This window comes from Telopea speciosissima, unplaced genomic scaffold (genome assembly GCF_018873765.1).
Source record: "Telopea speciosissima isolate NSW1024214 ecotype Mountain lineage unplaced genomic scaffold, Tspe_v1 Tspe_v1.0094, whole genome shotgun sequence".
NCBI lineage: Eukaryota > Viridiplantae > Streptophyta > Magnoliopsida > Proteales > Proteaceae > Telopea > Telopea speciosissima.
In genome coordinates this window covers 1-54,440 of record NW_025317430.1, presented here as the reverse complement: position 1 = coordinate 54,440, position 54,440 = coordinate 1, and the positions used below count along the sequence as shown (strand labels likewise).

At 39.1% G+C, this 54,440-nt stretch overlaps 1 protein-coding gene across 1 annotated transcript; it reads left to right on the top strand.

Moving 5' to 3' along the window:
* Nucleotides 1-21,972: 21,972 nt before the first annotated feature.
* On the top strand, nucleotides 21,973-54,440 carry LOC122647622 (F-box protein SKIP31). The gene is made up of 9 exons (XM_043840977.1): nucleotides 21,973-22,267; nucleotides 22,429-22,590; nucleotides 22,731-22,804; nucleotides 24,804-24,879; nucleotides 25,114-25,224; nucleotides 33,992-34,166; nucleotides 34,264-34,383; nucleotides 54,201-54,268; nucleotides 54,375-54,440. Exons 1-9 carry the CDS (start codon nucleotides 22,190-22,192, stop codon nucleotides 54,432-54,434), a joined length of 924 nt encoding a protein of 307 aa, XP_043696912.1. The 5' UTR covers nucleotides 21,973-22,189; the 3' UTR covers nucleotides 54,435-54,440.

The following is a 54,440-nucleotide window of genomic DNA, read 5'->3' as shown; positions in this document are numbered from 1 at the left end:
TTTTTTTCTTCCCAAGATGACTGGTGCCCTAGTTGGGCCTCCATGAAATTGGTGTGAGGGAAATAAGTTCTCTTGATAACCCTAGCCCACTGAGACTCTGACTGGATCCAAAGGCGCCAGGAAACCTTAGATAGAAGAGTTATATTTTGTAATGTTAGGTCTCTAAAGCCCAAGCCACCTTTGGTCTTCGGTAGACTAAGATTGGGCCAAGAAATCCAAAGGATTGTAGCGGTGTGGTCCTTCTTATCCCAAAAGAAATCGGCAGCCTTCTTCCTTAGCTCGATGTAAATGGACATTGGTATCTTGAAATGGGAGCTGGTGAAGTTAAGCATTGAGAACGCAACCGCTTTAAGCATTACCTCATGCCCTGCATGAGAAAGAAGTTGGTGTTTCCAGCTTTGAAAAATTTTCCCAACTTTATCATCAAGCTCCTTGAAGACTTGTGCTTTAGAGACCCCAAATTCAATTGGAAGCCCAAGGTACTTAGAAGGTCCATCATTATAGCTTATTGCGACCCTTCTTTTTCTTCTTCAAGTAATGAAAGAGCTGATGAGCTATGAAAATGTTGTCCGATATAAGCCTTGATGGGATGAGGGTCAATTGATTGGGCATGATTGATCAAGGGCATTGTGGAGGCGAGCAACCATGATTTTGATAATAACCTTGAAAGCCATGTCGCATAAGCCATGATTGTTTGTTTCAGTCTCATGCTTTTTTGTTTGCTAGTTTGAAATGTCATGGGACATATATATGGGAGTTTGGTGGAATACTACCGCATACATTTCTATAGCATGAGTGAAAGACGAACAAAATTTTCTCAATTGGAATTGTGTGGCTCAATACAAATTTAATTTGTGTGATTTTATACATATATATTGGATTTTTTTTTTGCATGTGACATAATTTGTGACTTGTATAATTGATTAAGACCATTGTTATTGGTCTGTGGATTAGTGGATTGGTTTTGTAAATGATCATCCGGATGAGCCACTTTACGGTCCTTGGTTTGGCTGCATCAAATATGTTGCAATAAGTGCTTACATGTGCATTGTTGGATTGTAATGAGTTTGAGGGGTGAAAATCAAAATTGCTCATACTATGGGAGACATGATAACTAGTCTCTCTATGATCATTGCATATAAGGTCTGTGAATTCATTCCATATCATGTACGTTAAGTGTTGAGTTTAGTGATTATTGTTCCATTGCCAGGTCGAAAGGATTTTGTAAGAATATAAACAACAATAAGGTGAGGTAAGGCTGTGTAAGGTTGCTCCATTGTGACCAAGTGGTCATGGGTTCAAGTCTAGAAACAACCTCTCTATGAAAGCAAGGGCAAGGTTGCATACATTATGACCCACCCCAAACCTTGCAATGGCAGGAGCCTCGTGCACTGGGTACGCCCCTTTTTTAGTATAGCAACAACAACTCAGCCTTATCCTAATTGAATTTGGGCTTGGGAACATGGATCCTTGCTTTCCAATCAGCTCTATTTGAGGTCATACTTGATACAAGGACTAAGTTATGCATGTCTTTCCTCACCACTTCTCCTATTGTGGTTTTAGGTCTGGCTTTAGTATTTTTAGTTCCTTCAATCTGAATCAAATCACTCCTTCGTACTACAGCATCCAAAGGCTTCCATTGAACATGGCCATGCCACCTCAAATGACTTTCTCGTAGTTTATCATGTATCAGAGCTACTCCCAAATTATATTTAATATGATTATTTATTACATTATCGTTCCTAGTTTTGCCACTCACCCATCTCAACATCCTCATCTCCGCTACACTGGGTTTATCTACATGATGTTTCTTAACTGCCCAACATTCTGCACCATACATCATAGTCGATCGTGTAAGTGTCCTATAAAATTTACCTTTGGGTAAGTCGGTCATACAACACATCGGACGCACCTCTCCACTTTATCCATACTATTTTAATTCTCTGTGAAACATCATCCTCTATATCACCTTATTTATTTATGATTAAGCCTAAATACCTAAAATAATCACTTTGCGGAATCTCGCTCTCATCAATTTTCCCCACCTCATTATGTAGGAGTAGTCATGTGATCATCTTGGGTTCACAAGTATTGGAAATTCTAGGTCAGCCCATGGTCTCCCATGGTGACCCTAGGACAATCCCATGGTTGCCCATGGGAACCCTAAATATAATTCGGGTCTCCCACGGTTGCCTATGGGAACCCTAGTGAATCCCTATTAGGGTTTGGTATAAAAATTTTACACCAAACCCTCTCTTTTCTTGTTCCATAAAATTATGGGATCCACAAGAACAGAGTAGGTCACATCTTTTCCATCCCATGGAAAGAGGGATCCATCCCATACCCGAATGCGCAGCGAAAAATAGATCGATTTGGGTTTCTTTCACATCCCATGATTATCAAATAATTAATAAAACTTAATGCATAAAATAAACATTAAGATCTGCTAACTTGTTGAGCCTCAAGCGTTTCTCCTCCTCCAGATAATGGTTCGTCTCCTAACGAGCCGATCAAGAGAGAGAGTGCCAGGGGACCGATTTTCCAGATGGGGAAGCAAAAAAATTCATCAAAGGCTGGAATAGCCCCTTAGTATGTTCGAATAGGTGATGCTCTAAAGAGCCTCCTCATTCCTAGTGAGAGTTTGACACTCTCTCTCCTGTTTGATTTAAAACCCTAATGGGCTTAAATAATGGGCTTCTAATTAGTGAAAAAATAAAATCTAAAAGGGGATAATTTTAATTAATGAATTTAAACATTAATGGACCTTCAATTAATTAGCATCAAGCCCATACTAGTTTAAATAAATTAATTACCAATTAGTAAATTCTAGAAATACCCCTGCATACCAATTTATGCACTAACCCTCCACTAAACAACATCATCGTCATGGAATCTAGGGCATGTACACTCGTATTGCCAAACCCCATTCCATGGTTCATGTCCATATTGGAGCATCTGTGTGCGTGATCGAAATCCGTAAAACACGATTAAACTCTTTAATTAAATACATAATTATAAATTATCATTTATGTGAAAATATGTTTTGCAAAAGCCATTTAACAAAACGGTATACAATACTGATTCAAATCCGACCATCCACAGACTAACTTCCCTTTATGTTCCTCAATCGAGTAGTTGAGACCATGTTGAGTGACTCTTTTAGTCACATAATATTTACGCATTCCCAGAACACCGGCTTTAGTTCTCTTGAACCGCAGTCATTAGTGAACCAAAGAATACGTTCGCATCATGCAGTGACAAGCCCGTCTCAGGTACTGGGTCTCGATGACACATGTCTATCCCAAACCTACATTTGGCAGTAATACATGAGGGAATCGACAAAATAAGATTCTTCTCCAATATACACATCAACATATGCGTACTCGCATTTGTACCCTAACATCAAACATGTCTAGGGATACCCAATACGACAACCATATGATAAGGGCTGCCCAACCCAAACCTTAGTTGTGATACCTATTTAAAGTAATACTTATGGATATACATTGCTCAAAATTTTTATATCACATGAGATCATATTAAACAAAAATGTATGAAATATTTAATACATAATAAAATGGGTCGAACCGGATTGAACCGGGTTTGATGGACACACATATCCAACAATCTCCCACTTGTCCATCAAAACCAATTCCCCATACATTTTAATCTCATGCCCTCCATGTGTTTCTCTAACACGCCAGGGGATAAACCCTTCGTCATGGCATCCGATACATTTTCAGTTGTATCCACTTTGGAGATACTCACGTCGCCTTACTGGATAATCTCCCTGATAAGGTGATACTTTCGTTGCACATGCTTGTTCCTCTAATGAGTCCTAGGCTCCTTTGTTTGTGCAATTGCCTCTTTGATGTCACATAATAGAGGAATAGGGCATTTGACAAGGTTAGGGACTACCTCCAGATCTGATAAAAATTTCTTCAGCCAAACACCTTCTTTTGCCGCATCACAGGCTGCAAGGTATTCTATTTCGGTAGTGGAATCGGCTGTAGACTTTTGTTTTGCTCTCCTTCATACAATGGCATCTCCACCCATTAAGTAAACCATCCCAGACATGGATTTTCTATCATCTTTATCGGTTTGGAAATTCCGAGTTAGTATACCCTAGAACCGATAACTGATCACATCCAAAAACTAAGAAATAATCCTTAGTCCTCCTCAAAAACTTGAGGACTACTTTCAGATCTGGGTTAGACAATCGCAAAAAATAGGAGATTCTCAGTATCAGTAAATCCACAAGTCAAACCCTCCAAAACCCTGACTGACTTTCCCTTTTAGAAGGGCCTTAATAGTCCTAAAATATCTCCCAAAGGTAGATAGATCAGGGTGTAGTTGTCTTACAAGATATGCTGAAACAAAACAAAAACAGAGGAGCCGCAAGGTCAATTAAATCAGGGATTAAATAATGAGTAATTATAACAGTACCTATATTGTGTTAAAACAAAATATAAGGACAGAGTGAAAAAGAACCAAGGATTCCCACCAGCACCCAGAATCCCTCTATCAAGCTTCACGCCGTTATCCACTGAATCACACAGCTTACTTGGAATAAACTAATCTCATAAATCTCCATTTCATAGATGATTTGTTTATGTTACATTCATTCCACAACAATATACAATATGGTCGGTCAAGCTTAAGTGGAGTTCATAAACAATTTTGAATTTCAGCAACACTAGTCTGTTAGGGCTTCTCCTTTCGGTTTGTTCTTGTTCCATAGTAGAAATAATGGAAGAAGAGGTTTAGTTTAGTATGAAGGGCAATTTGGTCAATATATGATATATTCGAACGTTTTTAGTCCCAGGTAAATGGAGTGGGGTTACTTACTAATTATTTTGCAAAGCATGAGTCGCATGCATAAATATCCAAAACTCATGTTGATTCTGTAATTCCGTGATACCTCAGGGGGCTACGTGTAAATTTCTTTTTTTTCTTTCTGCTTTTTGGGTAATCGACAGTTCAACACCCCTAGTGCAGACTAGCCCATCAATATGTTAAGGGCAAATTTCATACTTTTTGAGAAAAAAAAAAACACTTTCTCTTTCGTTTCTCTTGGTCAATCCCGACTCTTCTTTTACTATTCTCGTATCCTTAAATTACACCTACACTCTATCTTTTCAATTTCTCATCCTCTCTTATCTGTATTGGGTTTAGTGCTTCAAAGGGCTAATTGACAGGTTATTTGGGGTATCATCCTTTTTACCCTCTTCTTACTGTATTCTTCCTTTTCTATCTTTCTGTCATCTCTTCTCTACTTCTCACTCTGCCGGCTTAGTGTAAACTCAGTGTGACGATTCTACTTCCTTCCTGCGGATGAACGGTGCTCTCTTCTCTACTTCCTTAAATCTTTCTGTTTGAACCGTCCCTGAGGGTGACATATTGGATTCTGAGTTTCCTTTCCTTGTTTTGGTTGAGCTCTTTGAGTGAGCAGTGCTCTTTTTGTTTCATCTTGATTATCTTTTCCTTTTTTTCATTATTCCTTCTTGGAACATTGTTACGACTCTTTTACTGAGCATCTTTTTCTCTTTTAACTCTCCCCCCTGTGTTTATTGAGTTCTCTTTTCTCTGGGATTTCAGCTTTCCTTTCAAGATGGCATATAGGGCATCGGGTCCCCGTTGACACTACTCCTACAACAATTGTCGTCCTGCTCTACAAAATTTTCGATTTATGGATGATTGTCCTCCCCAGTTTTCTTATTGGAAGTTTCGCTCCAGGGATGCAATCATTAAGAACCAACCTCAACATATCTTTATGGATCAATCTTTCCACGGTTACGTGATTGGATTCCTAAACCTACTCAGGATTCTTTATGTAACTTCATTGGGAACCTCTGGGAGCCGTATGGTGCCATTTCTGTCAAATGCTTCGATAAAGGAAGCTTTACTGTTGAATATTGTCTCCCTTCCCAATGTGCCTCTATTATGTCCATCGCACCATGATGGTTTGAGAAATGGCTTCTACATCTTGTGTTACACTCAGTCGACGATCCCTACTATGTCTTTGAGAGGTATTCTATTCCCATCTGGTTACAACTCCATAACATTCCTCCCATTTGCTACAATGATACTCTAATCAGGAAGGCGGTTTTGGACATTGGGCGACCTGTGGATTTCCAGCTCAACCCGATGAAGCTAGGACTTCCTGCTAATTGTGCTTAAGGGTGTCAATTTGGAACCATAAACGTATATCGAAACCAAAACCGCCCGTGTAAAACCGTACCAAATCGTACCGTTGCAAAAACGGTACGGTACAGTATGGACAAACAGTATTGACCACGGTACGGTGCAGTATCGGTATTAGATACAATACCGTTGGTATATACCAAAACCGTACAGTTTAAAAGGTATATTTATAAAATTAAATAAATGTAAAAGCAGCCGAGCAATTTGACCACACAGTTTGAATTTGAAACCATAAAGAAATTATATCCAGCCTGACCCTTTATTGTCAGACTGTCACGTGTCTTGTACATCTATTAAATGGTTTTGTACATAAAACAATAAACCATCTTTTTGACTTTTTCTGTTAGACTGTTAATGTTAATATGTCATTAATAACTAAACCACGATAAGGTCACGGATCCCCTTGCATTTTTACTACTTGTATCATTTTAAATACATTCAAATCTTAAACTTCACACACCACATACCGTTTTTCATACCGAACCAATTCCGTTTTTCATACCATTTTTATACCGTACCAAAACCATACCGTAACGGTACGGTTACGGTATTGAAAATAGGGTTCTTAAATGGTACGGTACGGTATCGGTATTGGGTACCTATTTTTGGTACCGTACCAAAACCGAACCGTATTACCGAAACCATACCGATTGACAAGCCTTATTTGTGCTAAAGTAAAAGTTGTCATCGATAAGGGAAACCCTATTTCTGTGACCTCATCTATCTTGGATCCTGAGGGAAATAGTCACGAGATCAATCTCATGTACGAACTGCAAATGCGCTGCCTCTGCTATGGTCGTTTACAACACGACATGTCTCATTGCCTTTCTATTAGAGGGAATCATGACCCCCATCTGCCTCCTTTGGGCTTCTTCAACAATGCAATCTGCCCTCCTTTAATGGTTAATTCTACTGTGGGTATTATTGGCGCACGTGAGCTCTCCTTTACTTACCGATCGTCCTCCGATATGGACATATCTGCCACGCTTGCTATCCCGGGGCAGGAACAATTTGTTGGAGTTAATGTGGAACCTGAGAATCCAACTGCCAGTTCTACCATCAAATGGCCTGCTGGTTCTGATAGTCTTGCGTTGTTTGAAAATTTGTTTTTGCCTGCTCTTGGAGGAACATTTACTATGCCTACTCCATCTTTATTCTCTGTGGCTGAAGACCTCAACTGGGCCTTCCATGAACCTCCTGCGGCTCCCATTGCCTCTATGCCTTCACCTAACTTCAATTGTCATGGATCTGTATTAGCCTCTTCGTCCTACCACTATTGTTCGGTCGATTCAAGCTTCCAAAATTCTATCCTAGCGGGTGTGCACCTCTCTGGACCGGGACTTTTATCACATGTCTTTGCTTCAAGTTCTATAAATTCAAGCTTGTTTGTGGGGAACCCAACTTCTCTTCCTGCGTCGAAGAAAAGAAAGCTATCTATGGCCTCCTAGAACAACTCTATTCTGTCTGAATTTGATGGCATTAAGAATGCACTTTCTCAGTCTCTTCTTTCTTCATCTGATCCGAGAGCACTCATCTCTTTACTCAAAGACTGGCTTACTGATCTCTCCCCTTCTGTGTCGGAGGGTATTGCTCTTAATAGTAATGATGAGACCCCAAATTCTGAGATTCCTGTCATGAACCCTGAAGCATTGAATCCAATCTAGGTAAGTATCTTTCTTCTTACTTTTCTGAGTTCTTTAGTTTCTGGTGTGTTTATTTTATGCTCATGATTGCTATATGTCTGTGTTGGTTTTTATTGGATCGCAAAGCCTGTAAGAGGTGTTTTTTTTCCCACGAAGGTTATTTCTTCTTGTTTTGGTTCTCTCCTTAGTGCTAATTTCCCTTTTCCTTTCCCTCGTTGTTGATTACTTTGGTGTCTCTGTATTTACAAGTATGATTATATTATCCTGGAATAATAGGGGAATTAATAGCCCCTTCACAAAGAAATGCATTTCCTTTCATGTTAAAAAGACCAATCCCGACCTAATTTTCTTTTGTGAAACCAAATGTACTGATCATTAACATATTAAGTTTAATGCTCTTAATAGTTCCTTTAAGACACTTGCCTTTCAAAATAGCTCTGGTTCTAAAGGTTTGAAAGGATGCCTCTGGATTCTCTCTCCCCCCCCCAATTGCAAACCTTTGTCTTAGTCTCCACTCCATCCTTTGTGGCTATTACTGTTAATGATGATAATGACAATTACTATTGCATAATTTTTATTTATGCACCACCTCATGCTGCGAACAAACTTGCATGTTGAACTGATTTGAATTACTTTATCCATACCCTTTCGTGCAAATTCTTGCTTATTGGGGATTTTAATGAACTTCTCTCTTCTTCTAACAAAATTTGTGGAGCTCCCTTCTCCTTTCACCCATCTTCTTCTTCCCTTTTGTCCCCCATTTAGGAACATAGTTTGGAGAACATTAAACTTTGTGGCTCTTGTTTTACCTGGTCTAATAAATAAAAAACCCCTAAGTTGATCAAGGAATGCCTGGATCGTGGTTTGGCCTCACCCTCTTAGATCCTTGAGTCTCCTCATACCTTAATCAATAAACTCCCTTCTCTTGGATCGGATCATAACCCAATTAGTTTGCGTACATTTCTACTTAGTAAATCCTTTAAAAAGTTGTTTCACTATCAAGTAGCTTGGACCCATCACCTCGAATTCCTCCCTTTCTGTAATTCCAACTGGGCATTATTTGTCACACCCCGAACCCACCCCCTGGGAGGATTCGATGGTTGACCCGAATACCTGAAGTATTCGAAGACCTCCAGGATCCAGATGCAGTAAATACACGTCACAAGCACAACACAATAACGAGATAACAAGTGTTACATTGATCAGAGTGCAGGGAAAGTAAAGTATGATAAGTTTTATATACATATTATTTACATTAAGTTCCCAGACGGTCAGTATCCCAAGATTCACAACCATCGGCCCAAGATACATCTACTCCAAGATATTTATAGTGAAAACTCTTCCACCATAATAATAGTATTTTAATAAAAGAAAACCAAAAGATAACACCACATCATCAGTCCTTGTTCTCCAAGGGCACCCTAATCGTTCGTATGATTGGGGTCACAACCCTCTGGGTCTGCACCAGCACGTTCACAGTGGCCATCAGCCTCTGCCTCAAAATAATCATTCCAGCTACCATTACATCCACCTGCAAGTTAATCTAAAAAGAGGAAATTCTACAGGGGTGAGCTCTACTGAGCCCAACAAGTAAAGGATAGACCACACACAAGCATATTTACACAAAAAGCAAAAACCCTATATGCATGGGTTCAATTTTAATCTTAATTCCACCTAACAAACAAATGCCTAAGTCACTAAGTCTATGCTACCCAACAAATCAGGAAACATTATCGGTTCCTTCTTAATCTCCCCGAGATGTAACCTCAACTGTTGTATGGAGCCCACACCGATCGTTAATATTATATACCTTCCCGTGGGTAGACCCCGATAATCATAGCCAGGACCCCTTCCCGGGGTACTTCATACTCCTCAGTGATAGGGAGCTATGATCACCCAACACCTGAACCCCTGCTGGTAAGGGTTGTAGCATCAAGGAATGACATCCCTAGCCATATCCAATCCAAATGGCATAGTACGAGGTGTACAGTGCTCCCGCATCTCATACTACGACACACCATACCACTCACTTTCAAGCAGACTACGTCATCTATTCTAACACAAAGATTCATATTGCATATCATTCCACATCACATCGTTCATGTCCATAAGTCATAAATAATGAAATCAATAAGTATCATAAGCAAAACAAGAATTTCAATATGCATATGAATCATTAACAAATAGTACTAAGAATGAATTAAATACTCCCAAAAGAAATCAAAGCCTACCCCTACTTACCTTGTTATGTTTGCGTTTGCGAGATTGAAATAGTCATCGAGACGGTTGCCGATAGGTTTTGATGACCAAATGATTATTTCTTATAATTATTAAGTCATACACAAGTATTAGAATATACTTGAGTGTTGGTAGAATTCTAGGGTAACCTTAGGGCTAAGTTAGAATAGGTTCAGAATCAAATTTAGGTTTAACAGTAGTTACAAGAATTTAAAGGAAAAATAGGATTTTGTATGGAAAATTCGGATTACTTAGAGGCAAAACTAGGTAATGTTTTCTTCTAACAAAACGAAGCCCTATGAGTCTAGTTTAAAATTGGAATCAATGGAATTACAACCCGCAGTGCATGCAACATCAGACTCAACCTGGGCGTGCCTCCAACCTTAAATCCGACCCAACCAGAGGTGCAGACAACATCGGATGCAACATTGGACTCAACCTGGGCATGCCTCCGACCCAACTAGAGGTGCAAACAACATCGGATGCAACATTGGACTCAACCTGTTCATGCCTCCGACCTTAAATCCTACCCAACCAGAGGTGCAGACAACATTGGATGCAACATCCATATATTTTAAAATCAGAATTGAAGTTAATTCATAGCTTAGGAAGGATTCTTTAGAAGAATTTCATTAATTCTAAAGTTTACTTAGAGCTTGAAAGTAATAGGATGAGTTCTATAAGTCTTGAATTTACTGGGCAATTGAAACTAAGGGAGACATAGAATGGATTCAGCAAGGAATTGCCATGGAACTTGTGATTAAAGAAGAGAGTAGAGTAAAGATGAGATTATTACCTCAAAGCAACAATTTGGAATTCCAAGAATTCCACCTCTTCCCTTTTTCCACTTCTCCTTCTTCCCTTCTTCTCCGTCTTCTTCTTCTTCTTCTTCTCTTCTTTTCTGTTTCTAAGGTTTACAAGAGTAGAGGTAGTAACGGTGAATGGGTTTAGTTTGTTTTAGTTAACTCATTAACACACCCAACTAAATTTTATTATATTATTAAAAGTTAGTTAATTGTATTTTATTCCCATTGTGATCAATACCCTATTGTTTTAATAATCCACTCACATGACACCTTACACCATGTGCTAGGTGGTTTAAATCTAAGATAACACTTCACACATTTACACCATAGGCTGCCACCTCCTAAACCTACTAAACCATGTTATCAATGCTAAAGAGATAAACATTAAGGAATGCTAAAGAGATAAGCATTAAGGATTTTCTACCCATCTACCCATTACGTTGACACCTAAACACTCCCTCCCAAACCTATTGACACCATGCGTTATCATCATTACATATAAGTATAAGATGGTGTATGTGTCTGACACCAAACAATCCACTTGTTAAGGCCTGATTGGTTAAGGAATTAGTTAAGACTAAATTGAGGTTTCAGATTTTGATTACATGTGGGGCTCACACCGTGGGTCAGATGGAAAATCTGGGAGTGGAGTTTTGTTCGCAAAGTCAAAAAGTCCCAAAACAGTGCTTAACGTCAAGCATCGGGCTTGCGACATAGAAGCCGATATAGGCAGGGGAATTTATCACGATCGGTGGCTTGAGTGGTGGTTTAAGCCACTGGTTGTATCCGCAGGGTGGTTCTAATTTACTAAAATTTATTATTTCGATAATTAAAGTCTTTACATTATTATTTGTTTTATCTCTCATTTTATTATCAGGCTTGGATCCGGTGTACCCTGCTGTTTAGCCCACATCGGACTCAAGGCTGGATGCAAGACTCTGCTTGCCTTTGATGCCTCAATCATGGTCTTTTGCCCATGTAATCCTAGGGCTCTTCTTTGGGGATCTTCCCCACCTTCTCTAACACACTGTTGCCAAAAATATTTAAATTTAAAATATCAAACACGGCTTATGCTTGTCAGTTAATGGAACTTACCACGATCCATACATCTGTCGATGGGTCTTGCAACTACATGGGGGAGGTATCCGTCATTTTACTGGTATATGACACATTGCTGTAAATGTTCTTTCTTCATCATCTACCCGATCGAACACTCAACCAAAGTTCCATAACGTACTTGATGCCACGACTTCGGGTTCCAGATTTATAATCGAATTCGGGTTAGGGTTCGGGTTTTGGACTTACAACCAATATTCAAATTAGCCCAGTTTTTTTTTTTTTTTTTTGGGCACAGGTGTAACATTGTTGAACTTTGACAACCTCCAGTCTAAACATACTGCGCTCAATAGACTGTTGACCAATTGGAACAAAAATGTTTTTGGGCATATTAACTCCCTTAAATCCTCCTATTTTGGATAATTTGGTAAATTGAGGATATAGGAGCTGATTTCTGTAGCCAAGATCATCTTCAACCTTTGGCCTCTAGAATTAAATGGATCTCTGCTGCTGAGGAATATTTTTGGTTTCTGAAATTCATACATGCTTTCATTTTTTATGGGGACAGAAATACCAGATTCTACCACTCTGTAACTAAAATTCATACTAGGAAAAGAAGGATTTCTTTCATTCTTAATGATAATAGGGATAGGATTGACGACCCAAGAGGCATGGGCCGAATCTTTGCTTATCATTTAGAAAAAATCTTCCTCTCCTCCAATCCTCTGGACACTAACTTTATGGAATGCCTTTTTCATAGGGTTATTGACAATCCTACTACTACAACTTTGACCTCTTTACCCGCACGGCCACACCCAAAGAAATTAAACAAGCGGTGTTCTCTATTAGAGCCTACAAAGCTCCTGGCTCTGATGAGTATCAAGCCTGCTTCTACCAAGATTTTCGGGAAACTGTTGCGTGTGATATTGAAGTTTTTGTGAATTCCTTCTTTGTTCATAGTTCTCTCCCTCTTGGATGCAACCACATGCATATTTACATGATACCCAAAAAAGGAAAATGCATCCTTGGCAGCTGACTTTAGACCTATTAGTTTGTGTAACATGACTTATAAAATATTAGCCAAAATTTTAGCCAATAGACTTCAACCCTTACTTCCATTGTTCACTTCACCTTTTCAGGCTGCCTTTATTCCTGGAAGACAAATACTAGACAATATTGCTGTTGTACAGGAAATTTTCACATATCTCAATCGTGCTAAGGGAAAAATGGGCTTTATTATTGCAATTAAGATTGACATATCTAAGGCTTATGATAGGGTAGAATGGCAACTTATTAACAATCTTTTTAGATTCATGGGGTTCAATGAGCACTGGATATCTTTAGTGCACACTTTGATTGTTACTACCTCTTTCTCCTTTAAAATTGAAGGTAGTTCTTTTGAATTTTTGAAACCCTCTAGAGGCCTTAGATAAGGGTGCCCTTTGAGCCCTTACCTCTACCTTCTAGCAATGGAAGTTCTTTCTAGAATTTTAGGTGCTTATAGAGACATAGGACTGTTCAATGGTATTAAGATTGCCAGGGTTGCCCTTGAAATTTCTCATATTCTTTTTGCTGACGATACATTCATATTTTGTAGAGCAACTGAAGATGATTTTCTAACCATTAAATCCATTTTGGACCTCTTCTCTGATATTACTGGACAGATTTTTTAGAGTGAATTTTTTTCAACAAAAATGTAGGGGTCTCCAATAGGAAATCTTTATGCTCTCTCCTTCGTATGATAGAAATGTCTTCTAATTCCATGTATTTGGTTGCAAAATTATGTCATTCTCGTTCTAAAAGTAGAGATTTAAAATTTATTATAAATAGGGTTAGGTCTAAACTTTCTTCCTGGAAGTCAAATTTTCTTTCCTATGTTGGTCGACGTGTTTTAATTCAATTTGTGCTTTCTTCTACTCCTTATTTAATAGCATGTTTTCTTTTCCTCAACAAAGTGTGCAAAGAGTTGGACTCTATTTACAATCGTTTTTGGAATAATGAAAATAGTGATAAGAAGAAATGCCACTTAATTGGTTGGGACAAGGTTTGTCAACATACTAAAGGAGGTGGCCTCGGAATTAAAAAATCAATTGTTCATAATAAGGCTTTGATCCTAAAACTAGGATGGAGACTTATTACAAAAACTAATTCCATTTGGGTTAGAGTTTTAAAAGCCAAATGCTTCCCAAGGACCTTTATTTTTTTATCCTAAAACAATTGCAAAACGGGGATCATGGACGTGGAATAACATTGCTTCTGTGTTACCAGACTTGAAAAAAATGGTGTTTCGCCAAGTGGGGAATGGTAAGTCAACTTCATGTTGGTTTGACCCTTGGATACCTTCACCCACATGTAATTTTTTCCCCAATTTTAGGAACTGTATTGCTAATTATAATACTATTCAGGATTTATGTTCTAATAATGTTTGGAATCATTCTTCTCTATTATCCTGCTTTTCTTTAATTACTGCACATAATGTTTTTAGCATCACTTTATCAGAATCGGATGATTGTTGGAGATGCCCCCTTTCCAAAAATGGTTCGTTTTCAATTGAGATTGCTGCCACCTTCCTTTCATCTCCAATAAATTATAGGCCCATAATCTCCAAATGGTGGAAGATTTTTGAAAAATTAATATTCATCCTCGATTTAAAATTTTTTTGGGCATGTTTTAAATGCAGAAATCCCAGTCAGAGCTTTACTTTTGACATGGATGCCCATCGAGCCTTCATGTGTTTTCGGTGGTTCTGTCAATGAATCCATATGACATCTTTTCCTTTCAAGTGATTGGACTAAGCGTATCTGGGCTTCTGGTCCTATTGGACTAAGAACTGAGCATCTCACAGCCCCCTCTCTTATTGACCTCTGTGCTTCTATCCTTGAAGCCCGTGCATCTGATAAGCAATCTATGAGTTGGTTCTTCTCTGTTTTTATTGTAACTTGCTATTTTATTTAGACTGTAAGAAACAAAGTAATCCTAGGTTCTTCTACGGCTGATCCTTTATTGGTAATCCAGGATGTTTTAAAATAGCTATTTGATATGAATATTCACCCTCCTACTAGTGGCTCATCTGAATTGGTTTCTACACAAAACACACACTCCATTTCTATCCCACATCTTCTTGCTAATGTCAAGCTGAATTTCTCTGTTTTAATTGGTGCAGGTATATATGAACCAACCCTTAGAATAACCAGTTGGATTTTTAATATTTTGCTAGATGGATAGAGTAATAACCAATGCAGGTGAACTATCTACTCATGATGAATGAGAAGCTGAACTTTTTGGGATCCTCAAAGGATGGAAATGAGCTCAAGAAGTTAGAATTCCAATCACTAAAGTGTGGTTTTGTAATATAAACTTATGTGAATACTTTACTTCAACTAACTACCATAGAATACCCTGGTATCTTATTGGACCCTTCTTAGAATTAGTGGAAGCCACAGATAACTTCTCTAGTATCCTTTGAACCTGGTTTGATTATCCAAACTTTATCAAGTCTAACTTTATGTAGTTTATTTTAATTCTTACTAAAAAAAAAAGAAGAGTAAACATCTAGTAGACCCCTTGAGGTTTGTTGACCTATCTTGTAGCCCCCCTAGGAACTAAAACCTTACTTACGGACCCAGAGAACGGATGGAAAACTCGTTCCTTTATAGTCCACAGTTAAGTGATGATGTCATCATTTTATATCCCAAAAATACCCTTGTACATGTTTAATGAAAAAGTTAAAAAGTGGAATTTACATTTATATCCTTATATCATCTTCAACCTTAGAAAAGAAGACCGTTGCAAAGAAGACCATTGGAGGAGTTGCAGGCGATCTGATGAAGAGCTTCTCTATTTAATAGCATCTGTCCATGTGAAATCTGGAGCTCCTCTATGTTAACATCATTTGCCCCATGTGAAATCTGAAGCTCCTTTATGTCAGTTTCATCCCTATGTTAAATCCGAAGCTCTGACTTCTCTCTTTGGTCACTAAAATTCCGATCACTAAATTCCGGCGACAGAAGAGTCTTTAAGGTGAGTAAAGTAAACACCTTAACCTCTATTCTTCCTGGAACTTGGTTGTTTATTTTGTTTACCTTATCTCATCAACCGTAAGAGAAGAGAATGGAACCCTAGGTTAGTTATAATTTTCCCCAACTGAGAAAGAAATTTTTTTCCCTGGTTAATATTCCCTTCTCATTCCAAATTTTCGAATTTGTCCCACTTTGATTCCATTGACTGGAGTGAAAAATTGGAACTCTTGACACTTATTTTTTATTTTTTTCCCACTATTGCAGATAAGAATGGCCTCAGCTTCTAGTACAAACAGTACCTCAGGTTATATCAAATTTCAGAAAAGGAAATGCCACTGTGGACGTAGAGCTATAGTGAAGATATCGGAATCGGAGAAAAATCCAGGAAGACTATACTACAAATGTGAAGTGGATGGCTGTAACTTTTGGAAATGGGTGTACCCAAATGATGCTCCAATAAGGTCAGCTCCATTGATAGAGTCAGCAAGGAACAACCATGTTGCTAACAACCCTGTGGTTGGTGGAAGTGAAAATGAACAATTTCAGTTGAAGAGCACAGTGAATCAAATGCACAAGATGCTTGCTGTAATGATGTTTGCTGTTCACTTTATATTAGTGTTGTCTGTTATTAACTTTGTAGTGATGATTGTAAAATAATAGATGAAAGTTATATTACATTTTGTTTGATGTTCTATGGATTGGAGTCTGGTTGATTGTCAAAGATGGGAATAAATAATAGGTGATAGATCCCCTCCCAACATCTGAATCCCTTCAAAGGTTTTAAAAACATCAAAACAAGTCCATGAAAGAGGAGTAGTCCACACTTCAGGACTACATAGCTAATCCCCTGTTCTCTTATGGCTACTATCATCCAATGCCATGTGAAGAGAATATAAAGGGCTACAACACTTCCCCACTACACTCAAGAACATCTAAAACCATAATCTTCGCTTCCTAAGCTATGGTTCCTCTACAACAACAACAACAACAACACCAACAACACCTAACAACAAGAACACCACCAAATAGGAGCCAAGCTTCACACCTCAAAACCACAATGGATTTGGCCTCTATAGGTCATGGCTCAGAGCAATTCTCACCCAACTTAGTCAATGATGCTTACTACACTCCTACCAACTTCCCTGAGAAGACCAACACCACCACCACCAAGCAATAGCTACAAAGAAGAATAAAGAAGTGCTAAGCAAGCAGAATAGGCGGCAAAGCAGAAGCAAGCAAGCAAGAATAAAGAATAATAAGCAAGCAAAGAATAACAAGAAGCAAGCCGCAGCAGAGCAACAAGCAAGCAAGCTGCAGCAGCAGCAATAAGTAGCAAGAGTAGTAGCAGAAGCAAGCAACAATAAGCGAGCAAGCAAGTAACAAATCCTAGGCATATGCACATCAATATCCCTATTGAAAATAACTGAAAAATAAAACCATACTAATATGCATTTAATCCCATGGGAGCACTTGATTTAACAGCATCTATTACACCAAAGTGTTAATACAAATTCTGAAAAAAAAAGAGTCAAACTTCCAAAGTACCACAACCAATCCAAAGTACATTATACAAACACAACATCCACTTCAAAGTCATAATACAAACAACCCCAATAAAATTCACTACAGCATAGCACAAAACTAAATAAAAGAAAGTCTCAGTTCTTCTTCTTTGCTGCCTTTCTCTTTACTCTAATCTTTGCTGCAGCTGCATCCATTTTGGCTCGTGTCCTTGCTTGGCTACTCTTCACAGTGGTAGCTGGAGAAGACTGTGACCTAGTCACTCTCTGAGAGTTGCTGATATCACCCTGGCTCATATTATCATGAGTTCTCTACATAAGTAATAAATATATATGGTTAGTTAAACATGCAAATACAAGTATTACAAGTATATATTGAAGCATAAATAGTTATAGTTATACCTTCATACCAACAGTCTGACTAGTAGATGCCCTGTTGACCTTTACTGGAGGTCCCTTACATTTTCTCTTATTATGACCTACCATGTTGCATCTGCTACATCTGAGGCTTGTTGATCTCTGACTGGATTCTCCAGTAGATGCTTCATCAGGATCCTTTCTCCTGCTTTTTGGTGGTCTACCTTGAATCCTCCTCAGCCTTAGAGGTTGAACCACACCAACAAGACCATTTTCTCTCAAATCAGTTAGATCATCTAGAGGATGGATCATCTCCCTATATGCTTCCATGTATTTGTCCACAGTGTAATATGCATCACAGTAGTCTTCAATTTGATACCTCTTCATTGCAATTGCTGATGCAGCATGCTTGCAAGGTAGTCCAGTGACATCCCAAACTTTACAAGTACATGACCATTGTCTCAATTTTACCACAAACCTTCTTCCAATAAACTCTATTACCTCAAATTCATCATCAGCACCACCATGACTAATGCAATCCCTTGATGCTTCCTGGATTTTGATTATTTTCTTCCTCACCATTGGTGTAAGTGCACCCTGAAAGCTTTGACCCTTTTGAAACTTATGATACATTCTATCCATGATTTTCAATCTAAGGGTATCAATTAAGGTGAGAATGGGTTTTGTCCTGATGGTTGATAAGCATTGGTTAAATGATTCTGACATGTTGTTGGTAATATGGTCACTCTTTGCTCCAGTATCAAAAACATGTCTAGTCCACATACTTTTGGGATCTTTCATCAACCACTCTTATGCTATATTATCCATGATTTTGATGACATTCATTGCACTTTCAAACTGATTCACAGTACATACTGAAAATGCAGTCCAAAAGTGCTTTCTAATTACATCACTTGGATGTTTTTTCTTGAAATTCTGATAGAGATGGCGACTACAACACCTAATATAGGCATTAGGGAAGACTGAAGCAATAGTATCTGCTAGACCCTACAAACATAAACATGCTTTTATATATTAATTACCTATTATTAATACATTATTAAGCAATTTACATGATTTAATAAGAAAGTATAGTACACACCTTTTGTTTGTCTGACATGAAAGTCAACATCCTATTAGCATCATCCGGGTCTATGATATCATGTAACAAATTCAGAAAAAACAACCAACTTTCTTTGCACTCAACCTCCACTACAGTATATGCAACAGGGAACAACCTTTTGTTCTCATCCACTAATATTGCAGACAATAGCACTCCATCATACCTGCCCTTGAGGTGGCACCCATCAAGACCTATAAATGGTCTGTACCCCTTCAAGAAACCCCTTGCACATGCTCTGAAACAAATAAAATCTCTAAAAAACACAGGGTTGACTGTGTCCAACTCATGCTTGTGTCTACTCTCATACTCTATTATGAATTTACTCCTAGGGTTTTTCTCCAGAACCAATCCACCATATGCAGATAACCGAGCATAGGATTTTGAATAGCTACCTTCATTGATTTCTTGAGCAGTCCTACGTGCCCTGTACACCTATTGGTAAGGAAGTTGAATATGATACTTCTGAAGTAGAAACTCATTAATGGCAGTGGGCTTCATTTCATGATCAACCTTAATAAGAGGAGCAATTTTTTTCCCAACCCAACGAATTGTTGCATGCTTGATTGACTGTTTCCGTTCACATATGTGCTTACTTTCATAAGACTTTATCTTGTATGGCACACCATCAACAATGGGTGATGCATGGATTCTCTAAATACAACCCTCTGCTGCACATTCAGCAGTCACTCTAGTTCTCTCATTTCTTTGAATTGCATTTGAAACCCCTCTTGCACCACAAAATCTTGGAGGGCAGCCTTGAACTTGGTCACATTATCAAATACCTGACCTAACTGCAATTTCATTTTTCCTTCATCTTCATTTACATCTATATTGGAAAACTGTCCATAAAATTCTTCTGAATCATACCCATCTAAATCATCATTACTCATATCTTCTTCTATTTCATATTCTACAGCATCTTCATCACTTGAATTATCTTCTTTTTCACTTTTTTCATCCCATTCATTGTCACTATTATGTGCCCATTCATCATCAATACCATCACTCTGGCTACCAACATCAACATCTTTTGTCAAACCCATTCTGGTACATGCTACTTTCTCAGCAACCTCATAATTATCCTTCAACCCCATGGGAGTTGCATCAGTTCTATTAGGACTCCCTGTATATCCAATGGCAACACTACTAGCCCTTGAATTATCATTACCAATAGGCTTAGCATTAGCATTAGCAGCAGCAGTCCCATTACCACTACAAGTGGCACTAATAGTAGCCCTACATACAACTGGACCCCTTCTCACTGGTTGTTTTTCCCTTCTAGCAGACCGAGGTTGTTCTCTATAAACAATGTGATTGGGGTGCCCATTGATTGTATACACTCCTTCAGTGTCAGACAGGTTATGTTCTAGATCATAAACAAACAGTCTACTTGTATTCACCCCAAAGTCATCATATATGTTATAGACCTCTGCATCAGTTGTTAACAATTTTTCATCATTATTGGGGAGTATAGCTTTCACCTTAAAGGTCACATCATGTCCTGTAGGGACATGTTTGATTACTCCATTATATATGTCCGAGATCATGTCCAAGTAGCCATATGTATCCTTGTCAACAAATTTTGTTTCCTTTACCATATACCAATTGTACTCAACTTCATGTAACACAGACATTGCTGTACAATTGACAAAGTGAGCCCAAATATGCCTCCTGCAATTCTGCAAAGCACAAACCATATATAACTAGATACTCTACGACTTTTAATCTAAGCTTACAACATTTATTCAAATCGTACTTTTGGACAATCCAATCAGTACAAAAAGACCAATTATAAAAAATTTCAATCGAAGTCAAAATTTAGCCGTTTCATGCTTTTATCCATTGCCTTGGTCATTTTCTAATGGCAGTAAATATAATAAGAAGCCACCTGGGAAAAGAATCAAGTATTGATAATCATCCAATGAGGCTAATTAGTTTTTCAAGGATCCCCATAAGCCTACTACTTTCACACTTTGCAATACTAGGACAACAACTGCAAATGTTTCACCTAAGATGCTAAATTGATTTACAAGTTTGTCTAGCCTGTTCAGTATTTAACCAGATACGGCCTTGGGGAACCAACACAAAGTAGAGAAATTTTCGGCACTGAAGCTCCAAAGATCCTTCTGTTAGCAATCCTGAATGCTGAAAAATGGCCCAAAACTTCCTTGCTTTTGGATTTTAAGCATCAAACTAGTGTCACTTAACAATAAGAAGCTCAGTGATGTTAAATAAAAAATAACTGTAAAATTGCCTTCATTAGATTGAAATATAATTGTCAAACCCATTCTGGTACCGAATCAAGTAAAAGCTCACAAAGAAATGTAATAAAGCATCATACTGAAACAGAATGAGAGAGTGAGAGAGAGACAAAGTACCTTAGTGGATGGCGGAAGAGGGGATAGAGAGTGATAGAGAAATAGAAGGAGTTGAGGCTCGAGGAAGTTGCAGTATGGCGGTGGTCCTTCACAGTCCTTCACAGTCCTTGCGTGAACGAAACAATAGAGGTAAAGAAGAAGATGGCGGTGGTCCTTCACAGTCTTTCCTCATGGCAGTGGTGACAACGGCGGTGCACAGTAGAGGAAGAGATGAAGAAGATGATGGCAATGGTGAAAACGGCGCTATTCTCTTTCAAACCTAGCAAAGGAAGAAGAGAAAGAAGAGTAAAGAGGAAAGATGATGGATTACGGATTAGGAGAAGGGTAATTTGGATTTTTACCTTTTTATGGTCCATAAGCAAGGTTTTAGTTCCTGGGGGAGGGCTACAAGATAGGTCAACAAACCTCAGGGGTTCTACTAGATGTTTACTCAAAAAAAAATGTAGTTTATTTTAGTTTTAATAATGTCTATTTTCCATTTAAAAAAAAAAAAACACATAAAAAAACCATTGGTTATCAGTGAATATGCAATGCACACCGTCGAATCGGGTATCGGCAATCCCAAAAAATCGATACGATAACGATATGGATCTGCACGGATACACGGATACCTCAAACCATGGTAACGCATGGAACCATGGGCTTATGAAACGACACTGCGTGAATCCTAGGTCCGTTTGCCGTATTATCAGTAAAGTCGCCGGCGGTGGTCGCGTCTTCCTCACCTAACCACCCCTACACTCTTCGAGTCTTCAATTCTCAAATTCCTGAAAAGCTTCAACTGCAATACTTTCTCCCTCGTTCGTGCCTCCCTGCTCTAGGTCTCTAGGGTTAGGGTTTCCACCATGACGACTTCAGACGACGAAGACGAAATTCTCGCTCTTTTTCTCGAATCAGAGATTCTCGCCGAGGTCTCCGATGAGGTCTGATCCTGTGAACATTTCATCCATAGAGAACTTATATCAGATCATGGAGTAGGGTTATGGTTATGAGTTTATTGTTTGGACTTTGCAGTAGTAATGGTGACTCAATTGGGGTTTTGGCTTCGTTGCTAAATCTCGAAAATCATTCAATTTCACTGTAGGAAGAAGCCAAAACGACGCCACCGTTGAAGAAATTGCGAGTCGACAAAGAGAAGTCTCAAGCTGGGAGTTGCAGCAAAGTCCCTGGAAGGTTTGAGACGGAGATTTTTAGCAAGATTCCTGGGGAGCTTTTCCATCATATCTTTAAGTTCCTTTCTTCGGAGGTCAGGATTTATGAATTCCATTGGTAGTTTAGATGGAATGCAGTGATGTTTCTGATGAATATAGAGTTGATTTTTTTATTTGAGTTGTAATTTTATTTTGTTGACAAGTATTTGGTTCCGATCCTTCTGTACTGTGACAGGATCTTGTTGCATGCTCGTTGGTTTGCAAATTTATGAATTGTGCAGCATCTGATGAAAGTCTATGGCGTCGATTGTGAGTATAATTTCATCTTAATAATCAGTTTGTGGATTAACAACTGAATTTTGAATTCTGACATCTGTTCAATGTTTTCTGTGATTGTTGAGGCTCTGCACTATTATGACTACTTTCTTTCTTCTATTAATTCCAGATGGCAGTACATCCAAATGGTTTCATCATACCTTTTTGTTCGTGATTTTAGCTCTGAAGTCTTGAGTTAATGATGTAATCTTAATAAAAACCACATAAGCATTACATCTAAATGGTTTCATCATACCTATTTGTTTGTGATTTTAGCTCTGAAGTCTTGAGTTAATGCTCTACTGTTAATAAGAAAAAGCACATAAAAAGAAGGGAAAAGGAACACTGCCTGATCGTGTTCCCCTGCGTCCACACACGAGGGGGGGGGGGTTTGGAATGACCGCCCCTCCCCTCCTGTTGGATGCCCCTGCGCCCCCCCTCAATGGCTCCCCTTGCTGGTGCAGTGCCACGCGATCCGGCAGCAAACCCTTCCCCTAAAAATAAAAAAAGGGCAACGGAGAGAAACTGCTCCATTTGATCTTGTTTTATGCAGTCTGGTGGGAAGGCTTCATTTCTTTAGTTGGTTCACTTTTACCATTGGTGGGAATCTATGATTCATGATTTTTGGCTTATCATATGCAATAATGTTGATAAACATGCGGAGGTTTTTTCTCAGAGAATGAATTTGTTGATAAGCAAATGTGCATGCATTTCTCTGAGGGAGTTAAGTTGAAAAGTATATATTATAAGGCGGAGCTAGCAAGTTGCTTATGATATCAAGGTCCCATGGTTTCTCGGTAGTACTAAGCATGCATGCTAATGAATAATATTTTCTCGTTGCCTGGATGCTGGTGGTTGAAGAACAGTTTGTGGTTTGTTCTTTGTTTGATGTTCAATGCAGATTGTTAAGTCTCTGATTTTGGATGTGTTCAAGCTTTTGACATTCATTGGTTGTTGAGCACCCTATGATGTACATACCTGCCTTTCTGGAGTAACTATTGGTGCCTGAAGAAGCTCTTTTAGATACTTTATGGTCATTGGCCTGGGAATAGTTTTTTTTTGGAATATTGCATTCTTGAGTTTTTGTTCTTTTACTGTTTAAAGGGAACTTGAGCAATGCTTGAAAGAGGAGATTCACCCAATAGCCATCTGGAAATGCCATTGTTGTTTAAATTGTTTTCAGTTTCTCTGTCTCTCTCTGTCTCTCAGCAACAGAGCTTTAGAAAATGGTATGAGTGTACTCTCTTTCAGGGTAGGTATGACTTCATTAAGGGGGTAAGTTCACTAGAGTTTCTGAGCTGCAAAACCGATGGTGACAGTACATCTTATTGTTGTTTATGTCCTTTTGCTACAAAACTATGAGGCTCACATGCATATTACCCAATTTCGTAGATAAATCTTATATAAATGCTATAAGGTTTTAGTCTCAGACTGTAGGTCCCCTGTTTCCAGACTAGAAATGCTCAGAGATTAGGTTCTGTAAGTTATTATTCAACTGGGACCAATTTATTGGGACAGTGGATTCACTAAGGATGTTTGATTGCTTTTCCAGCATTGTGTTATAGGTCAAGTGAGGGGAAAATGAGAGACTCGTTCTTTTGGTTGCATTTCTTGAGCAATTAGCAAGAAAAGGAGTAATTGGGAAAGGTTATCCCCAGCCTTGTGTCTCACCCATTACATGGAGAACATTGGGAAGAGGAAATTGAGAAAAAGCTGCTCACACCTGCTTCTTCTTCAAACAACTCTGCTCTCATATAGGGGTTAACTGACTGAAATTCTTGGACACACAAACAACAATGATGAATTTGTCATCTATTTGCTTTTGGTTTTCTTGGTATTACTTGTCTCAACCTTTGAAGTTTGTGGGTGTTTCATTACAGCTTACCCCCCCAAGAAAATTGCTTCCTATAAAACCGATGCAAGTTGGAAGAATTATGAGAATGTTTGACAAAATGAATAAAGTGGGCGAGTGAGCAATTGTAACTTTTTGCAGGTACTGTATACGTTGGGGTTTGTCAGCTCCCTCTAAAAAGTTATGTGACTGTGCTTGGAAAAAGCTTTACATTCAGGTACTTGTTTTGAGTTCAACTGCTTCATATTCCTCAGTATTACAGGGAAAATCACTTTTATATGTGTATTTAACTGTCCTTGTCTTGAATAGAAGAAATTGCTACACTTGTTTGGAGGTAAGCTAGATGTACTAGTTATGGGATCTTATAGCACTTGCATATTATATATTCCTTTGATGCATTTACCATTCAAATTTACTGCACCTGAGTTGAGTGCAACACATTTTCTTGCAGCGCGATGGTGAGGACATGGTTGAATTTGTTAGGAACACTCCTTCCGAGTTCAAGGAGTATTATATACAAATGCAGGCAGCCAAGAGAAGCCAAGCTCCACTTCCTTCTCAAGTAAAAAAAAAAAGTTACTTTTTGCTTGCAAATGGACTGCTTGTGTACCAGCATTACAATATTCACTTCAGTATGAAAGAATGGGAAGCCTTCTAATTGTCTCTTCTGATGACCCCCGAATAAGTTTTTTTCACCTGGGAGAACTTGTACAATGCTAAGGCCCATCTCAATTGATATATTTCTGAATAGAGTTATTCTAATAAATGTGTTTCTGGAAAATGAATTCCTAATGCTGTATTAATTTAGACCCTTGAAAACTGTTTCTTCTTCTATTTAAAAGGAGTCTTATCTAGAAACACCATTTGGCTTAATGCTTGTTTAGAAATTTGTGGGTAACAAAGAAAAATAAAAATAAAAAAGAGATTTCTGAAACAAAAAGGTTGCTTTTAAAAACATTTTGTGTGTATGTTGGGGGACGGGGTCATTTCATTATCAATATTTCTTCATTCAAATGCATGTGTAAACATAAAAATGGGGTTATGAAACCATGGACTGCATCCGCTTGCTGTCTCTCTCATTTTCGTTTTTGTATTCAATTTCTACTCCTTAACCCATCCTCGTATCTCTCTCTGATCTCCATCACCATATTCATTTTTCTTGTTTCTGTTTTCCAGCCCCATAAGCCACCTTCCTCAATCTCTCTCTCTCTCTTCCTTACCTTCTGTTCTTTCTGCAACTTCCTCCCTTTGTGCTCTCTCTTAAGAAAAAAACTATCTGCAAGTTCTTCAGAACTTTGCTTCTTACCATGATGAAACCAATGTGATGTAGTATCACTTGACTGGTTGGATCAGCATGTTAGGCTTTGGAGACCCAAACCCAGACTGAACTGGACCAATGGTTTTTGGTCCAGGGGTTGGAAGTAGTATATTAGTTTATTTAGTAGTGTATTTATTTTAGTCTTTTATTTGTTCTTAGGTTGATATGTAGGAGTTAGAATAGGTGTCTTTTTATTTCTCTTTAAATACTTGCATGTAACCCAACAGTGGACACAGTGAATTGAATAGAAGTTTATTGGGTTTACTTTCGGAGAGTGTGTGATTGTATGATTTCTTTCCCCTTCCCCTGCAACTTTTCCCTTCTCCTATCTGGCCCCCCACCAATTTGGTATTAGAGCTGAAGGACCCAGCTCCTTCCCTTCCATATCAATATCTGTCATCTCATTCTCCTTCTTCCCTATTTTCTCTTTTCTGTTACTATTCTGCAGTGTATTGAAAAAAAAATTCTTTGATTCCAGCGACCATACTATTCTTCGATTCCACTGTCAAACCCCGGCCCACATCCCTTTCCAAACCAGAAACCCAAAACCCTCTTCGGTTCTCCTAGTGATGCAGAACTGAAGTCCTACATCCGCAAGCAGAAGAAGAACAAGAAGCTGTCCAATTAGTAGTAGTATTAGTAATCAGTTACTTGGTAGTATTTTTCTATCCAAGCTGCTGCCCAGCCTCCCATCCCAAACCCTATAGTCCATCATACGTTTCAAAAACCCAAAACTTAAAACCTAACCTTGCTGCCGATTCTAATTCACAAGCCTAGACTTGTTAAAACTTAACAAGATCTTCACTGATGGACTCTCCAACATTGGCTTGACGTAACCCAATCATCAAACTTAGGTCCCATCAAACCCTAACCCTAATTTCACACTTTTACCTATTTTTGACCTAGCTGAACTACCATTCAAGTTAGATCCTGGTTGTCTGGCTTCTAGTTGGTCTCCTACCAATCTAGATCTACATTACCTAGTACCCCCATCCCCTCCATTCCTACTGCCAAACCTCTCTCTCACTTGGATCTCCGGCACCAACTCTTCCCCACTTTCAAGTGTTCTCCTTCATCAGTCTTATAGGGTTCCAGCAAGTGAAAGTAGAAGAAGGAGAGCAGAGAGAGCGAGAGGTATTGAACCCCCCCCCCCCCCCCCCAAAAAAAAAAAAAAAAAAAGCATATCTGGGTTTGAACTCCTTATCACATTCGGACTCCACCAATTGCAGCCCTCCACCAGCCTCCTTTAAAGTCGCACATACACTTCCTCCTTCGAAGTCATGCATACGATTCCTCCTCCAAAGTTGTTTCACCCTCTACTGCTGTTTTCCTCTCCGGAGTAGCAGACTCCAAATGCGACTGTTCGGTAACCCCCACGATTCCTCTTTACTTGTGTATTTTCCTTTTTCTTTAAATCCTAAACTTCTCTCTCCTTTTAGTCTAATTCTGGTTACCCCTTACTGTTACTTTATTCCAAGTTTGCCCCTTTTTCCTGATAAGATACACTCCGTTCACTTGTGTTCTTTTCCTTATAGTTTGCACTTCCATTAAATTACAGTTCTGCCACCGTCATTATAAATATCTATCTATTTACTGATTTGTCATTACCTTTGAGTGTTTCCTTGCTTAACTTTACCATGGTAGCCAACGGCGAGATTATCCAACAGCTCAATTCATACAAAGGTGAAACTAATTCAAAAGTTGACACTCTCACTGAATGTGTTGATACCCTTACCGCAGCTATCAGTTCCCTCCATACTATGATGACAACCATGCAAGCTTCTATTGATCGATTGGTGGCTTTAGATAAAGGAAAGAGTCCTATGCAATCCGAGGATTCTTCCAATTTCGTCCCACAAGACCCGTCTCATGATACGCCGCCACCACCACCACATCATACACCACCACCACAACATATACCACCACTGCTATCACTCGCACCTTATGGAGTTCGTTGATATGATGATTATGGAGTTGAACTAGTAGCAAAGTTGGATGTTCATGATTTTTATGGGGAGAATAATCCAGAGCAGTACCTTGACCGGATTCACAGTTTGGAGACCTTTTTTAGATGGTACGGTTTAACTGAGGCCCGAAAAGTCTCATTTGCAAAAGCTAAACTTAAAGGTACTACTCGAGTCTGGTGGATCAAGCAACAACATCAAAATCGGGACACAATATTGGTTTAATTACTTCTTTGGCTGAAATGCATGAAGTTATGAACCAAAGATTCTTACCTCCTGACTACAAGCAACGCATGCACCTTAGATTTGCACAGTTGAAGCGGGAAAACCTAATAGTTGAGGAGTTTGTTGCCAGATTCTATTATTATACCACTCAATCTGATTTTGAGTGGGATAAAGTATTGGTGGAACAGTTCTGCAATGGTTTGCACCCTCAGATCAGTGCTGCACTCGCATCCAGTCGACTGCCTACAATGGAAGATGCAATACAAGTTGCATATCAGGTAGAAGAAGTCTGAAACGGCCTGTCACTCGAAGGAATTTTTCACACTCTTTTCCTTAAGGGTAACAGTTACAATCAACAACAGTCTTCCCCCCAAGAAAAGTCATTCAGCAAACCACAGGCTATTGGTTCGTCTATGGCATCCTCACGGCCTAACTGGCCATATTCTCTACAGCGGCGTGATTTTGACATGGTATCTTCACGCCCTAGCACGTTAAACAGTGATGTAAAAGGCTGCCCATCATTGTTTAACGTGCAAAGGATACAGACATTTCAGTTCTCATTGCTTCAACCTCTTGGTAGCTTATGTTGATTAGGATTCATTTATACCTTGTGATCCAAAAGAGCACCTTGGTGTTGATACAGTTGATTTACCGATAGAGCTTGAAGCAGGTGAAGTTAATGGCAATGACAGTGATGAGGAGCTACATCCTTGTTATGTTCTTGATCCTATTTTGACAACTCACAAAGTCACTGAGGATGAAGATTGGCGCAGCAACAATGCCCAATTATGTATTCTGGTGATTGATGGAGGTAGTTGCACTAATGTCGTCTTTGAAGATGCTGATTGTAAGCTGGGACTGCAGACAAAGCCCCATCCAACTCCTTACAAAAATTGCATGGGTGAACAACACTAATCTCAAGGTTATGGTTAAGTGTTTACTCACCTACTCTATTGGTGGATTCGTGGATACAATACAATGTGACGTCCTCTCTTTGAAGGTGTGTCATATTCTTCTTGGTCGGCCGTGGTTATTTGATAAGAACGCACAACATTGCGGGTAATGGGTATGCAAATACCTACTCCTTCAAGCACGACAAAAAAACCATGAAGTTTCTTCCCGTTAAGGATCTCCTCGACATTAAACTCAAGAAAGTAACGGGATCGTTCCTCCGCCAACCTATTGCTTTAGATGGCCTCCTTGGTCCTTTTCCAAACTCTACGGAATTGTGTTTTTTTTTCAGAGGAGGAGAATTGATGCAGTATCACTTGGCTGGTTGGACCCGTATGATAGGATTTAAAGACCCAAACCCCGACTGAACAAGTTCAATGGTTTTTGATCCAACAAGTGTTGGAAGTAGTATATTAGTTTATTTATTTTAGTCTCTTATTTGTTTTAGGTTGGTACGTAGGAGTTAGAATAGGAGTCTTGTTATTTCTCTCTTTAAATACTTGCATGTAACCCAACAGTGGACACAATGAATTGAATAGAAGCTTATTGGGTTTACTCTGTGAGAGTGTGTGATCTCTTTCTCCTTCCCCTTCAACTTTTCCTTTCTCCTATCTGGCCCCCCACCACAATGGCTGTATTGGGGAGAGCTGCATCAAGACCAGGTTCCTGTTTTAAGCCAATCTGTCTTCCTCTTTGTCAATGCTACTCTTGTCTTTAAAACTCATTTGTCGATCTCTTCGTTAAGGCTGCTTCCGTCTTCAAACCATTTTTCTTCCCACCTGTAGACAAGGTTCTAAGGATTTATAGGGCTCTGACTATCCTTGCAATTGTTACTAGTAAGACTGCTCCCCTAATCTCTCTCTCTCTATGTGTGTGTGTGTGTTTGTCTGTTTGGTTTTCCAGTATGCAACTTCTTTCTCCCTACCTTCTCAGTTATTTTGTCATTTCCTTCATTTCCAGTTTATAATTTTCTCAGTATTCTACTCTCAATTATCTCTTCATCCTTCATTTCTATAACATATATGTTGGACCGGTATGGCAATCCAATAGGGTGTGGATTGGGTATTGGTAGACTTGAAAATCTTTTCAACTACTTCAAGGATTGTAAGGGAATGTGGAAAACAAAAACTCATACACAAAGGAAGACATGAGATTTATAGTGGTTCAATCCTCTTGACCTGCATCCACTCTCCACTAAAATGATTTGTCTTTTCAATGGTGTCAATTAAACCTTACAATGTTTTTTCCATGGTCTCACAACTAACCCAATCCTTTCTCGGTGGGTCAAACCCCTTACACACTCTCACAAAGAGCTTTTGAGTTTTGCAACTCAATTACAATGCCTCTTGGTAGGCTAATCTTCAATTTGAAGAACAATTCAAACCCTCATTCTAGGGTGGATTTACAAATCAAAGCGCAATGACTCCCGATATTATATAAGGCCAAAATACTAAGTGTAACACTTAAAAATATGGCTAAGGTTCTCATGGGCAAATGACAAAAAGTCCCATACATATATAATCAATTCATAACAGCAAAAAACTGCCATTTTTATCTGTTGGGACTCTGGCGGTTTACCCCATATAGAGCAGTTTCCCAACAACTCTTACTTTTTGCCAATAGAACTCATGATGATCGACCCCGATATGAAGCAGTCGACCTTGAGATTGGAAGGTCAACCACGAGCTCTGTGAAGCCCAGACCTCCAGACACTGGGACTTCCGTTCCCAAACTTGGAGGTCGACCGTGGAGGTCAACCTCAGAAACTGGTAGTTGACCTCGAGGTCTTCTTCTTTGATTGAATTTCTATTTTTAACTTTGTTTTTGAATTTTGTTCAGACAAGTAACATGGCCTTTCAATGACAAACTACGAGTTGTTTAAGATGGTGTGGTCATATTCAACGGAGGCCAAGGATGGTTCAGTAAGGAGGAGTGATATGATTCCGATTGAAGGAGCCAAAAGAGCTAGGGACAGACCTAAATTGACTGTTGGAGAAGTGGTGAGGAAGGACATGCATAGGCTAGGGCTTGTTCCAAGTATGACCTCGGATAAAGCCTATTGGAAGGCAAAGATCCATGTCATAGGCCCCATTTAGCTGAGATTCTCCTGACGTGCTGGGCTATGCCTCTTTCCGCTTACCTTCTTTCATCGTTCATTTTCCATCTTTCATTTGTCCTTTTCCTTTTTCATCTCTCATCTCGTTTTCCATCTTTTCTTTGCCTTTTTTGGTTAGAACTCTGTTTTCCCTACTTTGTTTTGTTTGGCTCCATGTGCCGACCCCGTTAAGTTGAGATAACTAGATAAGGCTGAGTTTGTTGTTGTAAGTAACTTGGCCTTTCTGCCTTATGATTTTCCTCAGATATTTTGGTCAAGAGACTTGCCCAATAATACATCTAATCCATTTTATGTAATTGGTCAAGTCTGGTCGAGCCCCAACACTGTGAGGGCTTCAACCATTAGCCCTACTTAGACATCTTTACATCTAAGTATCTTGGGCTTACCAAAAACTGGGGATCTTACTACCATAGTTCGAGAACTCGTTTCGTTTCGGTATTTCGGGCTGACCGAAATATTGTTATTTTTTTTGTATGTTTCGATAGGTCATTTCGGTGGGTTTTAGGCCAAGTTAAGGCCTGAAACTTCATGGAAACCCTATTTTAGGCTATATAAACATATTTAAATGTTCAAATTGCAAAAATAGTCACCCAAAATGGTGTTTTGGATGTGCACCATTGATTGGCAACGTACGGTCGAACCCTAATATATAACTTAGTTAATTACACATTTACACATACACATTGTACATTAAACAAGTAAATTGACTTGGAACTAAGTTGGAAACATAATGACTCATAAGTTAAGTCATAAATCATAATATTAAGTACATAAGACATCAAGTCAATAACAAGTTAACAAATAACAACTTAAGAGTTAAGATTTAAGAAGATGATATCAAACATTCCAAATCACAATATGTCAATATCCCCAATTGTCCCCTACAAGGCTACAAGTCAAGTAGTCAACTAGTCATCATTCATCTCAAATGTTTACAAATTTGCTAATAATAACTACTCCGCCGTCCAGGATCAACCCCACTCGTGGTCCGCTGGAGCCGACGTGTATTGCTCTTCGACTGTAGGACAAATGCATGCCACGTCATAGTTTGGGAGAAGAAGCGAGTGTAGTCATCCACAGTGGCCATGTAAACTGCATCATCAACATGTTGAAGGTAACCTATCCTAGGATATAGGTCACCAAACTGTGAAGAAGTACTACCCACTGATCCACTATGAAATGAGTCATATGACGGCTCTGGGAGCATGTACGGGTTGTACGGCTGCGGCTGGTGGGTTGGGTAGCCAGAGTAGGAAAAGAAGTCATCCACAAAAGACGATCCACTATATCCCAAACAAACATGTTGATCATGCATTTCCCTAAAAAGAATCAATTTTGAGAATATGGTTTTACCTGGAATAGTGGAAAGGCTTCACAGATGTGCTAAGAAGTTTGTTCTCCAAGTGATTCCGGCGTAGATGCGGCAAGGATTCAAGTGGGAAGTGGAAGAATGGAGAAGAAATGAGCAAAAACCTTCAAAAACCAAGCAAAAGTGCAAAACCAATTTCGACCGAGACTGACGAAACATGTTCATTTATATAAAGCAATTTCTCGAGACATTCGAAATCTCGTGATATCTCGAAATTTCGATCGAATTTTTGTATTTTTTTTATTCGAGGTGGCATTTTGTTTCGAGGAGGTCGAAATATCCGAAATTTCCGAAATCTTGATCGAGATTTCGCGAGATTTTGAACTATGCTTACAACTTAGGGTTACAAAGATTACAACATAATTGAAATAGATCCTAAGTCTAGAAACCTAAGTGCAGCTACTCTTCATAGAGTGATTGACACTTCGGCTTCTTTGTCACTTGAGGTTGTAAAGTTGATCTCCGAAAGATTTGATCTTCCACTCAATCGAGTTGGAGATGTGCTGATAATGCTTTTTCTCAATGATGCATTTAGCTTTCTTGGTGTTTAGTGCTTGATGCTCTGATACTTGAGAAGGGCAACTGAAATGATGCTTACTCATCAAGTTGAACACTCGAGGATATCCGAAAACTTGTGACATGATTAAGTACACGCTTTTAGTCAATCACACACATGTTAGTAGTCACCAAACATAATTCAAAATGCAATAGTCCAACAATATATTCCTGAAGAAACACTATTTTTCTTTTTTAGGAATACCATGATACCAAAACTCCTTGTTTTGAACACTTTCATTTTGACATCGTCAGAAAATTTATTTTGTGATAAAAGTTCTGAGGGAACTTTCTATTCTTTCTTCCCTTTTCTTACTTTACAAGATGAAATACATGTGTGTGTGTTTTGTAAATAGTTTTGAGGAAGAATGACTTCCAAAATTTCATTTGACCATAATTTTTCTGGAAAATCAAATTGCTTGTACTGCATTAGCAAGTGGGTATGTGTATTTGCATGCTCTCCCCTTAAATGGGCATCCATGTACCATTCATACATGAGTTTGAAAAATATGTTCAATTTGTGCTGAAGACCTTGGGGAGGTTTGTTGGATTCTGAAATGGCTTAAATCAGAATGAGATCACAAAATTCATAAGTTCATCGAGTTTGAAACCTGTATTCAAAGAAGAGTGATGGATTGTATTCTAGATCAAATTGATTATTGGCATTGGATAGATAGGAAATGCTGGTGGGTCCTAGCATCGGGGCCATGTGTATGGAAGAGGCAGGAAGGGGAGTTATTTATTTCTTCAAATCCTGGGGTGTGTCTGTATCCCTTGATGGCAGTTCTGGAGGCCTTACTGAATCCTGAAATATTGCTTTTACATGTGAAGGTGAATGATGACCACATAATTCTTGACAAAACAGTGGCTGATCAAGTGTCCACGTGGAAAAGCAGTAGAGGCCTGACTGATGAGCTGGTTGCTGGCCATTCTTGTTCTGGAGAGACATGTACATACTACCAAATTGGAGATGTTTTCGTATGTGAGAAGACTGGACGTGTTCATGGTATGAATTGCTTCTCACCGTGTGATCACTAAACTTCTTGATGAGGAATTGGTTTTTTTTTTTGTGTTATTTTTTTAATTTTCTCCCATTTCTGCAGTATGCGATGATACATGCAGAGAAGTTATTCTGGATCCCACCAGTCAACTTTTGGTGTGTACAATTTCTGGGCACTGTTTTGATAGAATGCTTTCACCTGCAGAAATGGAACCAGATGCAGTGAGTAATCTTTCTTCTAACTTACGCATGTTTCTCACTTGATCTTCCTACACTTCTTTTTGTATGTTATGGGTGCATTGCTGCTATGTAGGGCAACTGGACAGACACAATGTGAGGCAGACCCCTAGGTAGTAATTGGGTTGTTCATCTAGGTAAGTCTTGAGAAACATATGCATAAGGCCGGGGATAAAATTTTACTCTTGGACCCTATGATTGAGCTCAACCAACAAATTTGACATACGACTTATCCAAGGATCCTACCTATGCATATAGTTGGAAAGAGGTAGTCAAATGATGCAGATACATAACCAAAATGGGTTTGTTTTATTAGGAATAAGCTTAGTGTTGGGTTCTATACATGTTGGGCTTTTGGTCCATTGAGTTTTTAAAGTAACAGGCTACTTTAGTGGGCTTAATATATGGGTAGTAAGACCGCATACGGGATTTTCTTTATTAGTTAGTTTCTTTTAAGTGTCTTTTGGTTTAGTCTTTTTTTTTTGGTAATCATCTTTTGGTTTAGTCCAATTGAACCATTATTCAATGAAGCTGTCTTTAATTCTTTATTTCATTGTCAGAAGTCCACATCATAGGCATGTTAGGACTTAAAAAGTTTGGCTTTGTCATTGATTCAGTTTCCTAGTCAGTTTGAGTGTCCCTATGCATGAGGCTCCCGCTACTTCAGGGTCTGGGAGGGGCAAATGTAAACAGCCTTAATCCCTGCTTTGCAGTAGAGGTTTTTTCCAAGTTTTGAACCGGCAACCAATAGGTTGCAATAGCGCAACTTAACCGTTGCGCCAAGGCTCGCCCACTAGTTCCTAGTCAGTGTATGTTTCCTAATGAAGTATAAGGCTGGAAAGGAGAATACAATGACTAATGCATTGAGCCGAAAAGTGCCAAGTCTTAATACTTTTCAGCACATGCACTTAGCATAGGTCCGCTACATGATGAGTACGCATCTAACAAAGATTTCGGCGTACTATATGAGGAGTTACAGTGGGGCGGACAGCACCATAAATACTCAGTTCATGATGGGTATTTGTTCTTGGGGGCACGTCTATGCATTCCAAACTCTTCCCTACAAGATCACATCGTACGGGAGTTACATGGGGGAGGTTTGGGAGGTCATTTCAGCAAGGATAAGAGTCACAAGACTATCTTACAAGTTACAAATCAGTATTATTGGCCACTCATTGCAAAAGATGATCATGTAATGAAGAGATGCCGAGTTTGTTAGCTAGCTAGGGAACGAAACAGAATACAGGTCTCTACTCACCATTATCCGTTCCACATGCACTTTGGATAGATATCAATATGGATTTTGTATTTGGGCTTTCTCCTAAAAGAGAACTATATGTATCATTATGGTTGTAGTCGATTGTTTTTTTTTTAAGTTGGCACACTTTTTACCATGTCTCAAGGCCTTCAATGCATCTCATATTGCAAAATTATTCTTCAAGGAAGTTGTGCGACTACATGGGCTGCCGTCGTCTCTGATTGTAACATCAAGTTCATGAGTTACTTCTAATAGACATTGTGGCTGAAAATTAACATAAAGCTACAGTTTTCAACTGCATTCCATCCACAAATTGACGGACAGATTGAGGTAGTGAACTGAAGTTTGGGGAATTTGTTGAGGTGCTTAGTCAAAGATTATGAGAAAACTTGACAAATTTATTCTTGGCATTGCTGAGTTTGCCTACAACAGTTCAGTGAATAGGACAACATAGCATACTACTTTTGAGATATTACTTGGAATTCTGCCAAAGCTACCTATTGATCTTGTTTCACTTCCACCCCAGGCTCAAATTAGTCTTGAGGCTGATAAATTCTTGCTCCACATCATAGAGGTGCATGTAGACGTTCGACAACTTATCGCTCTCAGCAATGATGTTGACAAGGCTACAACTGATTGTCATCGACATTATGTGGAGTTTAAACTGGGAGACATGGTGATGGTTCATGTCAATCCCGAAAGGTTCCAACCTGATGTCAACACTAAGCTCCATCCAAAGAAGATGGGTCCTTACAAGGTGCTGAAATGCATTGGACTAAATGCTTATGTGCTCGAGTTGCCTGCAACTATGACTATAAGCAACATCTTCAATGTAGCTGATTTGCATCTTTATGTGGGACATCACTCAAACGATGGTGATACAGACATTACTAACTCAAGCCACCCTCCACTAATATCATTGAGGAGATTTTGGATGACACCTACAAACCACTCGTCAGGGCACTGGATACCATGCCTTTCTTGTCAAATGGAAGGGTCGTCCACGACATGACATTACTTGGATTCATGCTGATGACTTCAAGAAGCTTAATCCCGACTTGTATGAGCATTAACGTTTTTCACCCATTCGTTGGAAATAATGTTTTCAAGCCGGGGAGAGCTGATGCAGATCTGAAGATATATTCTCGAAGGAAGAAGTGCAAGAGAGGAGGCCAATCTGTGGCCTAATAGATACTTTTTTGTTTGCTGTTTTATATGTTTCTGTCTTGGTTTAGTATAATTGAACCAGGGTTATTATTTGGTTCAATTTAAGCTATTTTAATTTTAATTGTTAAGTTAGAAATGTATAATTGCTTGGGTCCACACCTCTCACATGTATGTGAGGTAGTTGTGTCTTGTAAGCCAAGTTGGCTAGGGGGTTTCCTACTCCCAATCTAACTTTGGGGTGTTGGCTTATTGGCCTATATAATAAAGCAATTTGTGGAGGCTCCACTTTTCCATACTATTTTAAAATTGAAGCTGCTGCTACTATTTGTCTTCTGCAACTAGACAATCTTTCTTGTGTTTGATCAAAGTGAAGGGGTTGGGGTGCGATCCAATCAACGCTTTAGGTGGATTGTCTACTGTTATTGTTCAAGTTCTCATGGTGATTTGCTTGTTTGGAAACCCTATTTGCAGATAATAGCCATTACAAGTAAGCTTTGTTGAGTTTGTTCTTGAATTTTTTGCAACTAGAACCTAACTTTCTAGAAGATCATATGCAAGAGTTTTTTTTCTAGATTAAGCAAACTAGCCATCCGATTGTTCTGAAATGTCTAGCATACAATCATAAACCCTAGAACAGAACTTGATTCAAATTTGAGCTTAGGCTGATGGCTGGATTTCAATAAAATTCTGTTTTCCTTATTCTATCCCTACCTGCATTAAACCTAAACTTAAACCTTCCATATCCCTAACCGAATATGATTTCTTAGACTGAGTAAGCTACTGATATCAGATCACAATATATCTGAGATCAGTGACTTAGTTCCACCTTCTAAACCCTAAACCAATACCTGAAATTACCACTTTACCCTCATTCCTATTACCACTAGGATTGCCTTATTCCTATCCATCTAACCACTCGATTGACCTGAAACTTTCAGTTTAGTTTCCCCTCTACCTCTGATTTTCTGTTATTAGAAATCACCCTAACTTGAACCTATCATTTGAATATTGATCTTGGTTTTGGCCAGTACTACATTACATACTCTTCTCGAAGTCATGCAAATCTATCACCACCTCCATCATCATCGTCGCCGCCATCATCTTCACGAGTAGACGGTGATGGTGTGAGAGTGTGACTGCTGGAATGGAACCAGTCTGGGTCCTCATCATCCAAGCCAGGTGTGGGTTTGAAGCGTCAGGGAGACTGTGAGTGTCTCCGACCCCTATGAAGCCAGATAGATGACCCTACCCCTAGCCTAATCCATCACTGGTTCATCTATATCCCTCATCCACTCTACCAAGGGATCCCCATCACTCCAGCTCGAAAATGTCCGCGCGCTCGATCGGGTCCCTGTTGTTCTCCATACCCATGCGTATGTGCTGCATCTTCAGCCTCATATTGTAGTGCACATACACCAAGTCTGCCAAACGTTAGGAACCCAATCAGTTCCGCCTCTTGGAGTGGATGAGTGAAAACATACTCCAGTTTCACTCACAATCGGAGGCGGAAAATGTTTGGAAGAGCACCTTGATTGCTATCCTCAACTCTTGTGTGTCATTCACATAGAACACCCACCATTCACAGCTGCATTACAGCAAAAAGGCATTTTATTTGCATTTCAGAAGTCTTAATACAGATGCAAATAAGAGAATAAGATAATGAATTGCATCCTAGCATCAAAGTTTGCTCGGCCAACCACTGTGGCGAAGGCTCCAAAACTGCCCAAGGCATTCCTTAAACTCTCGATCTATATCAATTTGAAAAATTGTTAATGTTATTAACCAATACCAGTTGGAGTAATTGCTTATTATGTTCCCAATGAACTACATAATTCATCTCCAAGTTGCAAATAGACTGGATTGTATCACGTGGCTCCAACTTGGCAACAACTTGCTTCATTGCTTCTATTAGATTCGGATTCATCCTCAGTCGGGCTATATTGATACTTGGGGTTTAGATAGTATGCTGCAAACTGACATATAGATATGGACAAGGATTCTTTGAGCCTATAGCGTACTCTACTCCCAAATGCATTCATATTTTATTCTCTCTTTGAAATAAAAAAATAAATAAAATATTCATTCTCTTTGAGCATAGAGTACGCTGTCGGAACAAGGCACTTCTCCATATAGATATTGTTAATGTATAGGAATATATTCTACAGATTATAAAATGCATTGTTAATTAGTTACATAAAAAAATATCCACCAGTCTTAGGATGCATAAGTTGAAGCTCCCTGTGATCCATGGTTATCTTTAGGGCTTGCTGCCACGTTGCATCGAATTGTGCGCATTATCCTTCATCATGTCCACGACAACATAAAAGTGTGGCATGGTGGGCTTGAAAGCAGAGTCCACCAACCTCAACACTTTGACCACAGGGTCCAAAACTTTTACCACCTTATTCAGGTGGTGCCAAAATTCCTCAGACGAAGTGGTAGCTTGTGCTGCACTACCACCTGCAAACCCGATTCCCTCCGCACAAACTACTCCTTTGATCCAAACATAGATTTGAGTCCAACCTTCTTCGCCTCAAAGCTCTTCAATACAATGTAGTTTGTGGTGAATCAAGTGAGGCCATGATTGACCAAGTCCCCCTCACACATTTCTCTCAGAAGGTTCAATGCAAATCTTATGATGGTAGACAAAGGTGCTCACCTATCTCACTGTCTCAACCATACTCGACACCGATTTTATCTTCCCTATGTCCTTCAGCATGAGGTCAATGCAATGAGTTGCACAAGAGGTCTAGAAGAGTTAGTACTTACTATTATTCATTAACTTTTGAGTTTTGACCGGCATTCTTGAAGTTGCTTTCGTTGTCTGTCACAAATTGGACAACGTTCTCCACTTCCACCTCCTTCAGCAACTTATGAATGTATTTTGCATACTTTTCACCTTGGATGCATCCATGGATTTTAGGAATACTGTCCTCCTGTCACAGTAAACCATAAAGTTGATGATGAACTTTCTCGTGGGCCCAGTCTAACCATCACACATGATCGTCACCTCGTAGCTCTTCCACAACCCTTTCAGGTCGTTTATATGCTTCTTAAACTCTTGTTTCTGTTGGGGCAAATACACATTCATCACCTTGTATGCGATGGGCCCTTTGACCCTTGGGCCTGCCTCAACAACCATATCTAGCATCAATTGATAAGAGGGCCCCATAGTGGCGTGTGCTTGGGATATTGTTGAATAACCAACACTTAAAAACAACATCCCCAACCATCCCCTTCATATCACTCTACATGTGTTTCAATTTAGCCTGCTTGTGACCTTTCCCCCTATAGATGCTGGGATTTTGCTTTAGTATGGGGTCCTGTCGTGGTGGTACTAGAGGTGGAGCTGCCCTCGTACTTTGTGATCTCCTTAGAGGCAACTCAACCTGCCTTCTCCCCTATGGCTGTGGCTTTGCAGATCCACCACCACTACCTCCTGCTTTAGACAGATCAGCTCCTCCTCCAAAACTGTCTTTGTCTATCCTGCTCCTGAAAAGTGACTCTGCTCCTTGCTGTGCCTGCCGAAATTCCCTAGCCTTTGCCTTTGGTTGCAAATCATTAGGCACACACATAGGATCATCATCATCATCACTGCCATTACCATCCCTTGGCTGGGTGGCTAGAACTGCCTCCTTAAATTCCACCCTCGCCATCTCCTTATCTGCCTTCCTCCGAGCCCCTCCCCTCATGTGTGCAGCTATGGCTCTAGAAATCTCCACAAGAACTATAGGTTATGTGGCATTCCCAGCCAAATGTTGTTTCAGTTTTGTGGTTCCTCCTTCCCATGATCCGCTTTCCACAATAATTACACTTGTTTTTTCCTTGTCACAATCAATTGGCACTCCATGCTTCATGCTATGTCTTCCGTCTTCATCTCCTCGCCGTGCCATTATCTCACTGTTGTATTGTTGCATGAAGAAAACAAGCTATTATTAATTGAAGCACATCAACTGAGATCACTAATACAACTATGTAGCTACTTATTCCCCTAACCCTTAAATTTTTTTCTTAATTGAAATTAAAATTTTTTTTTCGAAAAAATATTGGCCTAATACAACAAAAGCAAATATGTTACAATATAATAAGCCTCAAATGTGCTTCCACACATGCTGAAATTACTTTCATAATTTTCTTTGTTTTTCAAACCAAAACAGAATATTTTTTCTTAATTTTTTTTCCTTTTTTAGTTTTTAAAATATTTTCATAATTTTGAAAATAAAAAACATTTACCAGCAAAAAAAAAATTCTGACTCCATGAGGCCGTAGATCGGCCAACGGTAACCTATATATAATTGAGCCCCCATCAAGTTTATAATAATCCCAACTTGTCAAAATTTTGTTGTAGGAAAATTCATTTTTGAAACCAGAAAAATAAAAATCATTTTTGGGAAAAGTTCATTACTTAGAACTGTTGAATGTGGCCAAATCTTGACCAATATGTAGCAACCGATCTCTTTGGAGTGATGTGGCAATCCCCAACAGTGTATCCCATCAGTTTGCTGAGGTGATGTGGCAAAAATTCAAGCGAAGGAGGTGATGCAGTTGTGCTAGCCTGGCTAGACAAACGTGAGCCACTTTGGAGGCCTAAACCAAGTACCGGTCAAAAAACCAGTTGTTTTGGTCTGGCAAGGGTTGGTAGATTACATAGGAGATTTGTTTCCATTTAATTAATTCTCTTTGTTGTAGAAGGTTGGGTAGACTACGTAGGATTTCCTTGGTACTTTCTGTGCTTTAGTCATTGCTTACTCTGGTTAGTTTCCTCTTTTAGTTGGTTTCCATTTTTGCTAGGTTTCTATTTTGATGTAATGCAGTTTTTTTGTTGTTTTTTTTTAATATTCATGTAATACGTAGAGTGAATTCAGATTTGAAGATTAGAAAGAATGAATTGAGTTCTCCCCCCCCCCCCCCCGGTCTTTTTCTTATGTGAACCCTTCTCTCCCCCTGCAACTCTGATTTTCCCAGACTTTCCCTCTCTTCCTAACTGGCCCTCCACCAACTTGGTATCAGAGCCGAAGGATCCATCATCCTTCCCCATCAATCTCTTTCCCTCCCTTCACATCTTCTTCCCTTACTGCCGCAACCTTTCTGACACCCTCCTTTTCATACCCACAGCAATTATCTCTTTTTTTCTTCTACCATCAAAACCTAACCCATCTCCTTCCCACAACAACTCCCACTGAAACCCACAGCAAACCGCTTCGATTTTCATTGAAAATCACCCCATCCCTTTTGGAAAAAAATCAAAATAAATAATCACTGTCGATTCCCAGCAACAACTCTCCCCACCACCTTCTTCCATCTCCCCCCTCCTTTGAATCGATCTCCCTTTTCCACCTTCTTGGTTCTGCTAAAACCGAAAAAAAAAGAAAAAAAGAAAAAGAAGAAATAGTGAAGAAAGAGAAGAAAGAGCGAGAGTCAGAGTGGACAGAACCAAAATAAAAAAAGAGAGAAAAAAAGAAGAGAAGAGGGAGAGACAGAGACATGAGTTGCAAACCATACCTGCTTTCAGAAGACACCATCGCTGTTGTTCCCACTCGTCTGTGCCCAAGTTGAAGTCGAACTCAAATTTCATTCGCAGCCACTTGTTCGAACATGACCTCCATCTACCGCCGGTGATCAGAAGTCAGGTTCTTGGTTGATATTGAACTCCGCTGGCTATCCATCCTCCTCCATCGCAATTTTCTCGCTGGTTTCCCTTTGTGCGTAGAAGACTCCAAGTTGAAGTCGGTAACCCATAACACTCTTTTTCACTCTCCACACATCATCTCTTTATCTTTTTCTTTATTTATTTTTTTCCCTCTTACCCAAATTGCCCCACAGTTTTATATTTATTCTGTTTTATCCTTTTTTTTCACCCACTTCCCAGTTTGCCCTTTACCTTGTACGTGATACTCCATCCCCTTGTCTATTAGTTGCACTTCCCATAATTACAGTTGATGTAGATCCAGGCCTCCTCGAGTTGAAGAAACCACCCTAGGCATAGGGTCATAGTAGGAGCCGTGGAATAATTCTATACTTAGTTTTATTTTTAAGTTTTTAATTGAACCGGTTCAAATTGATTGCACCCAATAGGTTCAATTTAAGTTGGTCTAATTTAAGTGAAGTGTCTTTTATTTTAAGTTATTAGGGTAGATAGGTCTTTTAACCCCTTTAAATTTTTAAGTTATTTAATTAGGTCCACCCCTCCACGATTTAGTGAGGGAGTGTTTTTTTTAGATTAGGATTTGGCCTATTGCTTTCTATTATTAATATAGAAATTGTGGGAGGCTCCCCCACAGTTTAGTTTTGAAAAAAAGGTTTGTTTTGCTGCTGTTATTGAGCTCTATATGAGTTTGCCTTGTGAGTAACATCAAGGTGAAGGGTTGGTGGATCTCCAGTGACTCCTTGCATCTTGTAGATCGGGAGGTTCGTCCTCAAAACTGTCTTCAAGGTTGCTGCCATTGAAGATCTCCTTAAAACAGTAAGTTATTTACTGTTTCAGCATTCCCCATCTTTCTCTTAATCCTCCCACCTAACCCTAATCAATCCCCATAGAACCTAAATCTTCTAAAATCTGTCTAGCCTTAACCTTCCACTCACATCCATTCAAACTTCAACCGCAGGTCCACTACAGCCTCTCCTCCACTTGACCTAACCTACAACCCCAACTGTCCATTAAAAACCCCTAATCCACTCATTCCCACTTAACCCAAAAAAACCCTAAAGCACAGAATTCATACTTCCAGCCATCCATTCCTCATCAAACTTCAATCGAGTCTTCCCCTCACTGTTTAGGAAACTCGATCCCTAGCCCAGCCCCAAAACTCCACTCTAAACTCTAATTTCAACCTAAGTTCTAAAACCCAAAACCCGAAACCCTAACCCTAATTTCTGAAAATTTTAAATTTTGTTCAAACCTTGTTTAAACCTACACTATTAACTTCTCCCAGATCTGCCCATTAAAACCATATTAGATTTAACCCCATTCACATAAACCTAACCCTAGATTTGACCTTAAATACCCCAATCCGTCCCAATCGGCCAGCACCTTTGTGAGGGTCTAATCTACCTGGCTCCTAGTAGGTCTTCTACCTATCTGGGACTACAGTAATAGTTCTACCATTATTGTCATAAACTTCTCATTATTTACTGTTTTGCCATCACCCTTTGTCTTTGAGTATTCTCTTGCTAATAATAACCATGGTAGCCAATATTGAGGTTCGCTATTTGGGGATTCGTCCACCCCACCCCACCACCACCACCACCACCACCACCACCACCACGATCATATTGGGCTGGATGATATGAAGATGGAGTGGACAAAGCAGCAAGGTTGGATGTCATTGATTTTTATGGAGACCACAACCCGGAGCAATATTTTGATTGGGGTCCATAGTTTGGAAATTTTCTTCAGATGATACAACTTGACAAAGGCCAGGAAATTAATATTTGATAAGGGCAAGTTAAAAGGCACGATTTGGGTCTGGTGGATCAAACACCAACAATAGAATCAGACTTGAGGTCTTGGCCAAGTTACTACATGGGCTGAGATGCAAAATGCAATGGACCGGGATTCCAACTGGCCGATTACAAGCAACGTCTACGCCTCAAATTTGTGCAGTTGAGATAGGACAGTATGTCGGTTGAGGAGTACGTGGCCAAGTTCTATTATTTAGCCACTCGTTCTGAGTTTCAGTGGGCGAAGAAGTCTTAGTGCACAATTTCACAACGGCTTGCATCCTCAAATCTGTGCCGCATTTGCCGCTAGTAGACTGCCTACTATGGAGGAAGCAGTCCAGATGGCATATCAGGTTGAGCAAAATTTGAGGAAACCTTATATTGGAGGAGTTTTACTTACACACATTCTAGAGGTGATAGCTTTCGACCACAACAGTCTTCTTCTTAGGAGAAGTCAGTTTCGGTGAGCAAACCACAGACTAGTGATTCTTCTATGGCACCTACACGACCGGTTCGTCCTTACTCCCCACCTAGGCGAGGTTCAGACAGACCTTATTCTCCACCACGACGTGGATATGATAGAAATTCAGTGATGCCTATTCAGTGCTTCACGTGCAAGGGGTACGAACATATGATTGCTCAGTGTCCTAACCGGTTGGTAGCTTACATTGACAAGGACAACTTCGTACCATTTGAAACGTAGGAGCAACAGACAACAGGGACAGTTAATCTGGTGGTTGAGCGTGAGTGTGAGCCTAGTGAGATTGATTGCGATAATAGTGATGACAAGCATCAATATTGCTATGATATGTGCCTCTTCTTGGTTACACAGAAGGTTTCTGATGAGGAAGATAAAGATTGGCGTCGTAACAGTATTTTTCAGATCAGGGTGCAATGCAATGACGACTTGTGTACTATGGTAATTGACCCAAGTAGTTGCACCAATGTTGCTGCTGAAGATGTAGTTCGCAAGTTGGGTTTGAAGACGAAACCTCATCCGAATCCCTATAAGGTTGCGTGGGTGAACAACAGAAATCTCAAGGTTAATGAAAGGTGTTTGCTCACGTATTTCATTGGTGGATTGATTGATCGGGTGTAGTGTGATGTCCTCCCTTTGAAAGTCTGCCACATTCTTTTGGGACACCCTTGGTTGTATGACAAGAAAGCCAAGCACTGCGGTAATGAGAATACATATTCCTTTCAACATAGTGGACTTGAGATGAAATGCCTCCCAGCAAAAGATCTTCCATCTATGAAACTCAAGAAGACAGCTGGTACATTTCTCTTACGGTGAGTTGACTCAGACAGCATTCTTGGGCCTCATCCAAACTCGACGGAGTCGAGTTCTTTTCAGAGGAGGAGAGCTGATGCAGTTGCTCTAGCCTGGCTAGACAAACATGAACCACTTTGGAGGCCTAAACCAAGAAACCCTCTTAAACCAGTTTTCTGGTCTGGAAGGGCTTGGTAGATTACATAGGAGATTTATTTCCATTTAGCTAATTCTCTTTGTTTTAAAAGGTTGGGTAGACTACGTAGAATTTCCTTGGTGGTTTTTCTGCTTGAGTCTTTGCTTACTTTGGTTAGTTTCCTCTTTTAGTTGGTTTCCATTTTTGCTAGGTTTCTATTTTGATGTAATGGAGTTTCTTTATATTCATGTAATACGTAGAGTGAACTCAGATTTCAAGATTAGAAAGAATGAATTTAGTATTTCGGTTTGAGAAGCCTGTGTGGCTGTGCATGTGCGATTCTTCCCCCCCCCCCCCCCTTCTCTCTTATGTGAACCCTTCTCTCCCCCTGCAACTCTGATTTTCCCAGACTCCCCCTCTCTTCCTAACCAGCCCTCCACCAGGAGGTGTTTTCTCCTTCTCCTAGGAGAAACTGGCGAAATAGTCGAGTTTTGGTCAAAATAAGAATGAAGTATTTAAGTGACTTAAAATGTGTCGTTTGGCTGTGTTGGAATATGTAATCCAGAATACCGTGGGGGTATTCTGGTCCTTTTGGGATTAGTTTATTTATTATGTTATTCGTTTATGTCGGCTATGTGGGTTTTAGTCCCACATCGCCTTGTTTAGTCTATTTGTAATTTCCCCTCTATTATAAATAGAGGGGCTTAGCTATCAATTAATTCATTCAAGTATTTTACAACTTCCATCTTCTCTTCTCTCTTTTCTTCTCTCTAGAATTACTGGTTACAGATCCTAGGTTTTTTACATGGTATCAGAGCACTAACCAGTTGCCGGTTTGAGAGTCGTTTTTAGGTTTCCAGCTTTTGTATGGGTTTCATATACTGAAGATGAGTATTTGATGAAAATCAATCATTACCACTCATGCTTATGCTTTTGCGTCCATTACTCTATCGATTTCTAGTTGCTGCTATCATCAAAGATGGATTTGGTTTCGAAAGGTGGTTTCCTTCCGATAAGTCGAAAGGATTGCCCCCAAAGAACAAGGGGTTCTTCTACCGCCTTGCAATTTTCTAGACGAGGGAAGATTATTTGCTGTTGTGTCGAATCTGCTGTGGAAGATTTCTGGGTCTTTTCTACTGCTGGTACCGCTATCATTACTACTGGTTGATAAAAATCCTGTGGTTGCTATCTTGCGATTCCAAATACCAGAAGTGAATCGAACTCCATCAATTTATCTGTTGCTATTTTGTTCGAATCTCTGTTGCTGGTATCATACTTGTCTATCGTTGCAATCGATTCTGCTACTGGTTGGTTTGTGCTCCATCGATATTTATTTGCTGTTCTATTCCGCTGCTGCTATCGCAAGTTGCGATCTATTTGCTGTTTCGATTGCTGCTGTTTTCCTTGGATGTCAAACCCTAGTCAATTTCTGGTTTTTATGTAGCAACATTGTGGTTTGGGTTGCTGCCTGAATCGATACCCTGCTTGTTCGATCTCAGAAGAAGCTTGATATATTGTGGATTTGCTGCTTGCGATTTGCTACTGGTTGTCTTTCCGCAATCAAAGTCGAAGGTTACCGCTGGTTGTATGGTCTTGATTTCTGGATACATGGGATCGTTTGCTTCTTCTTGATTTGCTGCTCTTTTGATTCTTCCAGGTTTGCCGTATTCTGTTGGGACTGTTCCCCTGGTTTCCCTTGGTTATCGGATGAGTAGTTGCCGTCCCATTCTTCTAGCTGGTTGCGTGACTGTCCATGGGTTGAAGACAATCATGTTATTTGTTTTTAGTTTCCCTTTTATTTAGTTACCATAAATACCCCTATCCTTGCCTTTTATTCCCCCATGTCCCTTACCTCAACTTTGCTTCCAAGTATACCCATGGTCAATAATTATTAACCCCTTTCATATCCTTAGTTCTTTGTCTTACCTAGTAACCCTTGAAAATTCTGGTTATTTTCCAAATAGCCACTCTCCATAGCCATTATTTTACCAATTGCGTCCCATTGCTTTTTGTTTACCAAAACCCCTTACTAAATTCTGGTTATTTACGGAACTGCCATTATCTTTTAATACATTCCCCTATTTGACTACCCAATTGACCCTTGAAAATTCTGGTTTATTACTAATTTGCCCTTTGGCTTGGTTGGTATTTAAAAATGGATTTCCACCGAATTACAGCCATGCCATCCTTTTTTTATTCCAACACCGTTCCCTTTCAATAATTCTAATTCCCTTCATATCCCATACCTTTGGCATATACCCATAACCACTTTGGACGATAATGGTATTCTCTAATTTGCCATTTCTTCCTTTTTCATTACCCTTAGCACCTCTTGGAAAATTTTAGAATATTATGTTTTTGCCCTATCTCTTACATCATCTGTGTTATGTCCACGTGTACTACACGTGAGGGGGGGGATTATATACAATACACCTGCAGACATTGCAGAACGCAGAACATGCAGGAACATTGGTGCAAAACGCAGAACATGCAGGAATATTGGTGCAAAACATAGAAGATCAGTTTTCTCCACCATTGCTATTGGGTATCCTTTGTTATTGGGTTGAGTTTGCCGTAGGGGGGAGATTGAAGTATTGAAGAGTATTGAAGATATTTGGTTGTTGCCTATTTGAGGATTTTCAGTTGGGTTGGGGAGATTGAAGTATTGAAGAGTATTGAAGATATTTGGTTGTTGTCTATTTGAGGATTTTCAGTTGGGTTGATACGGTATTTTTTCCGTTTCTTGATTCAGTTTGTTTTTCGCTGCTTACTGCTCTAGTTATTTCCCTTCAAGATTCTATGTCACTATGACAACCAGAGATTTATCACTGGATAGCTATTGAAGGTCGTTGAAAGCTACCTTTTTTGGAAGACATTCCAGTCCCGGTTTCCTGATCATGTCTGTCCAAGTTTTGAAAATCTAATTTTTCAAGTTCTTGAAGGTTTATTTGGGAGCTGCATTCATATGGCAAACTGGATTCTGCTGCAACTTAGTTTTTTTTCCATTTTGTTCAAGTTGGGCATTAGTACCTTTTATGCGCCAACTTGAGGGGGAGTGTTAGCATTATTATGGAGTTCTTTTTTTTATTTAGTTCAAGCTGGATTTTCCTTCTTCTCTTATTTGTACAATCCAGCTTGAGGGGGAGTGTTGGAATATGTAATCCAGAATACCGTGGGGGTATTCTGGTCCTTTTGGGATTAGTTTATTTATTATGTTATTAATTTATGTCGGCTATGTGGGTTTTAGTCCCACATCGCCTTGTTTAGTCTATTTGTAATTTCCCCTCTATTATAAATAGAGGGGCTTAGCTATCAATTAATTCATTCAAGTATTTTACAACTTCCATCTTCTCTTCTCTCTTTTCTTCTCTCTAGAGTTACTGGTTACAGATCCTAGGTTTTCTACAGGCTAAAAAGACACGAAACAGTCCGAAATTTCACCGAAACAATGCATCGCCTATCATTTCGTCTCAGCAAGGTTGAAATTACTTAAAAAAGCATTTCACAGAGATTTAGAACTATGCTGGATATTAGGTCAGTTCTGTCTTCTTGTTCATTCTATTTCAGTTTCTATTTTCTGTTTTAAGTTAATCGATTGCTGCCCAGTTCCTTCTGTTCAATTCTTCTTTAGTTTCTGCCTGAGTTCTGTTTCTACTTTCTATTCCCTGGTTTCAAATGCTGATTTTGCCACTGATTGCATAGAGTCCTAGTGCAAGCAAGCTTTTTGAATTTCTTAGCTTAATTTCTAATTTCTGATTTCAGTTATTGTTGATGCTTCTATTACTGACATTCATTCATTCCTAATTTCTCCAATACATCTATTTAAAGTGCTTATTTTTCTGAGATCAAATTATGGTTATGTTAGTCCTGTTCTTGAGTGTCCTATCGTCAGTAGGAATTTCGCTAATGTCAGAATCTAACCATCGTATTAAGCTGAAATCTTAATATTCTATTCTTGCCAATTAAACAAGCCTTGAACAGAATCTGGATCCTGTATGACATTGATCTTGTGATGTTGGATTTTTCTTGAATCTGGAAATTTATCCTATACTGCGATCCTGGCTTTTCATTGGTTTCTGAAACCTATCCATTAGGTGAGTAAAACCACATCAATTAGTATTTGGGCCAAACCCTTATCATGGATAGGCAATTGATCAATCATGTGATTAATTGGGTGGAAGGATTACAAAATTACTTCGCAGAGAGTACGAAAAGGCTTTCAGAAGGGGAACGAGAAATTGACGCACAGTACACTCAGAGAATGCGAGAAGTCGAAGAAAAGTTTCAGCCAATCCTACAGAAGCAGTAAGAAGATCCGGCAGTTGAATAAGAGGTGGATCAACAATTGGAGACTCGTCCAATGGACAACAAAGAAGAAGACTTGATCAGATACTGTGATTGAAGATGTGAACGATGATTTAATTGAGATTGATGAAATTCAAGGACAGATTCCAGTTGAGGAGACTTGATGTGACATTGTTCCTATGATAGAACATCTTCACAGGCAGGATGCAGTCGAAGATTGCATTGCTAAAAAAAATTTCTGTAAGGTCCCCACACAGATTGAAAACTTGGATTTCATTCTCCCCAGCAATTCTTCAACAACGTGCATCTAATATGATTTATTTTGTGTTATTCAAGAGAAGCATTGGATTGCCGAGTCAAGGTGACTGATCGTCTATGCCACTTGAGTGTGATGATTCTCCCTTGCAATAAAATTCAAGGACGAGTTTTTTTCCATCATTGGGGGAATTGAAGTAGTTAAGACTATCCAATTGGGTCTTAGAAGACTTCATTTTGGCCCATGGATGGGTTTTATGGCCCTTGGGCTTTTTTACTTTTGGGTTTCTTGATCTAATGGGCTTCTTTTATAATAAGCTCATATTTAGGGTCTTAATTCTGTACGCGGCATTAAGTATATGAATAAGATTGTGTGGGTCTTATGTGTTGTTAAGTAGTTTAGTTTAGTTTAGAAAAAGTCATTTTTAGTTAAGTATTTTATGTATTATTGTTAGTTAGTAGTTTATCTTTTGAAGTCTTCTATAACAAGTATTTGGTCAGCTTAAGTTAATTTTGTTTAAGTAATTTGAAGGGACAGTTGTTTATTTGATTTAGGAGTTCTAAAGCCGATATATTTGGTCTTTTTGAGTAGGGCCATAATTGCATGCTAATTTTAGTAAATGGATTGATTTGATTTTTGAATATTGGTTGATACCAATTTGGTGTTTTCTTTCTCCTCGTGATTTTTCTTATTCTCTCTCTCTTAAGATCTCCCATCTCCTCCCCCCCCCCCTCCCCGCGCCCATTTCTTATGCTATTCTAGTTGCAAGTTTCTTTTCTTATCCTACTCTTCTTATCTTCTTCTGATTATTATCTTAAACATCTATTGGGTATCAGGTCAGTTCTGTCTTCCTGTGCATTCCATTAAATTTCCCATTTTCTGTTTTAAGTTAATTGATTGCTGCCCAGTTCCTTCTGTTTCAATTCTTCTCTGTTTTTTGGTCTGAGTTTCTATCTTGAATTCTATTTCTATTGGGTATCAGGTCAGTTCTGTCTTCCTGTGCATTCCATTAAATTTTCCATTTTTTGTTTTCAGTTAATTGATTGCTGCCCAGTTCTTTCTGTTTCAAAATATATATATATATTTTTGCTCTGAGTTTCTATCTTGAATTCTATTTCTATTCTCTGGTTTCAAATTCTGATTTTGCCATCGATTGCATACAGTCCTAGTGCTATTGAATTTCTGAGCTTAATTTATAATCTTTGATTTTAGTTATTGTTGAGGCCTCTATTACTGATATTCCCGATATCTGATTTCTCCAATACATCTATTTAAAGTGCCTATTTTTCTGAGCTCAAATTCTGGTTCTGTAATCCTGTTCACGAGTGTCCTATCCTCGGCGGGAATTTTTCAGATGTCACAATCTAATCATCGGATTGAATTGGAATTTTAATATTCTATTCTCCCCAATTAAATAAGCCTTCGAACAGACTTTGGATCCTATATTCCTATCTGACATTGATCTTTTGATATTGGATTTTTGTTGAATCTGGAAATTTCTCCTAGGCTGTGGTCCTGGATTTCTACTGGTTTCTGAAACTTATCCACTAGGTGACCAGATAATGTAATACTGAATTAAAGAGTCAACAGTACCAAAACAGAATTGGAAACAGAGAAATAAGATTCCAGATTAGGGAGAAAACTTATCTAACAGATTAACAGAATCAGGCCAATAGATGGACCTGAAAAGCACGTTCTCTTCTTAGGGAGGATGACCTTTGCTGAAAGTTTCAGCATGGTCCAGTGGTTGGATCTGGAACTATAGGGGTATCCTAATAAGACTAAGATAGGGGCAGATCTGTCAAACTAGAAGTCTGATTGAGGAACAGACTGTAGATTAGTTAACAGAATATCAGTATGCAATTTTAATTTCAGTTTAAACAAACCAGCAGATAGGTAAAATCGATTTCAGGTTCAAGTCCCTTAAGATGCAATCCTACTTGAAATAGGACTATCAAATACTTAATGGAATCTGAAATTGAAGACTGAATATGATAGAGAACAAATTTCAATTGAAGAATTCTATCAACAAATTTCAAATCAACATCATAGAAATATCAAAATCTAACAATCCTAGTAAAAGTAGGATTGCTTTAATTAGCCAATAGATTCAGGAATTTAGAACAGATTTTGACAGAAGGCAATATCAATTGATGATTACTGAAAACAGAATCTGAATCAGGTATGTAACTCACCTTCAAATCAGCAGTCCTAGTGGTGATAGGACTGAGGTATCATAGGCAATAGCAATGGCAGAATTGCAGATCAGTAAGCAAGTCAAATCCAGTCTAATAACAATGCTGGACCCCTTCACAAACTTGTATAGAAGGCTTGAAAACAGACTCAAACACAAAAAAAGAAAAGCTTAACCCAATCCTTAACTAATTAGGAAACTGAATTAGGAAAGGAAAGTGACTCAAAATAGGGCTGGACTTGTAGAATCCTAATCCAGCCTAATAACAATTAAAATGAAGAAATTAGTCACTTAACTAATCCCGTATGCCTAGCCTCTGCCCATATTATAGGCCCATTATAAAGAAAACCCATTGGACTAAAGGCCCAACACATATATAACCCAATCCAAGGCTTATTTCTAATAATATAAAGCCTATTTAGGTGATTTAGGTGCAACATGGAAATTCCGACATCACCTGCCACATGGCTTAAATTGGATGGACCATTGTGCCATGCCTGGAACGAAAGTTGTGCCACCTTTTTTCCTTAAATCCATTAGGGACAGTGGCAAAAATTGAGGCTAGATTGACATATTTCTTGCATCACCATCTACTCTTGACAAGCTTTATTGGACGTAGGAATTATGATGGGGCAGTGTACTTGAAAATCAGCAATAAAAAGGGGTAGTTATTGGTGTGACAAGGATTTGTGGCATTTCCATAAATCACAGGATAGATCTGAGCCATTCATTTTCATATTTCTTTCCTATCTAAACTGCCTGTTCTTACTCAAAGTTGGGAGAGTACATAGTAAGGGCTTGATTACTGGTACACATGCATGGACATACATGGGATGCATGCCAGTACATGGGAGGGTATTTGATTCAATTAAAGGTTAGAATGGACACATCATCTTTCCACGTGCCAGAATAGGTGTCTTGGATGTTTACAAAAGTAACAGACCGTTGTGACAATAATATTTTGCCTAAAAAAATTGTTTGAGAACTGATATAATACAAACAAAAATTCCCCTATTCAAATGGGTCCCGAATTTATTAAAGGGATGAAATAGCCATATCATCTGTGGGGGTTCAAATCAAGGCCTATAAAGCTAAACTTGGCACAGATTTTGGTGGTAGAGGGGAGGGGCTGTGAATTCTTGTGAATCCACATGGTCGTCTTCTATTTTTTTCTGCAGAAGTTAGCACATACTTGCTACTATTCTACATCTGGTTTGGTTTCTTCTGAAATCTCTTGAATTAATGCCATGATTACTCTAGCTCTATTGATATGTTCTAAGTAGGATTTACCTTCCTTCCCCTCATCTCTCTCTCATTAATATATTTTTTGGTGCAATACTTTCTTATCCATGTTAAAAACTCTAGCCCAATTAGACCTATGTTAATTTAACCAGTGTCCTACACCCTCCACCCATCAATCAGCTTTCAAATCTTTTCCATAGCTTATTTCTCTAACCAACTTCCTCCATCTGTTACATGTTCATCAAACTCTGAATATAAACCAGTAAGCCATGGTTGTCTTGCATCAAAGGAACCTTCAGAGCCCGATGTCTGATCAAATGCCTTCCTTTATTTTTTATGGGCATGGGTTGCTTGGTAATGTTTGAAGTTCATTCATTAGTTTTGCGGATCTGATACATCCTTTATCTCACTTGTTGAACAAAGGAGAAACAAATTAGTTCCTCAATGTTGATTAGAATGCCCATCAGTGAAGTGCAAAATATCTATTAGTTGTATGAGTGCATTCTGTCTTGATTCTTTCCCCTGGTCCTTCAAAAATCCAGGAACAGCAACAGGGTGGTGTTACTGATGAAGCAGAACCGTTCATGGGATCTGGCCGATTTGGTAATTACTTGAATTGTTTATTTTATTTTTTCAGTTTCATGTATTTATCTCTTGTTCCATTCCCCTTACTGACCCCTTCTCTCTTGGTTGTATGTTTATTGGACAGCACGCGCTTATCTGTTGGGTTATAACTGTGATGATGAGAGGGAGCTTGAAAGAGCACTGAGGTTTT

Coding starts and splice junctions, on each gene's coding strand:
- LOC122647622 (XM_043840977.1), top strand. CDS start 22,190: ATGACGACTTCAGACGACGAAGACGAAATTCTCGCTCTTTTTCTCGAA. Junction 22,591..22,730: donor TTAAGTTCCTTTCTTCGGAG/GTCAGGATTTAT, acceptor GTACTGTGACAG/GATCTTGTTGCATGCTCGTT. Junction 34,384..54,200: donor AGAAATGGAACCAGATGCAG/TGAGTAATCTTT, acceptor TGGTCCTTCAAA/AATCCAGGAACAGCAACAGG.